Source organism: Glycine soja, chromosome 10 (genome assembly GCF_004193775.1).
Source record: "Glycine soja cultivar W05 chromosome 10, ASM419377v2, whole genome shotgun sequence".
In the NCBI taxonomy this organism is placed as follows: Eukaryota; Viridiplantae; Streptophyta; class Magnoliopsida; order Fabales; family Fabaceae; genus Glycine; species Glycine soja.
In genome coordinates, this window is record NC_041011.1 from 20,736,155 (window position 1) to 20,808,243 (window position 72,089).

The following is a 72,089-nucleotide window of genomic DNA, read 5'->3' on the forward strand; positions in this document are numbered from 1 at the left end:
ATCTAAGATTCTAGATAAAGGGTCTTTATGACTAGTACCCTCGCCATTAACACTAGATGAATGATGACTCATGTTGGTTCCTAAGTTGTGGTTCTTTCTTGTTGGAGGTTTGAAAACAAAATGTAAAAGAAACTATGGTTGAAACTAGCCAAAATAAACACTAAAAGAGGTGTGAAAGATAAGGTAAGAAAACTAATTGGTATAAGGAAAGCTATCTAGGCGGTTTGACAATGGAAGGTAAAGGAAATAAGCTATGAAAGTAAGCAAGAAAAGTAAACTAGGTGAATCCTAAGGGTGTTTGAATGACCACATTCAAGGTTCCCAACAAAACACTCACTATCCTAAGGAAAAATTGCCTAAAATTATTACACACAAATGGAAGTTTGGTAACCTATTGGAGGCTCCCAACACACTTCCAATGAAAGGCCTTTTTGTTACAAAACTTGAAAGCAATGAAGGTAATTAAATTGCAAATTACAAAATTACAGAACGATCCTTAATTTTGGTGGTTGTTCTCTCTTTGGTGATTCACTCAATTTGGAGTGCTTCTTAGTCCAATAGCTCTTAAGGTGGTTGGCCCCTTGCTTCTTGACTCAAATTCTTCAAGGGATGGCACCAATCCTCATTCCAATTTCCTATATGGCAACCCACAAACAAGGAAACAAAGAGACAAGCAATAACCAAAGACCAAAAGAAATGAAATGAAATATAAACCAATGGAGTTTTAACAAGACAATTTTTCAAGAATTATTCAACAATTAAAGCAATGAAAAGGACATAGAAGCAAGCTAGGACTCAGAGAAACTTAGAATGGCTCCAGAGTAGAGTAAAAAAACTGGAAAAAAAAAGACTCCAAAAACCTCTAGCTTTGGCACTTGTTTTCACAGTAATTTTCAATTGAAATTTCAGAACTAAGATTGGTATAACATAGGCACCAATTATAGAATAAATTTTGAGCCAAAACAACAAGCACACTTCCCTTTCACCTTTTTTTTTTTCTGGATACTGATTTTCCTGCAAACTTGTGTGATTTTCGTATTTTTTTCCTCTTATCCAAATCCCTTTTTTCTTTTTTTCTAACTTTTTTCCAGATGTCTAGAAAATTCAGTAAAAATTTCATCTCAAAATTCGAAGTAACCAATTCTCAGTAATTTTTACAACTTTGTATGTCCAAGCTGCCAGCACCAGCGATTTTTTCTTAAGCATGTTTTATTGATTGCTTTGGGCTTACTTTCAACCTTCCTATGTATGTTGAACTCACTAGGATTGTTTACCACAGTTTTAGAAGTTCAATATTCACTTAGGATCAACATTTCAGCCAGCAATTCAATCACCAAAACTCAAATTCACAATAGACACAATCATAAGGAAACCTAAAAGTTCAAGAAAAGGTTCACAATCAAAGACTCTCTAAGAATTTTGCATGAAGATGTTAAGGACTAATTAACATGAAAGATTTGACTCAAATCAAATAATAGGATAAAATAATTTCATACAATCATGAACAAATGAGTTAGACAAAGAAACAAGAAAATAAAATTCAGCACAACATAAGAAATCTTATGTGACAAGTTTCATGACTAGACATGACTTCTATGACAAAACTGCAATAGGTGAACAAGTCACTCTAGATTTTTGAGGTTTTCTTCTACTTTAATATTTTTGTAAGAATTTTATGGTTTAGGTTTCAGCCACAAAAAATAACAAGACAAAACTCAAACGAACCTAAACACAATTCATGGTTCAAGAACAAGAACAAGAAATTTGAACCATAGAAAATCAAATCTAGCTTCTATAGCAAGTTTAATCGGTAGAAATTCTAAAGAATCATGTTAACAACATTTAGCACAAGACATGTGAGGAGATACATGGAGAAAAAATGAAGAAACAACAATGGAAGAGAAGGTAAAGCCAAAAATTAATGGAGGTTTAAGGAGCACCAACTTGAAGCTCTTGTGTTCTGATTACCACTTGATGGAAGCTTGCTTGTGGAGCTTCTATGGAGGCTGGATCTTTGAGCTTCAATGAGGTCCTTTAATGGTGGTTTTCCACCATGGATATGCAGCGGAAGACAAAGGAGAAGAGGTGAGAGGAGGCGCCATCCACTAGGGAATAAGCCATGGAAGAAGGAGCTTCACCACCAAGATTAGCCTTGGATAAGAAGCTTGGAGAGGATGCTTCAATGGAGGAAAAGAAAGAGGGAGAGAAAGAGAGAGGGGGGAGCACGAAATTGAAGGAAGAAAAAAAAGGGAGAGAAGTTGAACTTTGAGTTGTGTCTCACAAGACTCTCATTCATCAAAGTTACAACAAGTGTTACACATGCTTCTATTTATAGACTAGGTAGCTTCCTTCAGAAGCTTTCTTAAGAAAACTTCCATGAGAAGCTTCTTTGAGAAAAACTCCTTAAGAAGCTAGAGCTTAGCTACACACACCCATTGATGCAATCCTACCCCGCAAGGGTATTGGATAGAAGACTCCAAGTAGATTGGGCCAGAGATGCAAGACAAGGCCCTAGGGTTCTTATGAGTCTTAGGGTAGATTTTGGGCCCATGGGCTAAGTACGAGCCCACTTATCTTTGTAAATATTAGATTAAGGTTTCATTATTTTTGGGCCTTGTATTTAGGGCTCCATAATGTAGGTAGGGTACCTTAGAAATATAGGATTTTTCAGCCCTTGTATTTTAGGGCACCTAGACTAGTTTTTGTATTAGGGGTAGTTTTGTAATTTCACATGCACTGAGTGAATATTTGATGTGTCTGGTTGGAAATAAATTTAATTGAATTGGTAGAAGCCCAATCCAATTAAATTTTAGAGGGGGAGGTGAGCATTTGCTTACTACACCTCATTGCCACATCATATAGTCACACTTTGTGCATGTCCTTCATGCTTTACATGCCTCATGACACCTAAGCACACTTAGTGGAGAATCTTGGAATTGATCTTGGATTAGTGGGCTGAACCATAACTAAAATTCACTAATCATAATTAGTGAAATTTTGGCTCCAAAGTTTGGCTCCACAATTTCAATTCAAATTTCACTTGTATTGAAACTAAAAATAAGAACAAACCTACCTAATGAGTCTCTATGTACACAAATCATGAAGTTGTTGGGTGGACGAGTGATTTCACAAAAGAGGGTTGAACCACTCAAAACATTCATCAAATCACCTATTTTAGGGATTTGGTGCCTAATAATACCTATTTTGGGCACCAACAAAGCACAAGGATTTAAGCTCTTGCAAACCAAACCCTCATCCAACAACTCCTTTACTAGAGGAATAAACTCAAGCCCAAGAGGTGTGGCAATGCTAACAAGTGTCTTTTTATAAAGGAGAAAATGTGGAGGTTGTCTAAGAAGGGAAATTTCTTTAATATTTGTCTCTATTTCAAAATGTCTTTCCTTCTTAGCTAACCTCTTGGAGGAGACACTTACCTCTTTACACTTCTCCTTAACCATTAAAGGTTTTCCTTCTTCTTGGGGGTATATTTCTTCACTAGATTCTTCCCTTTTTGCTTCTTCACTTTCACTAGAGGAAGGTGAAGTAGTAGCCTCATATTGGCTACTATAAATGTCTTGGCTCCTCATAATCATGGTTTTCTTGGTGGGGTATTGAGATGTGATGTGTCCTCTTCCAAGACATTTAAAGCACTTTATAGAGCTAGTCTTTTCTTGCATACTAGCCTTAGGGGGTTGCTTTTCTATTTTCTTCCCCTTATCATCATTGGGCTTAGAAGGTGCTTCCCCTAAGATGCCTAGACCTTGGTCTTTCTTTGGATAAGAATGAGAGCCATAAGATTTTAAAGTAAACTTTCTTTTAAGTTTTTGCTCCACTCTTATACAAAGTTGGACTAGCTCATCTAGGTCCCTATATGGAAGGAGTTCAACCTTGTCCCTCACTTCCATATTAAGCCCAGTAAGGAACCTAGCTATGCTTGTTCTTTCGTCCTCCCTAAGTCCAACTCTTAAAAGGAGTAGTTCCATTTGTTGTCTATATTCTTCAACACTCATACTCCCTTGTCTAAGCCCTTGGAGCTTGTCCATAAGCTCTCTTTCATAGTAGGAGGGAATGTGTTTCTTCCTAAGGGCACTCTTAAGATCATTCCAATACTCTACTGGAGGATCCCCATGAATTCTTCATTCCCTAACAAGGGAAGTCCACCAATAGAGGGCATACCCTTGAAAGCTAAGGGTAGCCAATGGAACTTTTCTCTCTTCGCTAATATGATGGCAAGCAAAGAGTTGTTCAACTTTCATTTCCCAATCTAAGTAAGCCTCAACATTATCTTTTCCATGGAAATATGGGAGGCTAATGTTAACCTCTTAAGGCCTTCTATCCTTTTCTCTTCTTTGGGAGTGATGTTTAGTATGTGAACTATGACGCCCTCTATAATAGTCACTAAGTTCTTCACTTAAACTCTTGCAAGAGTCATGACTACTATAGGAGGCATGTTTTTCTCTTTTCATTTCTTTCATTATTTTTCTTCTTTCTTCCTCTCTTATTTTCTCTCTTTCATCTTGACTTATTTCTTCCACTCTTTTTTTACCTTTTTCTTTTCTCTCTTGTTTTTCTTTCCACAACTTAAGGGATCTCAACTCATCTAATATCTTATACAAGGGATCCTTAGGAGTAGAACCCTCACCATTAACACTAGATGAAGAATGAAGACTCATGTTGGTTCCTAAGTTATGGTTCTTTCTTGTTGGGGGTTTGAAAAAAAGGTAAAAGAAACTATGGTTGAAACTAGCCAAAATAAACACTAAAAGAGGTGTGAAAGATAAGGTAAAAACTAATTGGTAAAAGGCAAGCTATCTAGGCGGTTTGACAATGGAGGGTAAAGGAAATAAGCTATGAAAGTAAGCAAGAAATTAAAGTGCAAGAAATGCAAACTAGGCGGATCCTAAGAGTGTTTGGATGACCTCATTTAAGGTTCCCAAAAAAACACTCAGTATCCTAAGGGAAAATTGCCTAAAATTATTACACACAAAAGGAAGTAGGGTGACCTAGCGGAGGCTCCCAACTTACTTCCAATGAAAGGCCTTTTTGTTACAAAATTTGAAAGCAAAGCAAATTGCCAATTACAAAATTACAAAGAAAAAAGTCCTCAATTGTGGTGGCTATTCTCTCTTTAGTGTTTCACTCAATTTGGAGTGCTTCTTAGTCCAATAGCTCTTAAGGTGGTTGGCCTCTTGATTCTTGACTCAAATTCTTCAAGATATGGCACCAATCCTCCATTCCAATTCCCTATATGGCAACTCACAAGCAAGAAAACAAAGAGACAAGCAATAACCATAGACTAAAAAAAATGAAATCAAATCTAAACCAAAAGAGTTTTAACAAGACAAATTTCCAAGGATTATTCAACAATTAAAGCAATGAAAAGCACAAAAAAGCAAGCTAGGACTCAAAGAGAAACCTAGAATGGCTCTAGAGTAGAGTAAAAACTATAAAAAAAGACTCAACAAAACCTCTAGTTTTGGCACTTGTTTTCACAATAATTTTCAATTGAAATTTCAGAACTAGGATTGGTATAAAATAGGAACCAATTATAGAACAAATTTTGAGCCAAAACAACAAGCACACTTCCCTTTCACTTTTTTCTTCTTTTCTGGACACTGATTTTTCTTCCAACTTGTATGATTTTTCTTATTTTTTCCTTTAATTAAAATCGCTTGGTTCTTTTTTTATAATTTCGGTCCAGATGTCTAGAAAATTCAGTAAAAGTTTCAGCTCAAAAACCATAGTGACCAATTCCCAGTAATTTATACAATTTTGTATGTTCAAGCTGTCAGAACCAGCGATTTCAACCTAGAAATCAAGAGTAGTGTTTATGTTGCTTAAGGCTTGGATACTTACAATTTGTGTTTGCTTATGCTCAATTATCTTGAATAACACAATTCAAGAGAGCTTAAGACTTATTTGATTCACAAATCCAGCCACAACTCAGCACCACAACTCAACTTCATCATAGGCATCATGTAGGAATCTTAGAAAACAAAAAAAGAGTTCAACAACAAGACTACTTCTAGGAATTGATTTAGAACATGTTATGAACTAAATAACATGCATGAATTAGACTCAAAATTCAAAATATAGGCTAAGAATGATAAGAATACATGAACAAATGTATCTAGAATTCAATAAACAAAATAAAAATTCAACACAAACATAGAACGTAATGTGACAATTACTATGACTAAACATGACTCTAAGACAACATGGATTAAGTGATTTACACTTAGACTTTTGTGTTTTTTTTCTAATCAATATTTTGAAAGAAAATTTAGATCTAAAGGTTCATCACAAGAATATTATGAATGAAAAATGATAGAACCTAAAATCAACACAAAAAACATGATTCAAGAGTAGATCTACAAAATTTGAACCATAGAAATGCAAGAACAAGTGTAGATTTAAGATTTAATCGGTTTATTTTTTTGAATCTACTCTAAGCAGAACCAAACCACAAGACAATGGAGGATATACAAGGAGAATAAGATGAAGAACAAGGAATTAAAGAGAATTCACCGAACAAAAAGATAGAGGAAGCAAAAGAACATCACCTAGATGAAGATGCTCTTGATACCACATGATGTAAGCTACATTGGAGCTTGTAGGCCTAGGATCTTCTTCATCAATGGATTCCTTTGCTTCTTGGAAGATGAATGGCAGCGGAATGAAGAAAGGAAGAGAGAGAGGAGACGCCACTTCAAGGAGAAGATGAGTCTAGAAGAAGCTCACTACCATAGGAGGCCATGGATAAGAGCTTGGAGGAAGAAGGAGATGAATGAAGGGAGAGGAAGAGAAGAGCACGAAATTTTGTGCTCTAAATGAGCTTCGAAATTTGAAGTTTAATATTCAAATGATCAAAGTTGAAAAAAATGCACACACATGACCTCTATTTATAGCCTAAGGGTCACAAAAATTGGAGGGAAATTTGAATTTCAATTCAAATTTCACTTGAATTTGAAATTGAATTTGTGGAGCCAAAATTTCACTAATTATGATTAGTGAATTTTAGTTATGGTTCAGCCCTCTAATCCAAGATCAATTCCAAGATTCTCCACTAAGTGTGCTTAGGTGTCATGAGGCATGTAAAGCATGAAGGACATGCACAAAGTGTGACTATATGATGTGGCAATGGGGTGTAGTAAGCAAATGCTCACCTCCCCCTCTAAAATTTAATTGGATTGGGCTTCTACCAATTCAATTAAATTTATTTCCAACCAGACACATCAAATATTCACTTAGTGCATGTGAAATTACAAAACTACCCCTAATACAAAAACTAGTCTAGGTGCCCTAAAATACAAGGGCTGAAAAATCCTATATTTCTAAGGTACCCTACCTACATTATGGAGCCCTAAATACAAGGCCCAAAAATAATGAAACCTTAATCTAATATTTACAAAGATAAGTGGGCTCGTACTTAGCCCATAGGCCCAAAATCTACCCTAAGACTCATAAGAACCCTAGGGTCTTGTCTTGCATCTCTGGCCCAATCTACTTGGAGTCTTCTATCCAATACCCTTGCGGGGTAGGATTGCATCACCCATCTAAAAACTAAGCTCACCTCCTTGAGAAGCTTCCTTGAGAAGCTAAAGCTTAGCTACACACACCCATCTAAAAACTAAGCTCACCTCCTTGACAAAATACATGAAAATACAAAAAAAAAAAAGTCCCTACTACAAAGACTACTCAAAATGCCCTGAAATACAAGGCTAAAATCCTATACTACTAGAATGGCCAAAATACAAGGCCCAAAAGAAGGAAAAACCTATTCTAATATTTACAAAAAAGAGTGGATCCAACCTTGACCCATGGGCTCAAAAATCTACCCTAAGGTTCATGAGAACCCTAGGGCATTCTTTAGTAGCTCTAGCCCAATCCTCTTGTAGTCTTCTATCCAATACCCTTGGGGGGTAGGATGGCATCACAATTATTCAAGTGCAGAGGCTCTAACTTCTAAGCTCAATTTGACCCTCAAAATGGCGGAATTGGCCAAAGCTTCTTTCTAACAAAATTGAAGATCTTTTCCTCAGCTTTCTAGGGAATACTCACACTTTCCATTTGTTGTTTTTTAGTGTCCTCTAGGCCCTGCACAAGGAAGATAGGTCAAGTAAGCAGAAAATCTGAAATTTAGCTACAATTCTCAATTAAGTTCAATCATTTGCGTTAGACCAAAACTGATTTAAGGTGAGAAAAATAAAGGTCAGATAAATTTCAATTGAGCTAAAAAGAATATAAAAATATTAAACTACAAATGCTCCATCAAATTCCTTTGATGAAGTTTAGATACATATTCCATGCTGGAGTAATACAACTTCGTCATCCTTAACATGTCTTCATAACTTTAAGCATTTTGAAGTTGATTTACTTCAGAAAGACTTATTCAAAATTGTGTTGTTGGTGTGTTAGTGGTCTATCCAAGGTCAGACTGAGTAGTGTTATTCAGTCCTTTGTTCTGATGCTTATCATTAGTGTTTCTCATGGACAGTTTCATCAATCAGCAATCTTGCATCTTCTTGTGCAGTTAGTTCTTACTTTCTGATGTGCCTTCAGTGATTGTGGCAACATATGGAAAGTGAAAAACTGTTAGACTTTAGTCTTTTGATATTGTTAAAGTGATTCATTTTGAGTCTTCCTGAATCATTCTGATGTTCAGAAAATTAGAGTCAAGGTCTGCATCATTCTAAGGTAAACTCTGGATAGTTTCATTTTGAAACAAGATGTTCTTCATGTAGGCTTTGATGAACCTTTTATGTAAGACCTTGTTATTCAGTATCTTGTCAAGGACTAAGTACTCAAAGGAATGCAAACTTCATCATTCTGATGGGCTTCAAGAATTCTTCTGAGTTCTCAACATTGTAGTTGTTCTCTGAACCTTTATGAGAATCATTCAAAGTACCTCAGAATGAAATAACATATATGTTTCTTAAGGGATAAACACTAAAACACTTAAGCTGAATGTTAGCCAACACTTAAACCCATCATCCTTTCAATTCGCATTGCTAATGGTTTGTCATAATTAAAACCAAGGACATGGATTCAATAACTACAACTTAGACTAGGAACACTTTCCTATATATGGAGATCTTGAAAATAAATAATAAACACCACAACATTATGTTCAAAACAAGTAGTTGAATGTGCCTCTTGAAGTTTTGAAACGACTTCCCCATTTGAGTGTTGTGTTGTCTAAGATAAAAATCTTGGATCTTAATTGTGCTTAGAAGGATCAACCCATTTGGCATTCTAAAATGGATGGTATTTTAATGCTTAAGGTTGTGTGCAAGTTTGTCTTTGAGCTTGGTCATAAGTTTATTTGGACTAAGCTAGTTTGGTCAAGGTCTATTCCTCCATCTCGTGGGTTTATTCTTTGGTGTATGATTCACAACAGGATGCCCATGGATGAAATCCTTTGGACCCATGGTTATGTTGTGGTTTCGATGTCTAGTTTGTGTGGTTCAGTAGAAGAAACTTCCTATCATTTGTTTCTTCGATGTAGCTTTGTTAACAATCTTTCGATGAGGCTTCAAAAATATTGTCAACATTAGTCTTGACAATGTTGAATCCACATCCCTGATTTTAATTATGACAAACCATTAGCAATGCAAATTGAAAGGGTGATGGAAGCAAGTGATGGCTAGCAATTTGGTTAAGTGTTTCAGTGATTATTACTTTTAGAAGTAGAGACGTTCTCTTATTCTGATGAGCTCAGAATGATGCTTAGAAAGGTTCAAAGAATTTTTGTCAGAGTTAAGAACTCAGAATAATTCTTGAAGCTCCTCGGAATGATGAGCATGCTTCCCTTTGAGTACTTAGTCTTTAGCAAAATATTGAGCAACAAGGCCTTATATAGAAGATTCATTAAAGACTACATGTAGAGCATCATAGTTCAGAATGAAGCCATGCAGAGTCATCATCAGAATGATGAAGATCAAGACTCAGAGTCTCATAACATTAAAATAGTTAGAAAGACTCATAATGCACCACTTAGACAAAATAACAAGACTGTTATCTAAACAATTCTTCACTTTGCCACAATCATTGTGGGAACCTCAAAAAGGAAGAATTGCATGTATCAAAAGATGCATAATTGTTGAAAGACAAAGTTGTCCATGAAAACACTAATGAGAAGCATTAGATTGAAGGACTGAAGAAAGTAACTCAGTCTAAACCATGGACAATAACACTAACACACCAGCAACTAGCTTTTACAAAAAAGTCTCTCTGAATTTGTCTAAACTTCATAATGCATGAATCTATGAAGAAGTGTTAAGAAGAGATGAAGTCACACTACATCAGAATGAAATACCAATTTGAACTTCATCAAGTATATTCAATACATCATGAACCTAGTTTCAACAAACATCAGAATGACTATTATGAAGGTTTTTCAAAATGCTCCTCAAAATGGTTCCTCATAATGGTTTTGACAGTTGTTACATCATGAGTACTGGAAAGACACCTACTTGCTCTAAAAGTGTGCCAATTGTGTGGAGCCCACTCTAATGGTGTGCTTGGGAGCTTTTTAAGGAAATTTTGAAAGATATGAAGAACCAAGTTGAAGCACTCCATTTCAACCACATCTTGAACAAAATCTTTGTGAGAAATTTGTGTTTTAGCACCAACCTTCTATGCAAGAGTGACCTACTTTTCTATTATGCCCAATAACTTGTCATAGTCTTAGTTAGAAGTGTGAAACCATATTCTTGAGTGGAATCCATGTTGTGAGGATAATTTTTTTTCTCTATGCAATAGAATCAAACCCATTTTCTATAAAACCCAAAAGTATCTAGTAAGAGTGAAATCCAATGGTGTAGTTGGTCTAGCAAATGCTAGGTTTTATGTCTAGTGGGGAACTAACAAGGTTGTGAAATCCAATGGTTGTGAACTAGTTGTGTTAGTGTAAATCTCATCTTCAAGGATGGAATTGGACGTAACCCAAGGTTAGGGTGAACCAATATAAAAATATTTGTGCACTCTTCATCTCTATCTCTTTCATTCTGCTTTGCATATATCTGAAATATGGTTTTAATTAAGAGCACTAAATTTGTTATTCTACAGCATAAACTACAACATGAACAATCTAGTTTTGATCAAAAGGTTCTTATTAAAATACCCATCTTTGAAATAAAAATGTTTATCTCTAAAAGAACTATTTTTTCATAATTGTTGCATTTTCATTCTAAGCAACTTGAATTTCTATAATGAGATGAGAACAATTTTTTAAGTTGTAGTTGTTCTTTTCGAATAATAACCATAAATCTTTTAGATTTTCAAAGGAACATAATTTTTTTTCAAAACCACTTATTCAACCCCCCTTCATGGTATTTTTGTCACTTCAGACAAAACCTCTTGCCTTTTGGTATTGATTTCATTGGGAAGTTCTGGTAGTAGTCAAGTAAAAGGATGTCCTTGTCTTCGTTTTGATTCAAGTTTTTTTGGGTCACTACGTGGTGTAGGAATAGTGTGCGATTTCATAATGTGTTCATTAAATTTCGTCAAGTTGTTTCTACGGTGATTTTAGTTGTTTCATTGACAAGTTTTTTTTATCTAAATCTAGGGCTCCTAAGGTTGTGGTCATTAGACAAGTAAATTAGTTCTCTCCAACTTTGGTGTTATTAAATGTAACACAAATGGGACATCAAGAGGTCATCCAGGCCATGTAGATAGCAATGGTATTTTTAGAGATAGTTCTGGTGGTTTTAAGGGTAGTTTTGCGGTTTACACTGATGTCAAAACAACCCTTCATGCTGAATTGCTTGTTGTTATGGAGGCTATTGAGATATATTTTAAAAAAGGTTGGTTGTGATTTTGGTTGGAGTGTGACTCCAAGTTACTTCCAAAGGCTTTTGGCAATGTCAACATTATTCCTTAGGAGTATAAAAGCAAATTGAAAAGTTGTATTAGCATAAGCTCTCAAATGCATTTTCAAGCTACTCATATCTTTAAGAAAGGGAATCAATGCACCGACAAATTAGCTAATCATGAAGTTCAACAAAGAAGAGATTTTATCTAGTGGGACTGATCGAGGCCGTACCCGAATCAAATAAACATTAAAATGCAGTAACTAGGAAGTGATCCTAGGTCATTTCCCAACGAGCAATGACTAACCAAATGTTCATAATATGCTTCGTTATAACAGTAACAGTAACGATTGGGGGGCGGTTTGTTTTGTGAATTAAAGAACAAGCGAACTGGAATACGAAATTAATAGTATTAAAAACGTGTTGTTTCCTCTGATTCAGAAGCCATTCTCTTGTCCTAGGTTATGAAGAATTTGTCCCTAATAGTTAACCACTTAATCCAATTCTATGTTAATTGACTAAGTGAAATTCAACTTAGGGTTGTCAATACGTGATTAGGCAACACATATACCAATTAACCCTTCGTTCATTAAGCATGAACGTAAGTTAAGCTCAGAGGCAATTAATCAAACACGAAGCGTGCATAGATTAACATTAACGAATGTGGGTTAATTGGTGAAGGGAAAACTGCCAAGAAGCTACATTATAAACAGAACCTCGAAGAGAGTTAAGCTTCGTCCTCAGAAGGAAACAACATCAGAAATTTAGCCTTCCATAATTTCAACAAAAGCAGAAAACGTAAATGAAACTAGAAGCAAAAACGTAAATGAAACTAAAGGCATAAAACATAAATGAAAGCAGAAGAAGGAACAAGAAACGAAATTGCAATAAGAAGCAGAAAATTGGAAAATGCCTTAACGTGAACAGTAATCCAAAGCTAAAAATGTAAAACCCTAAAACCCTATGCTCTGAATAATCGAAAATCCCCCTTACACGAATCCCAAGGTTGCTATTTATAAGGATCACTCAGAGTCACTAGGCCCTATTACATTATTCTTGCCCAAAATGAAATAAACAATGAACATCATAAAAATAAAATTGCAATCTCCTAATTAGAAATTAACTAAGGTAAACGTTGCTTTATTTTCCCTCTTTAAGTCCAAAAGCAAAATCCGGATTAAGCTCAATGCTTCATTAATTCCTGAAATTAGATTAAAAACATCAAATTAGCTGAATGAGCTCAAATAATAAAACTGTCTAATTAATTTGACAATTAAGACTAATCAGTAATTAAAATGGTGCACAAAGGTTTAAGAAATAGGAGAAAATAATGGCACATCAGGGACTCCCTTTCATAGTTTATTTTCTATTCTTTCTTTCACATTCATTATGGATTGCCATCTTTTTGCTTTAGTTGATATTTTTCATATGGGTTTTGGTATGATGTCCCCCCATGTTTTTATTTGTGAATTTGTTTGTTTTTCTTATTTTTTTTAATAAAAAGTGATGTGTTGCTAATGAATGATAGTTGGAGGAGTGCCAACATTGTTGGGATGTTTTCATTCTTTTGTAAGGCTTAGCATGTTGCAACCTTTATGTATAAAAAAAGCCAAGAGTAAAATAATAGATTCTCTTTAGATGATCTAATTTTTTAGAATTTACTAAGGTTCGCAGATAATCAATTATCCACTAAGATAATCGATTATTTGACCCTAAAGCAAAATGTGAGTTTGCATAGTTAATCGATTAAGTTAGAAATATTTTTTTTTTATTCTTATGATTCTCAGGTGATGACATGAACAAAATAATCATTTATATATCCTTATTAAATAATCAATTATTTTTGTTTGAGATTTATAAAAACAAAATTTTTAAAGACTCTTGTATGTGACCCTGATTTTTCTTATTACACTTAGAATTTTCATAGCTTTGTCACAGGATCATGATGAGATGTTGAAATAGCATAGGAAGTGCTTCATTTTCATATATTTCATAGGTTAGGTGAATTCTTTCCTATTATGTTACATTTAGGTTTCTTCTTGAGTGGGTGATCGAGGTCATACCCAAATCAAATAAACATTAAAAATGCAGTATCTAGGAAGTGATCCTAGGTCGTCTCCCAACGAGCAATGGTCAACCAACGTTCATAATAGATAGTGATAAAACAGTAACGAATTGGGGGGGGGTTGTTTGTTTTTGTAATTTAAACAGCAAGCAAATTTTTATTAGAAAATAATAGAATTAAAACATGTTGTTTCCCCTTGATTCACAAGCAAGTCTCTTATCCTAGGTTACGATGATTTATCCCTAACTAGTTCAACCACTTAATCCAACCCTAAATTAAATTACTAAGCGAAAATTAACATAAGGTTTTCATTATGTGATTAAGCAACACATACACCAATTAATCATGAACGAAACTGATCATTAAGCATGAACCTAAATTAAGCGCAGAGACAATTAATCAAGCACTAAGCATGCATGGATTAATGGAAACAAATACAGAGTAATTGGTGAAGAGGAAAAAACTTATCAGTATTCAATAGTAATAACAAAACCTCAAAGAAAGTTGTGCTTGATCCTCAAGAGAAAACAACGCTGGAGACTTAGCCTTCCATTAATCAGCAGAAAACGAAATTGTAGATTGAAGCAGAACATAGACCACAGACTCTTGCAACAGGTGCAAATTTATGATTCATGGCAAGCTGAGTTACTAGGTTGACCAAGGCATCAAGTTTTCCCTCAAGCTTTTTATTTTCAGTAGATGAAGATGAATTTGTGGCCACCTCATGGCCTCCTCTAAGGACAATAGCATCATTTCTTGCATTGAATTGTTGGGAGTTGGAAGCCATCTTCTCAATCAAATTCCTAGCCTCAGCAGGGGTCATATCACCAAGAGCTCCACCACTGGCAGCATCAATCATACTCCTCTCCATGTTGCTAAGTCCCTCATAGAAATATTGAAGAAGGAGTTGCTCAGAAATCTGGTGGTGAGGACAGCTTGCACACAATTTCTTGAATCTTTCCCAGTACTCATACAAGCTCTCTCCACTAAGTTGCCTGATGCCTGAAATGTCTTTTCTGATGGCAGTGGTCCTAGATGCAGGGAAGAATTTCTCCAAGAACACCCTCTTAAGGTCATCCCAACTGAAAATGGACCTGGGAGCAAGGTAGTATAGCCAATCTTTTGCCACTCCCTCCGGAGAATAAGTGTCGCAACCTACCCTTTTGCGGGCAAGCGAGGCGAGGCTCTCGGGTGCATCTTCCGAAGGAGGAAAATGCGCGAAGTCGCCACCAATGTTTACTTGTGGAAAACGTCGGAAAAACCGAAGGAAACCGGTCATGAAGAATATTCTAGATTCAGGAGTTGTATTTACGTTTGAGGAAGGTATTAGCACCTCTCACGTTTGTCCCAAAGGACAAAAGCCTTAATTTTAGAATTGTGTGAAATTGTGTATTTAAACCTTTTATTTCTTTTTTATTTTTGAGGTCAACAAAACCGGGGGCTCTTGCTCCTACATACCCTCCATCGAAAAGGAAATCAGACCTACATAGTTCTTTCTTAAGAATGAATCAAGCAATTCTTTTTACTCGGAAGGTGGTCCTTTTAAGGCGTTGGACCTTAAAATGATCCATTTTTACTTGGTGAGAAAAACTGAGGTATCGAACCTTAAAATCCTTTTTAGTAATTTTTGGCGGACGAGCTTGACTTTGCGAGTTGATTTTAGCCTTACTTTCAGTTTAGTTATTAGTCAATTCAATTAAGAAAGAGAAATCCCAAAGAGAAACGTCCGATTGATTTTTTTTTCTTTATTTTACTAAAAGATATTTTTCGGTTATTATATTATTATTTTACCTCTTTTTGGTTTCCAATGTGGTTACAGCACAACCGAACGGTCAGATTTCATTTTAACAGAAATTAACGGATATTACAAATCAAATGATCGGTGGAAATTTATTTTATTTTTTGATTAGGCGAGAAAATGACTTAAATAAATGACTGAAGCACGTCAAAAAGGGGTACGGAAAGTAAACAAAATGAAAATAAAAACACGCAAAACAAGTGGGGACCACCACGGGTACATAGAATGAATTGAAAAGTTCGATTTCGGAAACTTACCGGTTGAAAACCGAAGAACGACGAAGAACGAACGACGAACGGCGAAGAACGGTTAAAAATCATCGCGAAATCACCCACGAAAACGTTACGGAAGCACCCCGGCTTCGATTTTCTTCACGGACACAATTTTCCTCACTAATTTTAAGTGATTACGAAATGCCAAGAAGGTTGAACCCTTTCCTTCTTCACTCCTCCCTCTATTTATAGGAAAATAGGGGAGGAGCTTGCCACCCAGCTCGCTCAGGCGAGCTCAGCTCGCCCAGGCGAGCCAGGTTGCTTCCTCCAGAAGCAACCGCCTTCTGGAGGAAGAATCTGGAAGGCCCAAGTGGGCCTGATTGCTATTTGCACCTCCCCTTTTTTTACTAAATACACCCTCTTTGCTTTTTTTGGTGATTCTTTTTCCGTAACGTTACGAAACTTTACGAATTTCGTAACGACACTTGTTTTCTTTCTGTAAGGTTACGGAACCTTACGGATCATGTAATTATTGTCTTTTTTAGCTTTCGGAATGCTACGAAAACTCACGAATTGCGTAACAACACTTCCTTTTGATTTCCGGCATGTTACGGATTTTCACGGATTGCGTAACAATGCTTCCTTTTGATTTTCGGCATGTCTCGGAACTTCACGTATTGTGCAACAAAGGGTGCCAAGTACCTCGAAGCGGTCAACCAAAGGTTGCATGCCGTCAAACAATGGTACCTAGACGAAATTAGGGTATGCCAATAAGGAAAAGCCTTTAAAAAGATATGATCTTCTTGGACATCAGGAGGCTTCATGGTGGAACAAACAATATGGAACTCCTTAAGATGCTTATGAGAATCTTCACCTGTAAGACCATGAAACTTGGGCAGCAAATGTATTAGTCTTGTAACACCCTGATATATATATATATATATATATATATATATATATATATATATATATATATATATCAGTAATTATGTTTGATGTTTGATTATATTTGTTGTGTTATTTTATTCGTAATTATTTTCAAGGAGGTGAGTTTAGTTATTAGAAGGGTGTTAGTAGTTAAAGCGTTAGCTTCTCAAAGAAGCCTCTTGAGAAAACTTCTCAAAGAAGCCACGAGGAAGCTTCTTGAGGAAGCCTCTTAATGAAGCTTCTTGAGGAAGCCTCTTAATGAAGCTTCTTGAGGAAGCTACATGAAGCTGCCTCGGTAAAAACACTGCCCAGCCTTCGTTAACCGTTGGATCTTCTCGAAATTTGGTCCGCAGCTTCACAAGATACTTGTCCACAATCTGATCATTGTGATCTTTGAGAAGATGTCTAGAGTGTGTGTGAAGCTTCCGTTCCAGAGAGTATTTCTCATTTGAGCGTTTCAGCCTTTGCTTTCGTGTAGCTTAGGAAAAACGCCATTCCTTCTCCTTTCTTTCTTCCAAAGCCATTTCTAACGTCCCAAGCACTTTCTTCATCACCCATAGCCACCATTAGCCACCACAAACCGCCGTTGTTCTCCGTTGAAACCCTACACCGAGAGGAACCCTTCAACCAAAGCGGAATTTTCCAACTTGGCTCACAGTTTCGGTAGAGAACGAAATCCTAATCTGACCTTTCATTTTCCTTTGAGGTAACCATGATTCTATGTCTTTTCCTTGCTAGTTTCATCTTGTCTTTGCATCTTTTCTGACTTTGGAACCACCATTGCATGTTTTACGCTTCCTTTGTAAAACCCGAAATTCTCTCAGCTCTTTCATGTAGTGACGTGGGTGTTTGACCCAGAGCATTGTGGTTAGCTTTGTTTATGAAAATCCATATTAAGTCTCCTTCGTTTTGGCATGGTAGAGGCTTGCGTGGAACCGAAGAGCAGAGAAGAAAACGGAATCTTCAAGTGATGTGACGAGGAACCCGCAGGGTAGCTCACGATAGGTGAGGGGAGTTTATTATAAAATTTACCATTTTAACACCATAGCTAGGGTTAGGGAACCTAGCTATGAGGATATCTGCATGTCCCTGTTGTCATCATCAAAAAGGGGGAGATTGTAGAAGCAAGCTTCATGATGTTGAATCAAGATTGATTCAAGGAGTTTTGATGATAACAAAGATGATGACAAAAAGCCCAAGAGAATGAGTTCAAGATTAAATCAAGAATACTTCAAGAATCAAGAGGAAATTTGATTTCAAGATTCAAGAATCAAGTTTCAAGATTTATGTTTCAAGAATCAAGAATCAAGAATAATCAAGTTGAAGATTCAAGAATCAAGAAAAGGCTCAATCAAGATAAGTACAAAAAAGTTTTTCAAAATATTGAGTAGCACATGAAGTTTTCACAAAACCTTTTACCAAAGAGTTTTTACTCTCTGGTAATCGATTACCAGTTTACTGTAATCGATTACCTATAGCAAAGATTGTTTTCAAAAAGCTTTCAACTAAATTTACAATGTTCCAATTGATTTCAAAATGGTATAATCGATTACAATGATTTGGTAATCGATTACCAGTGTGTTTGAACGTTGAAATTCAGATTTAAATGTGAAGAGTCACATCCTTTCAGAAAAATGCTTTGTGTAATCGATTACAATGATTTGGTAATCGATTACCAGTGATAAGTTTTGAACAAAAATCAAAAGATGTAACTCTTCCAATGGTTTTCAATTTTTTCTAAAGGTTATAACTCTTCTAATGGTTTTCTTGACCAGACTTGAAGAGTCTATAAAAGCAAGACCTTAACTTGCATTTTACAGACAATTGATTACAATCTTTTACATCCTTTAAATCTCTTTGAACATCCTCTTGAATTTCTTCTTCTTCTTCCTTTGCAAAAGCTTTCTTAAGTTTTCTGGTTTTCCAAAAACCTTGAAAACAAAACTTATGCTATTCATCTTTTTAATTCCCTTCTTCCTTTGCCAAAATGAATTCACCAAGGACTAACCACCTGAATTCTTTTTGTGTCTCTCTTCTCCCTTTTCCAAAGGAACAAAGGACTAACCGCCTGAATTCTTTTGTGCCTCCCTTCTCCCTTGTCAAAGAATTCAAAACGACACAATCTGAGAATTCTTTTGATTCTTCCCTTTCCCATAAACAAAAGATTTCAAAGGACTAACCGCCTGAGAATTCTTTTGTTTCCCCATTCACAAAGTTTCAAAGGACTAACTGCCTGAGATCTTTGTCTTAACACATTGGAGGGTACATCCTTTGTGGTACAAGTAGAGGATACATCTACTTGGGTTGTTGTGACTGAGAACAAGAGAGGGTACATCTCTTGTGGATCAGTTCTAGTGGAGGGTACATCCACTAGGTTGTTCAAAGAGAACAAGGGAGGGTACATCCCTTGTGGATCTTTGCTTGTAAATGAATTTACAAGGTTGAAAAGAAATCTCAAGGACCACAGGTCGCTTGGGGACTGGATGTAGGCACGGGTTGTTGCCGAACCAGTATAAAACTCTTGTGTTTGTCTTCTTCTTCCCTACTCTTTTAATTTCCGCTGTGCACTTTAATTATTGTTTTTACTTTTGGTAATATTAAGAAGGATAGATTTTTATTTAGTAAATGTTCGTTAATAATTAATTCAACCCCCCCCCCTCTTAATTATTCCGAGGCCACTTGATCCAACAAGTGGTATCAGAGCAGGTATCTTGTAGAAAGTTTAACAACTTCAAGATTCATGGCCTCTTCAAATTCTTTGTTTCCTGAAGGAAATTCCATCCATAGGCCACCAATCTTCAATGGTGAGGGTTACCACTATTGGAAAACCCGTATGCAGATTTTCATTGAAGCCATAGATTTAAACATTTGGGAAGCAATAGAAATAGGACCATACATACCCACTACAGTAGTTGTAAGCACAAGCACCACAACACCACAACCTAGAGATAAATGGACAGAAGAAGATAGGAGAAGAATCCAGTATGATCTTAAAGCCAAAAATATTATTACTTCAGCCCTAGGAATAGATGAGTATTTTAGAGTGTCAAACTGCACAAATGCCAAGGAGATGTGGGATACTCTCCAACTTACACATGAAGGAACCACTGATGTAAAAAGATCTAGAGTAAATACACTTACACATGAATATGAATTGTTTAGGATGAACCCTAATGAAAACATTTATAGCATGCAGAAAAGATTTACACATATAGTTAACCATCTTGCCTCTTTAGGAAAAATCTTCCCTAATGAAGATTTAATTAATAAAGTTTTAAGATGCTTAAGTAGGGAATGACAGCCCAAGGTAACTGCTATTTCTAAAAGTAAAGATCTCTCTTCTATGTCTCTTGCTACTTTGTTTGGAAAATTGCAAGAACATGAAATGGAACTCCAACGTCTTAATCAAAATGAAGAAACCGACAAAAAGAAGAGAAGTATAGCACTTAAAGCCTCATCATCAATACAAGAAAAAAATGAAGAAGAAGATTCAGATGATGAAGAAGACTTCTCACTCTTTGTGAAGAAGTTCCAGAAATTTGTCAAGAGAAGAAGAAGAGAGAGACGTCAAAACTTTAACAATGGAAGAAGATCACAAGAAGACTCTCAAGTTCTTAGATGTTACAAATGCAACCAACTTGGCCACATCAAAGCAAATTGTCCTTCAAATGAAGAATGGCCTGAGAAAAGTGATAAGAAAAGGTATGATGAAAGAAGAACCAAGAAGGCCTACATTGCATGGGATGACAATGATTCATCCGATGGCTCAGAAAAGGAAATTAATCTTCTAACCAAGGATTATGAGAGTGATGAGAAAATTTCTCAAGAAGGTTAAAAAAAGAGCAAAAGTATGACTTTCATCTTCAAAAATCTAGACATCTTTAATCATGAAAAAGGTAACATCAAAACCATTCTCTTTTTGAAATTTTATTTAGGTTGATATTTCTCTTTCAATTAATTTGATTATGATGACTAACAAATTTTTATTTGTTTGACTTGATTAATTGAAATTGTGAGTATATGGTTAAATGGTCTTGATTGAGTTATTTTTTAAAAGCATGAAGTCTACTTTTAAGTATTTTGATAATGTCTATTATTATTATTCTTCAATACTTGTGTTGATTGTTTTGATATAATTTCATGTCTACATGATTTTTAATTATGCATGATTTTGAATATGTATTACTTGATTAAGATTCATTCATAATGTATTTTTAATATATATATTTTCTTTAAGAAAGTATTTTGATACTCATTCAAATCCCTTTTTCTCCTAAAAATCAATCAGCTTTTATCTTTTGGCTAAAATGCTCTCTGGTAATCGATTACCATAGTAGTGTAATCGATTATAGGCAGTTATTTTTTGCTAATATGCTCTCTGGTAATCGATTACCATATTAGTATAATCAATTACCACGCATCCCTGCACCTATATATACAAATTTCAAAATCAGAAATCTGCAACCTCTCTTATTTTCGAAAACCCTCGTTCCCTATTCTCTCTTCTGCCATATCTCACTCATTTCTTGTCCAAATCACTCCCCACAAAGCCCAAACTTCATATTTTTTCATTCTCTTTCATTTGAACTGATTGAAATTTCAAAAAATCTCTTCTAATGGCAGAACCATCAAAGAAGCGAAAGGGTTCTTCAAGTCGGAGTCAACGGCATTCCAAGACTCAGGAAACGCCGATTCCTTCCTCTATTCCCTCTGCCTCATTGTTTTCATCCGAAGAACAGTGGATACGGTACACAAATCTCTTTTCTTCTTGTTCTATTGTTGATCCAAAATTCATTGATATGGATTTCTTTTCAAATGAGAGTTTTGAATGCATTCAGGCATTTGAAAACTCCAATCTTATTCCTTTCATGTCTTTAAAATTTCCTTTTTACTCTGATTTAATCAAAGTCTTCTATTCAAACCTTGAAATCCAAGAAGGCACCTTAATTTCTGAAGTTTATGGGATTAAAATGGTCATTGACCAATCCCTATTCTCTGATTTAACCCATTTATCCAGTGAAGGTGTACCATTTGAAGGTACACTGATTGGTGATTGGAAATATGAATTTTTTGTGCATGATGCCCGTCGGTTGGTTTGCACCAACCAAGCAGATATGATCGAAAGGCTTCTTGCCGATTCATTGGCTTTTGAGAGTCGCATCCTTCATTACCTTATTGTTCGTATCTTGCTTCCAAGATCTTCAAACCTTGCACAGGTTTCTGAAGAAGATCTTATTGTTATGTGGGATTTTCATAAAGGTCGAAAAATTGATTGGGGCACACTTAGTCCGATATCGCATGCATAAGGCATTGCAATTAAATGCTCCATTGCCATATCCACATCTAGTCACCCTCTTCCTTCAACACTTTAGCATCCCTCTTGATTCTGAACCTTATGTTCCAATCAAGAGATCCTTTCTAATAGGCGTGGTTGTCATTGCATCCTTTGGTTATCAAAATGAGCATGATGGCTCTTGGGTGAAAAAGGGTGCTCGACCTATTGATGAAGAAGGACATGGTGGAGAAGATTCTTCTCTTCTTCAAAAGATTTTGGATAGGTTCGATGGTCTTCAAACCTTTGTTGGTGAAAGGTTTGATACTTTGGAATTACAAGTGGACATGCGCTTCAATGAGATGGAGTCAAGAATCACCAAGGTCGAAGAAGATGTTTCTTATATTCGTACAAGCTTTGATCTACCACCATCGCTGCCACCATCATCTAAGTTTTCTATTATTTTTAATATTACTAGTACTTTGTTTTCTAGTCGTGTATTTGGCTATATTATGACATTTTGGATAATTTAGTATTTCTTTATTTGCATGGTTTGATTGAACAATTATGAATTATGTTATATGACTATGTGGTTTTTATATTTGATCTATTCATGTTTCTTGCTTCATGATTGGTTTATATTCTTCAATGTATGTCTTGTGAATGATTAATAGTATATGATTGTCATATACTTGTTACGCACTTGGGCTTTTTGTTGATGCCAAAGGGGGAGAGAAATAGGAATTAAATCAAGAACTCACATAAGTAATTAACTTAATTTCAAGTGAAGCATAAATTAAAAAACAAAGGGGGAGAATGGAAAATTAAGTGAGTGATCGACTAGGAAAAAGTGTGTGTATGTGTTTCTTGATTTCAGAGTTGTCATCATCAAAAAGGGGGAGATTGTAGAAGCAAGCTTCATGATGTTGAATCAAGATTGATTCAAGGAGTTTTGATGATAACAAAGATGATGACAAAAAGCCCAAGAGAATGAGTTCAAGATTGAATCAAGAACACTTCAAGAATCAAGAGGAAATTTGATTTCAAGATTCAAGAATCAAGTTTCAAGATTTAAGTTTCAAGAATCAAGAATCAAGAATAATCAAGTTGAAGATTCAAGAATCAAGAAAAGACTCAATCAAGATAAGTACTAAAAAGTTTTTCAAAACATTGAGTAGCACATGAATTTTTCACAAAACCTTTTACGAAAGTGTTTTTACTCTCTTGTAATCGATTACTAGTTTATTGTAATCGATTACCAATAGCAAAGATTGTTTTCAAAAAGCTTTCAACTGAATTTACAACGTTTCAATTGATTTCAAAATGGTGTAATCAATTACAATGATTTGGTAATCGATTACCAGTGTGTTTGAACGTTGAAATTTAAATTTAAATGTGAAGAGTCACATCCTTTCACAAAAAAGCTTCGTGTAATCGATTACAATGATTTGGTAATCGATTACCAGTGATAAGTTTTGAACAAAAATCAAAAGATGTAACTCTTCCAATGGTTTTCATGTTTTTCTAAAGGTTATAACTCTTCTAATGGTTTTCTTGACCAGACATGAAGAGTCTATAAGAGCAAGTCCTTAACTTGCATTTTTAAGACAACTGATTACAATCTTTTACATCCTTTGAATCTCTTTGAACATCCTCTTGAATTTCTTCTTCTTCTTCCTTTGCCAAAAGCTTTCTAAAGTTTTCTGGTTTTCCAAACCTTGAAAACAAAAGTGTGCTATTCATCTTTTTCATTCCCTTCTCCCTTTGCCAAAAAGAATTCACCAAGGACTAACCGCCTGAATTCTTTTTGTGTCTCTCTTCTCCCTTTTCCAAAAGAACGAAGGACTAACCGCCTGAATTCTTTTGTGCCTCCCTTCTCCCTTATCAAAGAATTCAAAACGACACAGTCTGAGAATTCTTTTTATTCTTCCCTTTCCTATAAACAAAAGATTTCAAAGGACTAACCGCCTGAGAATTATTTTGTTTCCCCATTCACAAAGTTTCAAAGGACTAACCGCCTGAGAACTTTGTCTTAACACATTGGAGGGTACATCCTTTGTGGTACAAGTAGAGGGTACATCTACGTGGGTTGTTGTGACTGAGAACAAGAGATGGTACATCTCTTATGGATCAGTTCTAGTGGAGGATGCATCCACTAGGTTGTTCAAAGAGAACAAGGGAGGGTACATCCCTTGTGGATCTTTGCTTGTAAAGGAATTTACAATGTTGAAAAGAAATCTCAAGGACCGCAGGTCGCTTGGGGACTGGATGTAGGCACGGGTTATTGCCGAACCAGTATAAAACTCTTGTGTGTTTGTCTTCTTCTTCCCTACACTACAACAAATCTGTTAAATAATGGAGGTTATTTTGCAGAGGTTTTAGAAACCTCCTTAATTTATTAAAAACTACAAATTTTTGTGCTTAATTTTTGGAGGTTTATAACCTTTTCTAATTAAATATTATTTTTCCACTCTTTTCTCTTTAAAATAAAATAAATCATGTTTTTTCCCAGCAAAAAAAAATTCCCTCTCAAAAAAATCACAAAATCCCAATAGACCTAAAATTTCCTAGTTTTCTCTGAAGGTTACAAGAGGCCTGCTCTATCCCATTCACTTGATTATTTGAATTAGTTTGTATCAGATCTCCGATCCGTCTTTTCATACCATCTGTTTCTGCAAGTGAAGTACTCAAGGGAGCCTGACAATCCAACTAAGTGTAGGTTTCATTCACAGTTTTCTTTTTTACTTTTTGATATCGATACTTATTATTCGCTAAAATGACGGCATTTGTGGTCTCTTTCAATCTAAGGCCCCCATTTTTTTTCTTATCGTTTTTCATATGCAGCTTGCAAGGCTAGAGGCGCCGACCTTAGGGTTCATTTTAAGGTGAGTACTGTTTGTTGCTTTGGTTTTGGTTATTCTCTGTTTAATTATTTTTTGGAATAACGATCCCAATAATGTATAACCAATTGTGGATTACTCACATCAATGTTATAATTTCTTTTTGCATATACTTTGTTTCGTAACTCGAGTATGGTTTGATTGATTGTTAGAATCATAGATACATGAAAGTATGCCTAATAGATACCGCTTAATAGAAACACTTCAGGGACAGCATCCCCATTTGAATGGCTTTTTTGTTTGTTCTATTTTTAAGATTTTTTTTATTAGTTACTTAGATAACTTGTTCTGGGAAATCACAAATCCTGAAAAGAAAAAGACTATAGAGATTTTTTAGTAATCTCACCAGATTGACTTGAGAAAAAATATCTAAAAGTTGATTTTTTTTTCTGAAGCTAATCCAAATGAACTAATTGTCATCCTCTTCATTATATTTTCCCTTAACTGTATTAATTTTACTTGAGGTTGTCCCTTTTTCTCTAGTTTAATTTAATTTGGATTGTGTGGGAAAACCTTTTATAAAACAAAAATGAAGAGGAATAAACCTGATGAAAAAAGCAGGGGCATGTTTCCTGTGTGAGCAGGCCTCTCGTAACCTTCAGGGATATAATAACTTACAGAAAGCAAGCATGCAAAAAGTGAATACCTTACAGAAAATGGGTTTTCATAAAAGTGAATACCATCAAGAAGAAGGATTCTTGGGTTCTTCAAAATTGCCCTTACAATTGCAATTCTTTGCTTTTGCCCACCAGAAAGTTGAGTCCCATTCTGGCCTGCCATTGTCTCAAGGCCCTACAAACAGAATAAAACACACTAACTAACTTGATAAAAGAAAGAAACCTGAAGCAATAGTTGCTAACGTAAGGTAAGAGTTTGGATTTTGGAATTAAACACTTGAGGCAGCTTGTCAATGAACTTTTTAGCATTGGCAAGTTTTATTGCCTTTGTAACCTCCTCATTAGTTGCACCTTCTTTTCCATAGGCTATGTTTTCTCTGATACTAGTTGCAAATAGGACAGGTTCTTGACTAACGAGCCCAATTTGTTCTCTTATCCATCTAACTTGAAAATTCTTCAAATTCACACCATCTATGAGTACTTCTCCAGCACCAGGATCATAGAATCTTTCCAATAAACTGACCACAGTAGACTTTCCGCTTCCACTTTGGCCCACTAAAGCAGCAGTTGTGCCACTTGGAACATACAATGAGAATCCGGAAAAGATCTGAACATCAGGCCTTGTAGGGTATCTGAAGTGAACATTCTTGAGTTCAATATATCCCTTTATGTCTTCCAAGACAACACCATTTGTGTCATAAGCATCAATTTTTGGCTTTCGTGCAATTGTCTCAAACATCTTATAAATTGTTGCTTGGCCTGCTGCAAATGCATTTAGGCTTGGGGATGTTTGACCAAGTGACCTATGAATGTTAGAAAGATTAATCAAGTTACAGTACTTCATTAGAAACGTTAGACAAAGTGGTTAATTTGCTTTTTCTTTTTTGGCTATTAAGGTCATATATATATATATATATATATATATATATATATATATATATATATATATATATATATAATACTAACTTGTCGTATATAATACTAACTTAATTTCCTTTTTTTTAAAGCTTGTAGCTGAAGTTCTTGAGAGGTGCTGAAATTGGTTAGGCAATAGCAAAAGACACATTCCCCTGCCTTCATTTACTGGAAGTTCAAAGGTACTTCATCTCTCTCTTATTTTGATTAAACATTGTAATCTTTATTTTTATGTGTTTACAACGTACATTACATTTTCATGATAGTATTTTTATGTTACGACCTCTACTAGTTAGCTAACAAGTGTAATTTATTATAATTTTTTGTAATTCATTTTTTTTGTTGGTTCCATTGGTTTTTATTCTAAATACCTATTCTTATTTTATAACATATATGGTAGTAGTTGTAACATAAAAGTTGGTATTGAATCTTAGATTATGCTTCTTCCCCCACCAATTATTCTTTTTAGTTAGAAAAAATATTATAGTTTTTCTTCTTAATTTATATTATAATTTTGTGGGGGAATTACTTTTTTTTAATACAAATTATACTATGTTATATTATCATAGTGTGATAAATTATTTTAATAAAATTGTTTAGGTATCTTTTGTAATGGATAAGTCATGGATTTCAAAGGCCCGAAACTCAATTGATTACTCCATTGGTTTGAGTAAATTCTTAGATTTTGCTTTTAAGAATGGAGCTGTAGGAGAAACGATTCGGTGTCCATGTCCAAAATGTGGATTTATGAAATGGCAAACTAGAGACATAGTTGAAGATCACTTGCTATATAAACCATTTCCTCAAAACTATGTTATATGGGATCTTCATGGTGAAAAGCAAGCATTAGAATCTTCTCAAGTGGAAGATGTTTTCCAAGATAGTGGTGTTCAACCTCAAAACCCAATGGAAATGATGATCAATGACGCATTTGAACAATATAGGCAACATGACCCTAATGTAGGTGCATCACAACCATTAAATGAAGATGAAATAGTAAATGATGAACCAAGAGAAGATCATAATGGCTTTTATGAGCTTCTAAACGATGGGAGCCAAACATTGTATGAAGGAAGCAAGTACACAAAACTAGAATTTATAATCAAATTATATCATATAAAAGTTTTGTGTGGATTAAGCGATAAGGCAATGACTATATGTATTGTGATGAATGATATTGTTGTGTTTGTTAGATTTATGCTGTTTGAAGACCTGTGAGTGTGAATCTCAGGCATGAATATATATATATATATGTGTGTGTGTGTGTGTGTGTGTGTGTGTGTGTGTGTGTGTGTGTGTGTGTGTGTGTGTGTGTGTGTGTGTGTGTGTGTGTGAAATGCGATTTGTTGTTGATATCGCTATTGAGGATTTTTAATTGATATGTGATGATAATGATAATTATGATGATATTTATTTGAGATGACATTGTTAATAAAGACCATGTCAACATGATTGTTATTATTGATGAATATGTGAATATGAAATGAGGTTGTTGTTGTTGTTGATAACGTCATTGAGACGAGATGATATTTATGTTGAGAATGACATGGAAATGGAATGCTGATTGATGTTGGAAATGCATTGGCATGTGCATGTTGTGTATGTTCGTGGGGGGCACTGTGCACTGACCTTCCAGGATCTTTGGCACTAGCTTTTGGCCATGATCATACGTCGTATGGAGTGTATGTCATGGGGGGTAGAGTGCACTGACCTTGTCGGATGGCCCAGACGTGGGTAACTAGCGTGGTTAGAGAATCTAAGCATTTCTGAGGAGATGCTTAGGCGCTTTAATTGGTCCATGGTCTTTGGCACTTACTTTTGGCCGTGATCATAGCTCATATGACACATGAAATAAAGTAACTGTGGCCAAGTGTACTTTGTACTAAGGGGGCTTGTCACCTGGTAGGGAACACCTTTGGGCTCCCAGGCTGATCACCTATGGGAAGGGGGCTGTTACGCGCACAATCGGGTGGTGCTAACGAACTCAGCACAGTTCCCTAAGTGAGAGTGTCGTGTAGACACACTTAGGCTATTTCCTGAGGTTTGGTTATTGTTGGTACATACCACATTGCATCTGAGTGGTTAAGTTAGGTGCATGCATCATTCTATGCAGTCTTGATTGGGTCCATGGATGAATGATGAGTAATTGTTGGATGTGGATGATGAATATTTGTTGGATATGAGTGTTGAATAATGAATGTTGTGTGTGCTCATCATGTTTTCCTATGTTCCTTGCTAATTGTGGTTATTTGGAATTGGTATTGGTTCTTTTTATAATGAACTCACCCTTGCAATTTTGTATCGTGTGGTTGATACCTGTGATGATCACGAACATTGTTCGTGGGAGCAGAATAACAACAACAGAGTGCAAGAAGTAAGATTCTGGTGAGGAGCCGCTGAGCCGACGTGATGACGTTGGTGTTATTTTGGGAGAGAGTTGTGTTTTGTAATCAACTCCTCCGTAGTTGGTTTTTAAGTTTTATTTTGTTGAGTTAAAGATGTAAAACTGGGATTTTAATTATACCTATGAACAGATTTAATTTTCGTTTATGTGTACGACATGTATCAAGTTACTGTTTCTATATAATTATGTATATTCACTTAATTAATGACGTATTGTTGGATGAATGTATGTTAGGACAGAAAAAAAAAATTCTTCTATTTTCATAAGTAAATTAAGGGAGTTCTTTTTATAAAAATTAAAATTTAGCGCACTTTAGAGTGTTGATATCGTAGTGACGAGGCGGATCGTTACAAGTCCAGTCTAGAGAACATATGGAACACCCTCATCAGGATATTGAATGCACAAGCTTTCATAAGTGAAATCAGGTGCAGCCATCTCCGTAAGAGTCCTCTCACGAGGTGGAGGTTGAGCCATGTTCTCAGTATGAAAATTAGTAGTTGAATGCTCAAAATCAGAATATTCAGAATCACCAGCAACAGAATACTCAGAATGCTCACAATGCACAGAATGATCAGGATGCACACTATGCCTAACTAATCTATGAAAGGTTCTATCTATTTTAGGATCAAAGGGTTGTAAATCACTTGGATTGCCCCTAGTCATGCACTATATGCAGCAAATAATGTGTTCTCAAACAAGCACCAGAAGAGGGTTAAAACTACAACTATAGTCAAATGATATCCAAATGAGTTGAAATTTTGTGAGCAACACCCTAAAATCATCAAAAGATAGCACAAAAAATTTCAAACAAAAATTCAAAGTCTAACTATGAAAACTACTTAAGCAAAGTTTAGAAAAATAGGACAATAATACTTGAAAAATAAATAAATAAAAACTTAGTAAACAACTCATTTTTCGAGTTTGGGAGACCCCAACCAGCTAAAGCGGGTTGCCACAATATGGGAAATTTTTTTCTACCCAAAATGCATATATAATAATAGTCATTCTGATACCCGGAACAAAAGTTATGGTCGTTTTAAGTTTTGCTAAAAACAAGTTCCCAAAATTTTTGTCTCTCTCAAATTCAACCACACCAAGTGCTCCTGGTATTTTTCACACAAAACAAAAATTGCTAATTAAATTGCAAAATCAGTCGCTAATCACTGTTCACAGCAAAACACCAACTGAATCAGTAGCTAAACAGTCGCTAAAAACAGTTGCTAAACAAGGGACGCGACTGAAATGCTAAACAGAACGCTACACAAAACAAAACAACTAAACACTATTATGAACCTTTGGCCCACTGCTCCCCGGCAACAGCGCCAAATTTGATCGAGGTCGTACCCGAATCAAATAAACATTAAAAATGCAGTATCTAGGAAGTGATCCTAGGTCGTCTTCCGACAAGCAATGGTCAAACAACATTCATAATAGATAGTGATAAAACAGTAATGAATTGGGGGGGGGGGGGATTGTTTGTTTTTGTAATTTAAACAGCAAGCAAATTTTAATTAGAAAATAACAGAATTAAAACATGTTGTTTCCCCTTGATTCACAAGCAAGTCTCTTATCCTAGGTTACGAGGATTTATCCCTAACTATTTCAACCACTTAATCCAACCCTAAATTAAATTACTAAGCGAAAATTAACATAAGGTTGTCATTATGTGATTAAGCAACACATACACCAATTAATTATGAACGAAACTGATCATTAAGCATGAACCTAAATTAAGCGCAAAGACAATTAATCAAGCACTAAACATGCATGGATTAATAGCAACAAATACAGAGTAATTGGTGAAGAAAAAAAAACTTATCAGTATTCAATAGTAATAACAAAACCTCAAAGAAAGTTGTGCTTGATCCTCAAGAGAAAACAACACTTGAGACTTAGTCTTCCATTAATCTGAAAATGAAATTGTAGATTGAAGCAGAAATGAAATTGCAAAAAACAAATTTTATTCTACATGAACAGTGTGCATGAACAGTAATAAAAATTGGAATTACAAAACCTAAAATTATTCTCCTCTCCAAAAACTCCCTAAACTAAAATCCTGGTGCTGTTATATAGGTCCTCAGCCTCAAAGCTTACAAATCTATTTTCAGTCCAAGTCCATAAACGAAATAAAATAAAACCTGGACAAGATAAGATAAGATTGGATGAAATAACATATGGACAAAATAAAATTTAGATGAAATAAAATCTGGATAAGATAAGATTTGATAAAATAAAATTGTCTGCTCTCTTCAAGTCCAAGCCCAATTCTGGATTTAAGCCCAATTGCTTATAATTCTCCTGAAATTAAATTAAAAACACAAAATTAGTCAAGTAGGCCCAAATGATAAAACTGCATAACTAATTTGACAATTAAGGCTAATCAGTAATTAAAATGGTGACAAAAAAGGTTAAGAAATATGAAAAAATAATGACACATCAGTGGGTTACTAAAAGTTTGGTTTATGTAGAGGGTTTTTTACATGTGTAAGTGTTTTCTTGAGGGTATCAAGAAGTAGTACATGTGTGGGTTGCATGTGCATGTGAGTTTTTTTGTAAACAATTGAATTAATGTTCAATGAAAGATTCAAGCTTAAGTTGTTTTAGATCTCAAACTGGATGTAGGTTTCATTTGAAATCGGATCAATATAAATTGGTTGTGTATTTTTCTCTATCTTTCATCTCTTTATATTTTTGTTAAAGATTCTTTGTAAAATATTGTTTACTTGTTCTTAATAATTCAATCAAATTCTTTAAGAATTGAACCTTAGAATTAAAGGATCTATATATTAACAAAACAATCTATATCTTTAAGTCAACTCAAGAATCAAGGTGTTTGGATCTTACAAAAAGGGGTTTACCAAAGTTTTAAAGAAAGTATTTTAATATCCAACTCACCCCATCTTGGGTATAAGTCATTTTATTCAACAAGAGTCACGCTTGCTTTCAAAAGTTACATAAAATGTTCCTTTTTGGATGAAATATATATTACAACATCAATATTTCTTCAGTAACAGCCAGCTTCAGCTGCTTGTGTTTTTCTTTTGCAAAGCCAATTCCCAACTAATTTCATTCATAGAGAAAGTAGTAGAACCCTGCGATAAAATCTAGTCTAGTTAGAAATTAAACCAGAAAAAAAGATATATAATGTGACTCAGAGTTCAATCAAGATTGTTGCTAAGTATCTGCATAAGGAGAAAGTGCAATGTAAAAAGGTTCAGTGCAGAATTTGATTTAGATTTTATTGGTTGCCCAAATGAAAAGTAGAGTTTTTCTTGGAACAATGCATGGTACATGTTATATACCTGACATTCACTTCAAAATCTAGAGGATTTGGATTTGTGCTGCCACTGGAGGCATGTATAACACAGGCGCCATCTATTAGAAAAACAAAAGAACTAATTTAAACAGTTCATTGTTTAACAATTTTCTTTTATCTTTTTGCCATAATTTTGAAAATAAAATTAAAATGGTCATAATTAACATGATCAATCTCATTACCTCAAATACTATGATTATTATCGTCAATTTTTTACTTAATATTATTTTGAAGGAATATCAAAGAGGGATTTCTACTTTTTACAGTACAAAATAAAACCAATTGGTATGATTAATTTTTTTTTATTTAAATTTAATTAAAAACAATAACAATATAAAGATCTTTTATACTATATATTTAATGGGAGAACTTCTGTTTGACTCTCATCATGGGTAAAAAAATTTTAAATCAATGACTCTCACACATCACAAAAAAGATTAATCATTGATTCAATGGATCGGATTGGGGGACATTCATGATCTCTGACTCAAGATAAAAAAAAATACTATATACTTAATTACAAATTCTCATGTAAGTTTAGAATATTATTAAATATACCCTACAAAATTAATAATATACCCCCTCTTTTCCCCTTTGTTTTCACTGCTTTTCTCAAATACATCTTTATAATTTCTTTGCCAATTTTAATCCCCTTTCTTTTAGGAAACCCATTCACTCCCTTCCTTCCCAACTCACCTCCGTACACCCCTTCTTAACGAAGCTAATTTTTTGGGCACACTGGAACCAATCCAGGGAGAGAGAGAAATGAAAGTGATATTTGACACAATCATGGACATGTGGTTATGATGATTAATGACCTTCTTAGGGGTGATTGTGAATCTAATTGTAGAGCACAAGTGCTGGCGCTATAGGGAGCTAGGAATAATGTTCTTAATGTCCGGTGGAATGCATCACTTTTTTTTAATCGTGATATTAATACGAAATTATTTCCGTTAAAAACAATGACAAATCTTGTTCAGAAACCTTGAGCACATACAAGGTGAACTTCACCACATGATTTTGGTTTAGAAGTTACAGCAAGAGACCTTAGCAGTGGTGTTTAGTTTGTTTTGTAATTTTTGTACTTTAATAAAAATGTATCAAAGGTTAACATACAACGGTATGAACAAACAAGGAGAGAAGGAGAGAAGAAAAATAAGTCGAGAAGAATGGGTGACAGAAGATGGGGTGAATTGGAGAGGAAGAGGGATGAACAAGTTTTTGAAAAACAAAAAGAATTGAAATTGACAAGAAAATTATAACAATATTTTGGGGAAAAAATGAAAATAAAGGGAAAATTAGTGGGTATATTTAATGATTGTGGCATATAACTTTCTTACTCTTATATATTTCTATTCATAAGTATTTTTTTCTTATAAGACACAATCCATAAAGTATTTTTTATTAATTATTTTTAAATTAAAATATCCTAATTACAAAAGAGATTATAATGACAAACAATTTGAAGAAAGAAAATAAAGTATTGATGATAATGATAGTTTTGAAAAATAAAATATAAATTTAAGACATATTTATTGTTATAAATTAAATTAACTATTTTTATAATATTAATAAATTAGGTAATTAGGTCTTATAAATAAGATCGAAAGAACTAATTTTTACAATTATTGTCCAAAAAATTGTTCTGGGATCTCCTTCTTTAGCTAGGGTTAGAGGTTGTGTTGAACATCAAATTGAGTAAACCTCATTCTAAGGTCTAACAACGCATATACTAATTTCAAAGAAATAGGATCTAATCATATCTTATCTTTATAAATATCTTATATCCATAATTTATAGAGATAAGATATGATTAGGTTTAGTTGTCTTGATTTTGGGATATAATTAATGATGTGATCCAATGTACAAAAGTGATATTGAATTTTTTTTTTTGTTTGCCATTAAAATATTTATAGTAACCGTGCATGACAACTATTTTTTTTCCTAAGCCTACTCAAAGGAAAGAAACGTTGAAACTTAAGATATGCAAAATTGTGACTAGTAAAGTCCAAGTAGCATGTACCTGAACTTGACTTGGGAAGAGCTTCTTCCATTTTTCAATCTCATCCTCATTGTGAAGTTTTCTGATTCCTCCATAGTATCCACTTCTTGGATCACCTTGTTCTCCAGTGTTCTTCCTAGATAACCTTATTCGTCTCATGCTTGATATTTCAGGGTATTGTCTGAACTCAACGATCAACGTATCTATCACAAAAAAGAAGATTAAATGCAATTTAAGTACCTATTAGCTGAAATTAGAACAAAATATTTTTTAAATTATTAACTGATCCAATTTCACATAGTTGTCTAACACTTTTACTATGAAAAATGTTAAAAAGTTAATAATTTTTTTGTGAAACATGATAAGAGTATGAAATTTTTTTTTCTTAACATCTCATTTGCTCTCAATTTTTTTCTCACCACTCATTTAATTATCCTTTTTACACATTTTCTGTAAAACTCTTCAAAATAATTTTTTTTTCTAACATATTCTAAAAATTCTTACACTATCAACTTATTAGAAATCACTTTAAATTTAATTTTTTAAAGTAATTGTTACAAAAGTTAAAATTCTCATCATACACGACAACACATAATTTAATAACAAAAAAATATTATTTATACATATTGTTAATGCATTCTAATTAAATTATGTAATGTTTGGCTTCTCTCCTCTCTCATTATAATTTATTGTTTCATCTCTTTTTAGAATAAAAGTTGTACGTCAAAGAATTTCTTCTTGGTTTTTGTTAAACTTTTTATTTCAAATAAAAGTAAAAATAAAGGCCACATATAATAATAAAAAAAAAATCATAACAACCATTTTCAACGTCTTCAGCAAGTTAATTACAATCACAACATTTCTTTTTCATCATCTTAAGTTTCAAGGAAAATTCACCCAAATAACCCAAAAAGTATTCTTGGGTCGAAAGGTTGAAACTGCCAAAAAAAATATTCTAGAGGAAACAAGGAATCGGAAAATTTCTTACCACTCCAATGACACTGACAATTATTCTTGTTACATGAGTCCAAGTGACCAATAACAGCATACCACCAATCTGCAATGCATCTCAAGTTTTGTATGACATGAAGTTAAAAATAATAGATCTCGTCATAACTCTTAACACGAGTAATAGTTTTTGTTCTTCTACTGAAAAAAATTAAGGTAAAGTCATTCAATATTCAAGATTAAAAATTACTCCCTCCCTTCCGTCCCTTCCAAAATAAATATCATATTTTAAAAAATATCTCAAAATAATTTTTTGTTAATTTTTAATGTAATACTAATTTTTTTCTACTAATATCCCTAATAAGTATTAGTTTAACTTTTCAATTTAATATTAATAGTGAAGTTAGTTTTATAAAATTACTATTCTCTTTTATTTATTTATTAATATTTTTATATATGTAAAACAACTTAAACCAAGAAAGTTACATAATGTCCAAAAGACAATTAACACTAATAATAGAGTATGAGAGATCCAAATCTACAACTCAAGTCTATGAAAGTATATAAAAATTAATTATTGTTTAAATTTTATTTACTTTTAATCTATATATGAATATTCATGATATGTGCTTTATAATAAAAAAATGCATGTTTTTATTAAAAGTAAAAAAATAAATAAAATTTAAATATATAGAAACTTAAATTAAATTAAAAAATCATAGGTTAACAGGACCTTGAGGGCTTAGAAAAATACCGTAAGGACAATGTGTATTTCCTCTCCATTGAATCTCAATATGATCTTCTGGTTTCAAATTATCTAAACAATCAGAGACGTGCATAACATAAGGAGGCGAATCAACCGAGGGAACTCTCACCATGTCCCACTCAATGTTCCTCCCTAGACATCTCCAACCTCCAGTTTGATACCTAACATAAACCATGCATGCACTTAATCACAAAGAGACATTCTACTCAAATAAGCTTAGCAAACCAATTCCCTGAATATTTTGGAGTTTTTATTAGTCTCTTAACAAAAAATTGATCGGTGTGAATCCCTGATCATCCGTTAACATTTTTAGTTCTTTGCTGTTAAATTTCGCCAAACTCTCTTAAGTGATAATGTGACATTTGTTTTAATGATATTTAATTACATTTTTCCGCGTTAATTTTCTGAAGATTCAAAACGGCAAGATAATGTTTGATTTAGTGTTTAAAATGTAATTTTACGGTGTTTGATTCATTTGTTTAAAATGTTGGATTCAGTGTTAATTTTATGGATCTCGCGACGCCTATCGAAAAAATTGGAATGGAACTCCTCACTGTCAGCGCTCTCGGAGGACCTGGATGGTGCGAGTGGGTCGTTTTCAGAACTGGAACTGGTATAGTTAGGTAAGTTGCATCAATGACAACCTATATCAGTTGATTACTCTATAACGCCAAGTTTCTTTTAATTTTGCTCTTATAATAATCAATAGCATGATAAATAGATTTCTTAATCTTCAAAAGGTGAAAAAATATTGTTACACTGTATCTTTTCCGTTTATTTTAAAAGATGAATGCGTGTCTTTAATTTTTGCATTTGAAAGCAAGCTCTCTACATTAATTTTACATTTGGAAAGCGAAGGATGTTCCACTGTTGTCTCTCTTATATTTGATTTTGGGTTTGGGTTTGTTAATTTGTGTTTCTTGATGTGATTTGTCACGCAAAAAGGATTAAAAGGCAAAAAAAGGGTTAGAAACTGCCAGAAATACTTAATACTATATTTTAAACCCTCAATCAAACATATTCTAATGACTTTAAGCTGCTGGAAATTAACCCAGCAAATATAATTCAATAATTAAAAACAAATTTAATATCATCACTTAGTAGAGAGATATAGGTTGACGGACAAAAAGATTAGAGACTAAAATCAATTAATTTTTTTAGAAAGTAAATACTCCAAAAAGTTAAAAACTAAAAACATAATTAACCCAAAAAAATTCATCACGCGTATAAAGTTCCAAATCTAGATTGTTCCTTAATCACATGCATAATAGGTGAAGATTGTATTGCCTAAATGTAAATTAAACCATACATTTTGATTGTATGGTCAATATTAGTTCTGCTCGTTCCCACACTTTCACCTAAGATGCTTCATACATATATGTTATAAAAAAAAATTCAACATGTATGACATATATTCAGTTAGATACTACCAAGACACTCCATAATTAACTTTTAAGACATATGATTATGATAAGAAAACAAAAAACCTAATTTATATGCATTATCAATAAAAAAAATTGTACGCACACCTAATTGAAATTCATCACATTGTCTCATCATATTAATAAAAAGATGTGAGAGAATTATCAAATTTTACGAATATCTGTGAAAAAATGTTTCACATGCACAATGCATATAATTAAATAAGTGTTAAAATATATTTAGGTCTCTTAATTTTGTATTAGAATCTTGAAAAATTCCACTCATCCATTTATTTATTTGCAAAATATACATTAACAAGACACGTAACAAATAAATGTGTGTGGGTGAGTAGCTAGCTAGGTTTATATTTATTTGGAGAGGCCAACTTTTTGCTTACCTTGCTTGAAAAGTATTAGATTCAGAGTCATAGCTAACCAAAGCATTGTGAAGCATCAGTCCCTGCAAAGAAAAATATATTAAAATAAAAGGATATAGGAAATAATTATATGACTTCCTGTAATAAGCTAGTTCCAGCTTTTACCTTGTAAACCTGAGCAGGAAACCAGAACCTACCACTCTCAAGAGAGAAATATAAAGACATCAAGAAGTTGTTTGGCCGTTGACCATTGAGGACCTTGCAATCTTCTAAGTATGAACCAAGATATAGATTAGGCCATACACCAGTAAATGTACCCATTGACCCAGTTTGGTTATTGGTGTTTTGATTCAAGAAACTTCCTTCTTTAGCAATTGTTATGTGCCATTCCCATTCCTTATAAACAGCATCACCAATCACCCTACCCCATTTATGTTTGATGTGATGTTCCCAAAAATGATCACTTTGGCACTTATCCTTTAAAGAAACACACACCTCTGACACTGTGCAGAGTTCATTTGGAGAAAAGCACTTGAGAATCAAATCCAAGGTTGGTTCAGGCAAATCCAAGAGGGAGACAAGACCATTTTTCATATTCTTCTCCATGTCTTAGGGTATTAGGCTAAGGTTTTCTTGGACTAAAATATAAGATGAACCGATCTACTCCTGAGGTAGGGAAGAGGACCAACTTTGGTGTAATGGCGTTATATCAAGCAAATAATTCTGTGCATATATAGCCAAAGATATGATTATCATTATCTTTTTGTTTTACACGAACTAAGCCGGCTATACCTCACTGTTTAGCGAGGGAAACAGATTAATTAATTAAAATACACGATAAGTTCAAGGTCAAATATTTTGCAAATGTATATATGTATTTGTTTATGTTTAAGAATAATTCTGAACCAACCTTGGAGGTATAATTTTGTTTCATAGAGGTTTAATTTTTAGTCGTGTGTGAAAAAGACTTAAAGGAATGATATATAAGATTGGTTGAATGATAAAAAAAAAGATAAAAAAATATTACGGGTTCAATATTTCTTGTTAACAAATTAAAACTATCAATTAACTGATAAAAAAAATTCATTTGAAAATGATGATTTTGTCATCTTTACACTTGAAAAGGATTAATTTCATTGTTGATGTAGAAATAATTCTAAATTACATATATTACATATGTCGTGCCGGTTTGGTTAAAGTTTGAATTGACAGCCGCGCTTGTTTCATTATTTATTGAGAAAAAATAAATATTTAACATGAAGCATGGTACCCTTGAACGGAAAGCTTATGACTATATTTCGTAATGTATTTAAGCTATTTTTATGTTTTTTTATGGTTTTTGGAACCATAGTACTTTTTTAAAAATGTTAACTTTCAGCTTCTAATTTTTTATATTTTTTTCTTTTTTATCCTCAATATATTAATCAAATTTCTTAATTATTCTTTTTAAATAAATCATTATTTTATTTTTTATCATTTTATATTTTTTAACTACTTCAACGGTTACTTTTACCGAATATTTATAATTTAATAATCTAATTTTTCAACTTATTTTTTAACTTTTAACTAGTTTTGTCAAACATAGACTATTAAGAGTAAAAAATTGCTAATTGGAATATGGCATTGTATGCATGTAGCAAAAGAAGCAATTAAACCTGAATGGTATTCTTCATATTTGTTTGGTTTTGGTGAATCATGTTTATCAAATCAGTGTTTTAAAAGTCAGTGATGACTTGACAAGGGTATTGGATCATTGGTTGGACCAGTGAGTCAACAGTTGAATCATGCACCTGAACCAGTATAATAGCACAATAAATAATTATATATATGTATATATAAAGAGAGATAGGGAGGGGGGGGGGGGTAAGGAGAGTATGACTCTTGTGACTATGAGAATATTATCTTATGTAAGAACATGAGAATAACTAATAACAACCATCGAATCAAGATTATAAACAATAAACGGTTGGGATTAAAATATATAAATTTCAAATTAAAATCTAATATATCATCAAATCTCTAAAAGATTAATCAAACAACAATTAAATCTATAAAAATCTCAATTATCACTCCCTAAAATATCTCAATTAACTCATCACCATCATGATTATCATTATCACCATTATGACCACCTCTATAGGCACCACCATAATCGTCGTTGTCATCACCACCATCATCAATCGTCACTACCTATGTCGCCATGACCACTGTTGCAGCAACTGTCATGATTGTCACTGTCACCATCATCATCAATTGACACCACCTCTGCAATCATGATTGTCGTGTGTTTTGTACAGTCTATAGATAGAGTTTGTGTGCTATATTTTCTGGGTTGGACCCGAATCAGGAGGGAGAGGCCCTGACGAACTCTTCGGTGTATAGGCCTTGGGGGTAAATACACTCGATTTGAATGTTCCTTGAAACCTATGTTGATCCCATATGGTTGGAGCGTTCTCACAAAACAGAGTGACCCTGACTGGTCTCCCTATGATTTTACCCTGTGAGAGTGACTTAACTTACTAGTGTGTGGTTTGTCTTGTCATGTACTCTTAGGCGCCCGACGAGGTTTTTCACTGACACGGTACCACATTGCATATAGGATTGAGTCTTACTATATCTATTGTATAACACTTGCGTATTGATTGATATTGATTGGTTGAGTGATATTGTGTTTGATCCTTGAGTACGTGAATGATATGAAAATAAATGAGGCATGTTGTGTTGAGGTGTGGTGTTATGCGACAGGTGGTGGAATGACATGAACTGTGTTTAAGTAAGTTGTATTTCATTTATATGATATGTATATCTATGTTGTCTTGTTTCTCTCTATTAGTTAGGAATGTGATAACTCACTCCCTGTGTGTTATTTATGTTCGTGGGAGCAAATGATTAGGTAGATGGCTATGGAGAACCTCATGCTAGAGGACGTTGGAACAAATGCTTTGATAGGATGTGACATTGGGGTATAGCTTTCTATATTAATCGCATGAAGTCTTGGAGGGCCTTGTTTTGAGCCGAGATGATTTTATTATTTATTTGGACAAATTCTATTATGATGTTAGAAAAGTGAGTGTAAGCCTTTTACCCTTTGAAATACTTTTATTTAAATGTGTTTTAAAACTTTTAATTAATTCTACATTCCTATTTCTTTTATTATTAGTACATATATGTGTGGGGTAGAGGGTGTCACACAAAGACCATATTTGTGCCATCCCTTTAAATATATCCACCTAAAATGATATATTGTTAATTTGGTTCAAAATTAGATTTCACTAATAGTTGATACTTTGATTCAAAATAAACATGAATCTGGATTTTAGTTGTTGTTTTTTCTTCTACTCTTTTTAATTTAAATTTTTATTATAATTAATCAAATGAAATAAAATTAATGATACCATCATGATTGTCTTCATGAGTGTTCTTATAGGATTTGGCAGAACCTTCTTATGTTGGTGTTCCTCCATGAACTCCTCCACGAATGATGGTTGGGTGTGCCTACAATGACTCTTTGATGCTCAAGTTAGAGGCGTAGAGGTAAGCAGATATCATAATATAGGTTGAAATTCAGTTGGTCTACCTAAACCATGATGATCCTCTTTTATAGAGGTGAGATTAGATTATCATATCTTAATCCCCTTTCTAAGATAATGTAAATAGGGAAACATATGATCTTATTCTATCATTCCTCTAGTAATAGATATTTTCCAGTATTAGAGGTTTATCTTTATCTTTCTACTAAAAGATAAAGTTTCTCTATTTCCTTATTTAATTTTTTTTGGATCCTCTAAATCCAAGTAGACTACTTAGTAGGCCACCGAGTATGGAGGTTTATCAAGTCCGAGTAGTACATATACCCTCAATCTCTGAAGTTGGATGTATGAGCTTTTGTGAAAAATAAGTCTAAGTCCCTTTCTCTGATGTTGCTATCTACCAGCCAATTTAGAATATTATTTGTCGGTCTGGTAGTAGTTGGGTCCGAGAGGGATATCCTCTTTAGGAAAGTTTTGAACTTAGTCATAAAGGGAGTTTTAATCACTCAATGTTAAGTCCGAATGGTGAGTGTCGCAACGTGCCCTTTTGCGGGCGAGCGAGGCGAGGCTCACGGGTGCGCTTTCCAAAGGAGGAAGGATGCACGGAGTCGCCACCAACGTTTATTTGTGGGAAACGTCGGAAAAACCGGAGGAAACCGGTCAAAATGAAAATTCTAAGTTCGGGAGTTGTATTTACGCTTGAGGAAGGTATTAGCACCTCTCACGTTTATCTCAAAGGACAACAACCTATTTTTTAGAATTGTGGAAATTGTATTGCCTTAAATTTTATTTCTTTTTTTTTTTAGGTCGACAAAAGCGGGGCTTTTGCTCCTACGTACCCTTCTTTGGAGAGGAAATCAGACCTACGTAGTTCTTTCTAAGAGTGAATCAAGCGATTCTTTTTACTTGAATAGTGATCATTTTTAAGGCGTTGGACCTTAAAAATTATCCTTTTTACTTGGTAAGAAAACTGAAATGATAAACTTTCAAACCCTATTTTTTGTGGACGAGCTTGACTAGGCGAGTTGATTTTAGCCTTAGTTTCACTTTAGTTATTAGTCAATCCAATTAAGAATGAGAAATTCCAAAGAGAAAACGTCCGATTGATTTTTTCGCTTCATTTTACTAAAAGATATTTTTTATTATTATATTATTATTTTACCTCTTTTTTTTATTTCCAACGTGGTTACGGCACGACCGAACAGTCGAAATTCATTTTAACCGAAAATAACGGATGATACAATTCCAATGATCGGTGGAAATTTATTTTATTTTTTGATTAGGCGAGAAATGACTTAAATAAATGACTGAAGCATGTCAAAAGGGGGTATAGAAAACGAATGAAAACGAGAATAAAAATACATGAAACAAAATGTGGACCACCACGGGTACATAGAATGAATTGAAAAGCTCGGTTTGGGGTACTTACCAGTTGAAGACTGAAGAAAACGAAGAACGAACGATGAAGCTCGACTTGAATTTTCTTCACGGAAACAATTTTCCTCATCAATTTCGAGAGAATAAGAAGTGTCAAGAAGGCTGAACCCCTTTCCTCTTCACTCCTTCCCCTATTTATAGCAAAATAGGGGAGGAGCTTGCCACCCAGCTCGCCCAGGCGAGCAAGGTTGCTTCCTCCAGAAGCAACAGCCTTCTAGAGGAAGAATCTGGAAGGCCCAAGTGGGCCTGATTGCTATTTGTACCCCCCTTTTTACTAAATGCACCCCCTTTACCTTTTTTGGTAATTCTTTTTTCGTAACGTTACGAAACTTTACGAATTTCGTAACGATACTTATTTTCCTTCCGCAAGGTTACGAATCCTTACGGATTATATATTTACTCTTTTTTAGCTTTCGAAGAAGTTACGAAAACTCACGGATTGCGAAAAACACCTCTTTTCGATTTCCGTCACCTTACGGAATTTTCACGGATCGCGTAAGCCTGCTTCCTTTTGATTTTCGGCATGTCTCGGGACTTCACATATTGTGCAACAAAGGGCGCCAAGTATCTCGAAGCGGCCAATCAAAGGTTGTATATCATCAAATAATAATCCCCGGACGAAATTAGGGTATGACAGTTGCCCCTCTTTACTTACCTCTCATCGGAGATAAGAGGAAGGCAAAGATAAGACACTGATTTCGTCCGTCCTGCCCTTTCCGTGATGACGACTCTCGTCTCTACTCTTTCTCTCTTCTTTTTTTTCTGCACAACACAAAACAAACAACAACAAGAACAACGAATATAATATACATATACACATATACACATGTTTGGCGAAGGAACCGATCCGGAAAATAACAGAAAAACATATTTCCCAGTCACCAGAGGCTCTGCGCTTGATAACGGAGGACACATGAACAACGCTAGGCAATGAATTCATGGGTCTCCGAATAAAAAGTGGAGAATGGAGAATTGGCGAACAACGCTACGCAATAACTTCGCGGGGCTCCGGACTCGTTGGTGGAGGATGCATGAACAGCGCTAGGCAATAACATTCATGGGGCTCCGAAAAAAAGTGGAGAATGGAGAATTGGCGAACAGCGCTACGCAATAACTTCGCGGGGCTCCAGACTCGAAGGTGGAGGATGCATGAACAACGCTAGGCAATAACATTCATGGGGATCCGAAAAAAAGTGGAGAATGGAGAATTGGCGAACAGTGCTACGCAATAAATTCGCGGGGCTCCAGACTCGTTGGTGGAGGATGCATGAACAGCGCTAGGCAATAACATTCATGGGGCTCCGAAAAAAAAGGTGGAGAATGGAGAATTGGTGAACAGCGCTACGCAATAACTTCGCGGGGCTCCAGACTCGTTGGTGGAGGATGCATGAACAGCGCTAGGCAATAACATTCATTGGGCTCCGAAAAAAAAAGTGGAGAATGGAGAATTGGCGAACAGCGCTACGCAATAACTTCGCGGGGCTCCAGACTCGTAGGTGGAGGACACATGAACAGTGCTAGGCAATAACATTCATAGGGCTCCGAAAAAAAAGTGGAGAATAGAGAATTGGCGAACAGCGCTACGCAATAACTTCGCGGGGCTCCAGACTCGTTGGTGGAGGATGCATGAACAGCGCTAGGCAATAACATTCATAGGGCTCCGAAAAAAAGTGGAGAATGGAGAATTGGCGAACAGCGCTACGCAATAATTTCGCGGGGCTCCAGATTCGTTGGTGGAGGATGCATGAACAGCGCTAGGCAATAACATTCATGGGGCTCCGAAAAAAAGTGGAGAATGGAGAATTGGCGAACAGCGCTACGCAATAATTTCGCGAGGCTCCAGACTCGTTGGTGGAGGATGCATGAACAGCGCTAGGCAATAACATTCATGGGGCTCCGAAAAAAAGTGGAGAATGGAGAATTGGCGAACAGCGCTACGCAATAACTTCGCGGGGCTCCAGACTCGTTGGTGGAGGATGCATGAACAGCACTAGGCAATAACATTCATCGGGCTCCGAAAAAAAGTGGAGAATGGAGAATTGGCGAACAGCGCTACGCAATAACTTCGCGGGGCTCCAGACTCGTTGGTGGAGGATGCATGAACAGCGCTAGGCAATAACATTCATGGGGCTCCGAAAAAAAGTGGAGAATGGAGAATTGGCGAACAGCGCTACGCAATAATTTCGCGGGGCTCCAGACTCGTTGGTGGAGGATGCATGAACAGCACTAGGCAATAACATTCATGGGGCTCCGAAAAAAAGTGGAGAATGGAGAATTGGCGAACAGCGCTACGCAATAACTTCGCGGGGCTCCAGACTCGTTGGTGGAGGATGCATGAACAGCGCTAGGCAATAACATTCATGGGGCTCCGAAAAAAAAGTGGAGAATGGAGAATTGGCGAACAGCGCTACGCAATAACTCGCGGGGCTCCAAACTCGTAGGTGGAGGACACATGAACAGTGCTAGGCAATAACATTCATGGGGCTCAGAAAAAAAGATGGAGAATGGAGAATTGGCGAACAGCGCTACGCAATAACTTCGCGGGGCTCCAGACTCGTTGGTGGAGGATGCATGAACAGCGCTAGGCAATAACATTCATAGGGCTCCGAAAAAAAGTGGAGAATGGAGAATTGGCGAACAGCGCTACGCAATAATTTCGCGGGGCTCCAGACTCGTTGGTGGAGGATGCATGAACAGTGCTCGGCAATAACATTCATGGGGCTCCGAAAAAAAAGTGGAGAATGGAGAATTGGTGAACATCGCTACGCAATAACTTCACGGGGCTCCAGACTTGTTGGTGGAGGATGCATGAACAGCGCTAGGCAATAACATTCATCGGGCTTCGAAAAAAAATGGAGAATAGAGAATTGGCGAACAGCGCTACGCAATAACTTCGCGGGGCTCCAGACTTGTTGGTGGAGGATGGATGAACAGCGGTAGGCAATAACATTCATGGGGCTCCGAAAAAAGTTTGTTGGCAGGACCGAACGGTCCACCGGGTTTTTCCACCTAAAAGGCAAACATGCTTTTTGCAAAGAAAAATAAATCATTCTCGAGAGCACCATATCTTAGAGAAACAATATACTTGTGCCAAGGGTAATCTTCCTTGTAACCGAGAATGAAGGGCAGGATGTCAACTTTTAGCTTTTAAATGAACATGCAGGGGAAACATCGGGCTAAGCTGAAAATAAATCACTCATAGTGTATAAAACTCACACAAGCAAGTGTTTTATCCTATTCCCAAACCATAACTGCACCATGACTCTATTTTGCACACGACTTCCTATTGAATCAAAGATCAAACGTACGATCACGGACCAATAGGATTTTCTCGAGGGTAGTGTTTTTGGAGAGGAAGCTGGGTGTTTCGGTCTTTTCCTCTTTGTTCATGTGGGGTGGGATATCGCCAGTCGACAACGACCTTGAATGGCAATCTGAAGGGAAGAGACACCAAAAATGGGTTTTCCTTTGCCGGCAGTCACTTACCTTGCCGAAAATTTATCTGGTCTGAAGATCTTCCGTTCTCTTTCTTTCATTGATCGAGAATTGCTTCTTTTCCCTTTTTACTTCCTTTCGATCTTTGATCGGGAATCCTTCCTTTTCTTTCTTTTGTTCTTTTCTTTATTTTCATTTTTTTTCTTTTTCTTTCTTTCCATTTCTTCCTTTTCTTTCTTTTCACTTCTCCTTCCCCATCCCTTTCTTTGGGAAATCGGGTTTTAGCATTCTATTCGCTCTCCCTTGAGGAGATTCCGCTTTCATTTGCTTTAGGGAAGGAATGAGGATTCTTTTTTCTAGGCCAAGGTTCAAAAAGTATAAGGTTGTGTTTCAATGGGGTCTTTTATCGTGGGAACCCAATCTTGATATCTGGGGCAAAACAAATTTGGGTGTCAAGGTGTCGGTCTCGGGCCGACCTCCCATATCACTCCATAAGGCACGTGTGACAATGATGATTTGAAAACAACATGCAAAATTGGTCATGGCTACAGCCAGGTGGGCACTCAAGCATCCCGTTTATGGCATTGTGATACTACGGTTGGGAATTTACACAAACAGACCCAACGTTTCCAAGTTATGTTCTTTCATCAGTTCAATGAATTCATCCATTCTTATCTTGGTTTATTCCGGAAAATAAACTGTTAGCATCAGTCCCTTGTTTCCAGAAGATACGTTTGCTCTTTACGAATGATTTATACTTCTTAACTATAACATGTCGACCTTCGTGGTTTTTATTTCTTTTTCCTTTTTGTTTCATTTTTATATATTCACAAAATTATACACCTGTGGTCCTTTATGAAGAAATTTTCTTTTGTATATCTACACTCTTATACATGACAAACTTTTTCTGTATGCGCATTGGAACTCTCTCTCTTTATGTCACACAATCAAACCCTATTTACATTCAAAGATCTTGTTCATTTTTCTCCAACGCACACCTATGGTTCATACAAAAGTTTCTTTATACACACTCGTTGTTCACACACACAAGAATTTCTCTACACGTATTTTTTATAAAAACCCTTCTATGCACATTTTCCTTTTTCTTTATATACGCAGACATTTTATTCACTACACTTCTCTCTCTTTTATCATGATTTTGGTTCATTTTATTTTTAGGACGACGTTCCTAAATGAAAAAAATTCTACGCGATTCCGGAATTTCTACAAACACTATTGACAACAACGAAACAAGTACTGACGTAACAACTCAAACGATATGTATGTACAAAACAAAAGTCAATCAACACGAAAAAAACGTTAGTCCCTTAGTCAAACAAAAATAAGATGATATGTAACAGGAAAAAATGGAAACAAAAAAGAAATACGGATCAAGGGATCTCCCAATCATGTGGCTCCGCTCCCTCCTATGAAATCAAGTAAATTGGTCATCTCCTCGTCCTCGCGGGCCTCATCTGCCTCGTCGGGAGCCTCTGCTGGTGCCTCCGGCCAATCTCTGGGCCAAGCGACCTCTGCCCTGAACTGATCCGGAGTAGGGCACGAAAAAGAAGTAAAACCCTGGCTCTGCAGGCTGAGGCTCAACTGGTAAAGACAATCATAGGTCTGTACATGCGCCCGGTGGTTGGCCGCCTGCTGGTGAACCAAATGCCGCAAATACTGCTCCGTATCAAATGATCCAGCTGGGCCAGCCTGATGAGGTGGCGGCGCGTCTGCGGCCTGCGGAGCATCCCCCTGGGCCTGTCTCTGCGTGCAATACTTCTCAATAAAAGCCCAGGTGATGGGCGGCCGAATCACCTTGCTAGGTGCGACGGGGACTCCGAACGACTGGCAGAGTCTTGTGATCAAAGCGGGAAATCCCAGGGCCCTATTTGATGCAATCCTACCCCGCAAGGGCATTGGATAGAAAACTCCAAGTAGATTGGGCCAGAGATGCAAGAGAAGGCCCTAGGGTTCTTATGAGCATTAGGGTAGATTTCGGGCCCATGGGCTAAGTACGAGCCCACTTATCTTTGTAAATATTAGATTAAGGTTTCATTATTTTTGGGCCTTGTATTTAGGGCTCCATAATGTAGGTAGGGTACCCTAGAAATATAGGATTTTTCAGCCTTTGTATTTTAGGGCACCTAGACTAGTTTTTGTATTAGGGGTAGTTTTGTAATTTCACATGCACTAAGTGGATATTTGATGTGTGTGGTTGGAAATAAATTTAATTGAATTGGTAGAAGCCCAATCCAATTAAATTTTAGAGGGGGAGGTGAGCATTTGCTTACTACACCCCATTGCCACATCATATAGTCACACTTTGTGCATGTCCTTCATGCTTTTCATGCCTCATGACACCTAAGCACACTTAGTGGAGAATCTTGGAATTGATCTTGGATTAGTGGGCTGAACCATAACTAAAATTCACTAATCATAATTAGTGAAATTTTGGCTCCAAAGTTTGGCTCCACAAATTCAATTTCAAATTCAAGTGAAATTTGAATTTCCCTCCAATTTTGTGTGACACTTAGGCTATAAATAGAGGTCATGTGTGTGCATTTTTTTCAACTTTGATCATTTGAATATTAAACTTCAGATTTCAAAGCTCATTTGGAGCACAAAATTTCGTGCTCTTCTCTCCCTCTTCCTTCATTCATCTCCTTCTTCCTCCAAGCTCTTATCCATGGCATCCTATGGTGGTGAGCTTCTTCTAGACTCATCTTCTCCTTGAAGTGGCGTCTCCTCTCTCTCTTCCTTCTCCATTCCACTGCCATTCATCTTCCAAGAAGCAAAGGAATCCATTGATGAAGAAGATCCTAGGCCTACAAGCTCCAATGGAGCTTGCATCATGTGGTATCAAGAGCATCTTCATCTAGGTGATGTTCTTTGGCTTCCTCTATCTTTTTGTTCGGTGAATTCTCTTTAATTCCTTGTTCTTCATCTTATTCTCCATGTATATCCTCCATTGTCTTGTGGTTTGGTGCTGTTTAGAGTAGATTAAAAAAAAATAAACCGATTAAATCTTAGATCTACACTTGTTCTTGCATTTCTATGGTTCAAATTTTGTAGATCTACTCTTGAATCTTGTTTTTGTGTTGATTTTAGGTTCTATCAATTTTCATTCATAATATTCTTGTGCTGAACCTTTAGATCTAAATTTTGTTCCAAAATATTGATTACAAAAAAAAAACACAAAAATCTAAGTGTAAATCACTTAATCCATGTTGTCTTAGAGTCATGTTTAGTCATAGTAATTGTCACATTATGTTCTAAGTTTGTGTTGAATTTTATTTTGTTGATTGAATTCTAGATACATTTGTTCATGTATTCTTGTCATTCTTAGCCTATATTTTGAATTTTGAGTCTAATTCATGCATGTTATTTAGTTCATAACATGTTCTAAATGAATTCCTTAAAGTAGTCTTGTTCTTGAACTTCTTTTTTTTTTTGCTTTCTAAGTTTCCTACATTATGCCTATGATGAAGTTGAGTTGTGGTGCTGAGTTGTGGCTGGATTTGTGAATCAAAATAAGTCTTAAGCTCTCTTTAATTGTGTTATTCAAGATAATTGAGCATAAGCAAACACAAATTGTAACTATCCAAGCCTTAAGCAACATAAACACTACTCTTGATTTCTAGGCTGAAATCGCTGGTGCTGGCAGCTTGAACATACGAACTTGTATAAATTACTGGGAACTGGTCACTACGTTTTTTGAGCTGAAACTTTTAATGAATTTTCTAGACATCTGGAAAAAAATTATGAAAAAGTAAACAAGCGATTGGATTAAAGGAAAAAATAATAAAAATCTCACAAGTTGGCAGAAAAATCAGTGTCCAGGAAAAAAAAAAGAAAAGTGAAAGGAAAGTGTGCTTGTTGTTTTGGCTCAAAATTTGTTCTATAATTGGTGCCTATTTTATACCAATCCTAGTTCTGAAATTTCAATTGAAAATTATTGTGAAAACAAGTGCCAAAACTAGAGGTTTCTTGAGTCTTTTTTTTTTAGTTTTTCTACTCTACTCTAGAGCCATTCTAGGTTTCTCTTTGAGTCCTAGCTTGCTTTTTTGTGCTTTTCATTGCTTTAATTGTTGAATAATCCTTGAAAATTTGTCTTGTTAAAACTCTATTGGTTTAGCTTTCATTTCATTTGTTTTGGTCTTTGGTTATTGCTTGTCTCTTTGTTTCCTTGTTTGTGAGTTGCCATATAGGGAATTGGAAATGAGGATTGGTGCTATATCTTGAAGAATTTGAGTCAAGAAGAAAGGGGCCAACCACCTTAAGAGCTATTGGACTAAGAAGTACTCCAAATTGAGTGAAACACTAAAGAGAGAATAGCCACCACAATTGAGGACTTTTTTTTTCTTTGTAATTTTGTAATTGGCAATTTGCTTTGCTTTCAAATTTTGTAACAAAAAGGCCTTTCATTGGAAGTAAGTTGGGAGCCTCCGCTAGGTCACCCTACTTCCATTTGTGTGTAATAATTTTAGGCAATTTTCCCTTAGGATAGTGAGTGTTTTGTTGAGAACCTTAAATGAGGTCATCCTAACACTCTTAGGATCCGCCTAGTTTGCATTTCTTGCACTTTAATTTCTTGCTTACTTTCATAGCTTATTTCTTTTACCCTCCATTGTCAAACCGCCTAGATAGCTTTCCTTTTACCAATTAGTTTTTACCTTATCTTTCACACCTCTTTTAGTGTTTATTTTGGCTAGTTTCAACCATAGTTTCTTTTACCTTTTGTTTTCAAACCCCCAACAAGAAAGAACCATAACTTTGGAACTAACATGAGTCTTCATTCTTCATCTAGTGTTAATGGTGAGGGTTCTACTCCTAAGGACCCCTTGTATAAGATATTAGATGAGTTGAGATCCCGTAAGTTGTGGAAAGAAAAACAAGAGAGAAAAGATAAAGGTAAAAAAAGAGTGGAAGAAATAAGTCAAGATGAAAGAGAGAAAATAAGAGAGGAAGAAAGAAGAAAAATAATGAAAGAAATGAAAAGAGAAAAACATGTCTCCTATAGTAGTCATAACTCTTGCAAGAGCCTAAGTGAAGAACTTCGTGACTATTATGAAGGAAGGCATAGGTCAAATCTTAGACCTCACTCCCATAGGAGAGAAAATGAAAGAAAGCCTCAAGAGGTTAACATTAAACTCCCATACTTCCATGGGAAGGACAATGTAGAGGCTAATTTAGATTGGGAAATAAAGGTAGAGAAACAACTTAAAAGGAAGTCTACTTCAAAATCTTATGGCTCTCACTCTTATCCAAAGAAAGACCAAGGTCAAGGAATCTTAGGGGTGAGACCTTCTAAGCCCAAAGATGATAAGGGGAAGACAATAGAAAAGCAACCCCTTAAGGCTAGTATGCAAGAGAAGACTAGCTCCATGAAGTGCTTTAAATGTCTTGGAAGAGGACACATTACTTCTCAATGCCCCACCAAGAAAACCATGATTATGAGGGGCCAAGACATTTATAGTAGCCAAGATGAGGCTTCTACTTCACCTTCCTCTAGTAAAAGTGAAGAAGCAAAAGGGGAAGAATCTAGTGAAGAGATCTACCCCCAAGAAGAAGGACAACCTTTAATGGTTAAGGAGGAGTGTAAGGAGGTAAGTGTCTCCTTCAAGAGGTTAGCTAAGAAGGAAAGACATTTTGAAATAAAGACAAATATTAAAGAAATTTCCCTTCTTAGACAACCTCCACATTTTCTCCTTTGTAAAATGACACTTGTTAGCATTGCCACATCTCTTAGGCTTGAGTTTATTCCTCAAGTAAAGGAGTTGTTGGATGAGGGTTTGGTTCGCAAGAGATTAAATCCTTGTGCTTTGTTGGTGCCCAAAATAGGTATTATTAGGCACCAAATCCCTAAAATAGGTGGTGTGATGAATGCTTTGGGTGGTGCAACACTCTTTTGTAAAATCACTCGTGCACCCAACATCTTCATGATTTGTGTACATAGGGACTCATTAGGTAGGTTTGTTCTTATTTTTAGTTTCAATACAAACTTAGGCACTCATATGGGACACCTTAGGTTTGTCATACTTTTTGGTAGGAATAATCAACATGAAAATACAGAAAAAGGTATGTTCTATTGCTTTACTTTTCTTAATTTTTTAAATTGTGATCAAGGGGTTCCCATGAACCCAAAGAGAATAAAGGTCATTCCTAAGTGGCCCGCTCCACCAAGTGTAAGAAAAATTTGGGGCTTCCAAGACTTTACAAACTTTTACAAAAGGTTTGCCCCATATTTTTCTATACTTGTAGCACCACTCATTGAGTTGGTGAGGAACCATGTTCCTTCATGGGAAGATGCCCAGGAAATGAGTTTTCAGACCTTACCTTACTTCAACATACTAAACACCACTAATACATATGTTTTTGTTCTTTTTACAGGTGTTGAGGGAAAAAGCCCAGAGTTTCAAGAACCTCGGGATTTGAGGTCAAATCCTTTTCAAGGGGGAGGGAACATGATGCAAGCTCCATTGGAGCTTGTAGGCCTAGGATCTTCTTCATCAATGGATTCCTTTGCTTCTTGGAAGATGAATTGCAGCGGAATGGAGAAGGAAGAGAGAGAGGAGACGCCACTTCAAGGAGAAGATGAGTCTAGAAGAAGATCACCACCATAGGAGGCCATGGATAAGAGCTTGGAGGAAGAAGGAGATGAATGAAGGGAGAGGGAGAGAAGAGCACGAAATTTTGTGCTCCAAATGAGCTTTGAAATCTGAAGTTTAATATTCAAATGATCAAAGTTGAAAAAAATGCACACACATGACCTCTATTTATAGCCTAAGTGTCACACAAAATTGTAGGGAAATTCAAATTTCACTTGAATTTGAAATTGAATTTGTGGAGCCAAACTTTGGAGCCAAAATTTCACTAATTATGACTAGTGAATTTTAGTTATGGTTCATCCCACTAATCCAAGATCAATTCCAAGATTCTCCACTAAGTGTGCTTAGGTGTCATGAGGCATGAAAAGCATGAAGGACATGCACAAAGTGTGACTATATGATGTGGCAATGGGGTGTAGTAAGCGAATTCTCACCTCCCCCTCTAAAATTTAATTGGATTGGGCTTCTACCAATTCAATTAAATTTATTTCCAACCACACACATCAAATATCCACTTAGTGCATGTGAAATTACAAAACTACCCCTAATACAAAAACTAGTCTAGGTGCCCTAAAATACAAGGGCTGAAAAATCCTATATTTCTAGGGTATCCTACCTACATTATGGAGCCCTAAATACAAGGCCCAAAAATAATGAAACCTTAATCTAATATTTACAAAGATAAGTGGGCTCGTACTTAGCCCATGGGCCCGAAATCTACCTTAAGGCTCATAAGAACCCTAGGGCCTTCTCTTGCATCTCTGGCCCAATCTACTTGGAGTTTTCTATCCAATGCCCTTGCGGGGTTGGATTGCATCACTGTTGGACTTATCCGGGTCCAGAGGGTGCCTGGTAGGCGCCATACCTGCAAATAGATAGATGGCATTAGCGATTAACTGAGCCACATGAATGCTCATCCGTGTCAGGATGACGTACACCAGCTGACACTTCGGCAGGGGGAGGTCGGAATTATGATCGTTTGGCTGGATGTTGCTGAGCAGCAAAGTTATCCAGATCTGAGTCAGGGTGTTCATGTTGGTGCGCATGATCCGCACCCGTCTTCTAGCAGCAGTCCGGGAAAAATCCTGCCCCGGTATACATAACAACTAGGCGATGGCCTCCTCATCAAACCCGTCGGATCGGTTCCTCCTCTGGCCATACTCGCATTCCTGGCCCTCCTCCAGCACTAAAGGGTATCCCAGGAACTGGCTGAGAGCATCCGCATCGAACGGGATCCACTGACCCCTCACCCAGGATCGCATATCTCGCACGCCCTCCTCTATAGGCCAAGCATTGGCATAAAATTCGAGGACTATGTCTGGGTCGAACTTGGCCATGGGGGTAACCAGTGATGCCCACCGCCGGCGAACTATCTCCTCCTGGAAGTCGGTATACTCGTCGTCCCTGAGCTGGATGCGTCGCTCCCGAAGAAATGACCATCCCTTGATGGCCTCGAAGCGCTGTTGGTGCTCAGCGCTCCTAAAACGGTGGCTGTCATATTCGGGAGCGGAACTGGTTCCTTCAGCCGCTTTATCCTTCCTGGATCTCTTTGAGGCAAGCTTCCTTAGGGTCATTTCCTACGAAAGCCAACATTTGGAAGTTAGTTTTACAAGATAATGCTTATCTTAACGCAAAAAAAATGTCATGCTAATCCCTTTGATTTGAGAACGAACTCATATAATCTGTTTATGCACACGCGTACGTGTGGAATATCCTACCATTTATATCAACATAGAGGCCATCCAACACATTCTAATTGTCACACACATATATGCATTTGAAAAGAACATACATTCTTACGCTCAAGGCATTGCGTCAAAATTCACACCTAATTTATATCCTAAACATTTGCTATTACAAACTACCTACATATATTTGAAATATATATCATACAAATTTTTATTGTTTCACTCACATTTATTCATATTGGCAAGCTAATTACATCCTACACACACTTGCATTCAAAAGAGAATTCCATGCTATCATACATCCATTTAGGAAAATAATCATTCACACTTGGCAAGGAATTTCATGCCCCTTATATTTACACATATATCTACATACCATTGAAAAGCATTTCCCACGTTACCTAGGTGCAAAGTATCAATCATGGGGCAGAACAATTTCGAGTAAAAACTCTCGCAAGCAAGTCCTAATTTTCATGCTTTTCTAATTCTAAAACCAAATTTTGGGTTCCTAACCATGAGTATGTTTTCTTGCATTAAAGCTGAAAAGTTTGGGTTCCTAAGCTTGAAATTGCATGTGGGTACCTATTTTGAATCTCCTATGTTGTCTCTACATACATGAAACAATCCCACCATCCCAATTTTGCAAAACCATATTCATATATCGTTGGGGCATTTCACCGAGCACTTGGTGGGCGCACGTTTGGACATAAATTGCAAGAGAATGGGGGCAATGTGGCATGCCCCATTGCTTCAGAACACAACATAGGCCTAAGGCCTTCTCATTCAAATCCTCAACTCAAGAAATCAAGCATAAAAACAACCCAAAACTGCCCCACAAATATAAGCACGTTCTCACAATTTAGAGCACCAAAAGATGAAGAAAATACTCCAATGGGAAGCAAAAAACTCAAGGATTGAATACTTAGTTGTTGGAGTGAGTAGAAACACCAAAAATGAAAGCAAAATGCAACCAAAAGTGGCTTAGGGGAGCAAAAACCGCAAGCCTTCGTGAGTTCTCTCTTTTGAATGAGGGGGGAAGTTTTTTGGATACAAAAACGTTCCCCTCCCTCGTTTTAATATTTTGAATACAGGGGTTGCTCGCCCAGGCGAGCTAACCTGCAAATTTTTATTTTTTTTAAGGATACATTAACCATGCCCCCCCCCCCTCTTATGGGTTAGCGTTTTGAACCTACTTAAGTTAGAATTAGGTGTCGATTACTTATTTAAAACATACAATAAAATACTGTGAATTTCAAAGGATACTGGGCTGCCTTGCAACAACGTTCTCCGTTGGCCCAGCGTCGGGAAGGGGTGACGATTGGTCGGTCGTGACCCTATCCTCCATTTGCCTCCGTCCCTAAGTACCTGCAAGTAGGAGACGAACAATACGCGGCCAATCGTGACCGGTCATCGTCTTACCTTGGTTGATTTCTGCCATCGGCTTGTCTTGACTTCTGACTGTGGCCTGAGATGATTCTGCTCCTTGCTATCACAAGATATGCATGTGCATGTGCATGTATGAATGTTTCTAATGCGATGATTTTTTAGTGAAGGCTGGTTAGATTCAGTTTTAAATAAGCATTTGGGGCACCCCATGAACCGAGCGAAGAGGGCTCAGGTTATAACAAAACTAAAGGTTTGTAACCAAAGGGAGGACTGAAACCTCGCCCATCTTTTCTTTTCAAAGAAACGAGACAAGTACAGTGAATGGGAATCCCTAGAGGAAACCAAAAAGAATGAGAAAAACTCATAAATAAAAACATGCAACGGTCCTCTCGATTGCCCCAGACTTCAAGCGTAATATTGTTTAACTACATCGGAGTTCACGGGCGAGGACAGCTCTTCGCCATCCATGTGGGTGAGTATTAGAGCACCCCCAGAAAAAAGCTCTTTTCACCACGAAAGGTCCTTCATATTTCGGGGTCCACTTGCCTCGATTATCCTTAACAGCGTGGGACATCTTCTTCAGCATGAGGTCCCCCTCGTTGAACTTGCGCGGGCGTACCTTCTTGTCGAATGCATTCTTTATCCTTCGTTGATATAGACGCCCATGGCTCATGGCTGTCAAACGCTTACCTTCAATAAGATTGAGTTGGTCGTAGCGTGCTTGAGCCCACTCTGACTCTTCTAGGCCTGACTCCGCTATTATCCTCTGAGAAGGAACCTCTACCTCAAATGGGAGTACTGCTTCCATCCCATAAACCAAGGAATACGGCGTTGCCCCAGTAGAAGTTCGTACCGAGGTTCTATATCCGTGTAGGGCGAAAGGCAACATCTCATGCCAATCTTTGTATGACATTGTCATCTTCTGAACAATCTTCTTAATATTTTTATTCGCAGCCTCTACAACCCCATTCATCTTTGGCTGATAAGGGGTGGAGTTATGATGCTGGATCTTGAAATCCTCGCACATTTCCTGCATCATCTTGTTGTTCAAATTGGTGCCATTGTCAGTAATGATCTTCCTGGGGAGTCCGTATCGACAAATAAACTCCTTCTTTATGAATCTGACTACCACACTTCTCGTGACATTAGTATAAGAAGCCGCTTCGACCAATTTGGTGGAGTAATCTATCGCCACAAGAATGAAGCGGTGACCATTCGACGCTTTGGGTTCGATGGCTCCAATGACATCTATTCCCCACATGGAAAAAGGCCAAGGAGCGGACATAACATTCAGAGGATGTGGCGGAACATTGACATTGTCCGTGTATGCCTGACATTTATGACACTTCCTTACATGAGCGCAACAATCGCTTTCCATAGTGAGCCATTAATAACCGGCCCTAAGGATTTTTCTGGCCATAGCATGCCCATTGGCATGTGTCCCAAAGGAACCCTCGTGGATCTCCTCAATCATGAAGTTCACCTCTTTGGCATCTACGCATCGTAGGAGGGTCATGTCGTGGTTTCGTTTGTATAGGATGGTACCACTTACAAAGAAACCAGTAGTCAATCTCCTCAACGTCCTTTTGTCATTGTCAGAAATCCCTGGTGGGTATTCTTTGTTCTCGACATATTGTTTGATGTCGAAATACCACAGTTTCCCATCCCGCTCTTCCTCTATTGCATAAAAATATGCCGGCCTGCCCTGAGATTTGAATTCGATGTACGGCAGATCCCCGTGTGGAGCAAGTTGAAACATGGATGCCAGGGTGGCTAATGCATCAGCCATTTGATTCTCTTCCCGAGGTATGTGGTGGAAAGAAATGTCGTCAAAGTACTTGGCTAACCTTAAGATGTGAGTTTGATAGGGTATCAACTTCGGATCCCTAGTTTCCCATTCTCCTTTTAACTGGCGTATCAGCAAAGCTGAGTCTCCATACACCTTGAGTAGTTTTACATCAAAATCAATGGCCGCCTGAACCCCGAGGGCGCATGCTTCGTACTCGGCCATATTGTTGGTACAATCAAAACCTAGCCTAGCTATGAAAGGAATACACTAATCATCCTGGGATACCAGGACTGCCCCTACTCCGTGGCCCAAAGCGTTAGATGCCCCATCGAAGCAAACAATCCATTTGTCTATGTCCTCGTGCGTCCGCTTCTCTTTGAACGGGGCCATGATATCTTCATCTGGGAACTCGGGGTGCATCGGCTGATAATCCAGGAGGGGTTGCTGGGCCAAATAATCTGCCAAGGCCCTTCCCTTTATCGCCTTTTGGGTGACATAAACGATATCGAATTCAGATAATAGTACCTGCCACCTAGCGATTCGTCCCGTGAGGGCCGGTTTCTCAAAGATGTATTTCACGTGATCCATTTTGAAGATAAGCCACGTGGTATGGCTGAGCATGTACTGCCTAAGCCGATGTGATGCCCATACTAGAGCACAACACGTCCTTTCCAGCATTGAGTAATTCATCTCACATGCGGTAAACTTCTTGCTTAGATAGTAGATGGCTTGCTCCTTTTCCCCAGAATCATCGTGCTGACCCAACACGCACCCCATAGACTCGTCCAACACGGTCATGTACAGGAAAAGAGGTCTTCCTGTTACAGGTGGCATGAGCACCAGGGGGTTTGCAAGACTCTGTTTGATCTTCTTGAAGGCCTCTTGGCAGTCACTGTTCCACAGGACCGCCTAGTTCTTACGTAACAACTTGAAAATGGGCTCACAGGTAGGGATGAGTTGCGAGATAAATCTCGCGATATAATTCAACCTGCCTAAGAACCCCTGAACCTGCTTCTCTATGCGTGGTTTCGGCATTTCAAGGATGGCCTTCACATTCTCGGGATCTATCTCTATCCCTTTCTGACTTACGATAAATCCTAGCAACTTCCCCGACTTTACCCCAAAGGTGCATTTGGTTGGGTTTAGTTTTAGTTGGTATTTCCGCAACCTTCCAAACAGCTTACGCAGATTGACAAGGTGTTCGTCCTCCATCCGAGACTTGGCAATCATGTCATCTACGTAGACCTCTATTTCCTTATGCATCATGTCATGGAACAACGCCACCATGGCATGCTGATAGGTTGCCCCAGCATTTTTCAGCCCGAAGGCCATCACTTTATAGCAGAACATCCCCCATAGGGTGATGAAAGTGGTCTTCTCTACATCTTCGGGAGCCATCTTTATTTGATTATACCCCGAGAAACCATCCATAAATGAGAAAAGGGTGAACTTGGTTGTATTATCTACCAATATATCAATGTGTGGCAGGGGAAAATTGTCTTTAGGACTGGCTCGGTTCAAGTCCCGGTAGTCTACACACATTCGAACCTTGCCGTCCTTTTTCGGGACTGGGACAATGTTGGCCACCCACTCTGGGTACCGAGCTACAGCTAAGAACCCTGCATCAAATTGCTTCCTTACTTCTTCTTTAATTTTTAAAGACATCTCGGGTCTCATTCTTCGTAACTTTTGCTTAACCGGGGAAGACCCAGGATTCAAAGGCAACTTATGCTGCACAATGTCGGAATCCAGACCGGGCATGTCTTGATATGACCACGCAAAGACATCTTGATACTCTTCAAGACGGGTTATCAAGCCTTGGCAGATAGGCGCGGTCATACCGGTTCCTACCTTTACTTCTTTCTTTTCCTCCGTGGTCCCTAAGTTTACCAATTCGGTTTCTTCTTGGTGAGGCTTCATTTCACATTCTTCCTGAGCGACCAACCTCTCCAACTCTGGTGAAAGGACGTCCTCTTCCTCTTCCTCGTTTACCGTTTGGCTTATATCTCGATCGAAATCGATTGTCAAACCCTCGTTGTTAGGATCCTCAAAGAATCGACCCTCATATCTATACCAAACAAGACAAAAGAAACAAAAACATGCAAAATGATATGAGAAAAGGTGGAATTGCAAGAACAAATGAAACAAGATCTCTTTGTTTTATTTAATAAGGTAGGTTTCACAAAACAAAAGAGAAAGGAAATCTATAGGCTCTAATCACATTGAATTAGCGGTATAGACTTCTGGCTGGCTTATCACGCGCCAATTCCCCACTTGGGAATCGGGGTGGCATGGTTGCACGAAATTTGGTGGGTCTTGAGGGAACTCCTCTTCTATTGCGGCCACCTCCTCCTCGGACACCATTCCAGCACTGGTGAAACACTGGCTAATACGGCCGGGCCATACCCTATCCACCCGAAGTCTTGACGGCACATTCCTCCTCCCCGGCATCCCGGGTTCATACCCTAATCCATATTTGTATGGATTTCCCTTGATATCGACCACGTCGGCATTTCTGAGGCCGTCCTTGCGTAGACCCATTCCGGGCTCAAATCCGTTCCTGAGCATAACACGCGCCACCATTATGGCTGCGTTGGAGAGAGAAGGTAGCAACGGACTTGGCTCCACAGAGGCGCAGCTCACCACCTCGAAGGATTGGAAAGCCATTTCCAATGATTCTTCCGCCGCTTCTACGTATGGGGCGGAGGAGGGGCAGCTCACTAACATATCCTCTTCACCCGACACTATCACTAAAAGTCCACCCACTGCGAACTTCAATTTCTGGTGAAGCGTTGAAGGGACCACTCCCAGGGCATGAATCCAAGGTCTTCCCAAGAGGCAGCTATAGGCGGGATTTATATCCATTACTTGAAACACCACCTTGCAAGTGTGGGGGCCTATCTGAATGGGAATGTCGATTTCCCTCATCACTTCCCGACGAGTACCATAAAAGGCTCGCACCACCATCGAGCTCGGTTTTAAACGTGACGCACTAAAAGGAAGCTTTTCCAAAGTGGTCTTCGGCATTACATTTAAACTTGATCCATTGTCGATAAGCACCTTTGCGACAACATGGTCCATACACTTTACAGACACATGAAGAGCCTTGTTGTGTCCTCTCCCCTCTAAGGGAATCTCTTCTTCCGCAAACGCGATATAATTGTTGGTGGTTATATGATTAACGATGCCTTCAAAACCCTCCACTGAGATATCGTGGGCTACATGGGCATCATTGAGGACTTTTATCAACAGCGTACGATGAGGCTCGGAGCTTATGAGCAGTTCAAGCAACGAGATCCTTGCTGGAGTTTTATTCAGTTGCTCGACTACCTTAAACTCGCTTTGTTGGATGAGGCGAAGGAACTCATGGGCCTCTTCCAAAGTCACCGTCTTTCCTTGAAGACCTTCTTTCTTTTCAGCCCCTCTTACCACTGGAGGATCTACTTCTTTCGAGGGGGTGGCTACGTCTGTGGGCTCTTGGACCATGGGCGCTTTCCCCTTGGAGGGCAACTTCGCCGGGCGAGGGGAAGCGAACACCCGACCACTGCGGGTTACGCCACTGAGGCCGGTGATGTTGGTCACCTTAGCTGACAGGGAGTCAACTTCGGTTGCAACTCTTTCGCTGAATGCGGGAGGGGTATATTTCCACGGAACGACCTTATTACTTTGATATGCAAATGGCGTTGGCTTGGGCGCTGTCCGGGGGTATATGGGTGTGGAGCCGGTCCCTTTCCTAGTAAAACATATCACTAGGGCCTTGGGGGTTAGAGGAACCTTCTTCTCTTCCGACTGCATGCAAATTTGTGGTTCTTCCCTCCCTCCTATGGACACTTCAAGTTGCCCGCAATCCATGAGCCGCTGAAGCAATTCTTCAAGTTGCCCGCAATCCATGACTAGCTAGCGGGTTAGTTTTAACATTTGGGCCTTCCTCTTGAAACGATAGCCAGCCGGCACTGATTAGGTGCTGCACTTTATACTTGAACGGGCGGCAGGAGTCAATGTTGTGTCCGGGAACTCAACTATGGTACGCACACTTGGCACCCGGGTCATACCACTTGGGGTAGGGTGGCTGGAAGACCCTCCCGGGTATGGCTACCACCAAATGGCTCTCCAATAATGAAGGCCATAATTCAGAGTATGCCATGGGAATAGGAGAGAAGTTATTTTTCGGGAATGGGCTCTGTGCATTATTATAGCTCGTGCCGGGGGCCGTATTGTTGACTGGCCGGGGCATAGCTGGAGCTGTGCGTTGGGCCGGCGTTCTCTCTGCCGCGGGTGGTCCTTTTACTTGAGTCGGGGGGGAACTCCCGGCTCGGATTGAAAAATTTGGGGGATTGGGATGGTATGAGCTTTGGATATTTTGGGGTGCTTTCATCCATATCGGGGCGGTGGTGACCGCGTGGGCGTCTCCTTCCTTTTTCCTCGCGCCCACTACTAGGGCTCTTCTGTTGTTGTTGGGGGCCACATTGGAAGCATATTCGAACTTTCCTTTTCGTAGTCCGGATTCAATCCTTTCTCCGGCGAAGACGAGATCCGCAAAGTTAGCTGGCATGTAGCCTATCAGCTTTTCATAGTAGAACGTGGATAACGTATCTACCATAATTGTGATCATCTCCCTCTACGTCATGGGCGGTACGACTTGGGCTGCGAGATCTCTCCATCTTTGGGCATATTCCTTAATGGACTCATGCTCTCGCTTAGTCATACTCTGAAGCTGGTTCCGATCGGGAGCCATATCCGTATTGTACTGGTACTGCCTAATAAAGGAAGTTGCCAAGTCCTTCCATGATCGGATCTGGGAAGCTTCCAGATTGGTATACCATGCTACAGCTGCTCCGGCCAAGCTGTCTTGAAAGAAATGGACCAACAACTTTTCGTCCGCAGAATACGCCCCCATTTTTCGGCAATACATCCGAAGATGCCCTTTCGGACATGTCGTCCCTTTGTACTTATCAAAGTCCGGTACTTTGAACTTGGGAGGAATGACGATATTGGGTACGAGACATAAGTCCGCTAGATCCGAGAATGGGTAATTGCCGAGGCCCTCGACTGCTCTCAACCTCTCTTCAAGTGCCTCAATCTTTCCCTTATCTTCCACGAAGGGAACAGATTCTTTTACGGGTGTGGGTGAAGCCGGGATATGGCGGACTATGTTTGGTTAGGGTAGTTCATGGGGGGACGGATCTTTGAGGTGGAGCAGGGGACCGAGATGGGTATCTCCTTCCTCATCGTCTTGCCCGGGATAGTCGTCATAAGGTGGGAGTTGCCCCTCGAAAGTAGGGGCTTGGCTTAAATCTTCCAGGGTGGCACGGGGAGTGAAGTCCGGAGGCAAGCCATAGGGGTAAGCTTGTGGACTATACCTCTGACCAAACACTGCCATGTTTTTGTCTTGGCCCGAATTTAAGGCGGGCTGCAGCACCGGCTCTGCTTCCCTAACTGTACTGGAGGCGGTTGCCGTGGCTTTATCCTCTATAGTTTTCTGGAGTTTTAACATGACCTCCGAGATGGAAGTCATTTGATCTTTTAAGGCCGATAGATCGGCCTTCATCTGTTCCTGCACGCCCTCTTCATTATCCATTTTTCTGGATCGAGTGTTATAGGGGTGCCTTGGTGCTTTTTTAGTTATGATGAAATTCCTAAAGAAATAAACAACGGTGAGTATGCCACCAAAACATGAATATGCAAATGAATGATCGGAGCACTTGGATCCACCCCAAGGTTGTTTTTTAGATAACGTGATGAGTTCAGAACTCCTCATTTTATAAAAAGAACAAAGCTTTCATCTAGCCAAGATTATACAAAGGTGTTACAAGAGAACCTAACGGTTTCTAATTATATGGGCATCAAATCTATCATGTGTTGACAGTAATTGATTAGCCCATGAGTCTCCTCGGGAGCCGTACACACTTCGGCCATGGCTTTTGCTTTGGCTAATAGATGCGGGAGGTCTTGACTTCCATTCAAGGTCAAGGCGAACCTATCCATCCACATAGTCGCTTCTTGATGCAATGCATCAATCACCCTCCCTCTTGCTTCCTTTTCGGCATACTTGTGCAAAATCCTCCGCTAGCTTTTGTTCATGGGTCATAGACTGATTCAACTCTTCCTTGTATTGCCTTATGATAGCTAGCATGCTTTGCTCCATGGCTTCCAAGTGTTGAGCCAAACTCCTCTTGGACCTTGCGCACGCAGCTAACTCTTCTTTTAAGATCATGCCATGCACCCGTGACCGGTCTCTTTCCTCTCTTCGGAGCTTGAGCTCATTGTTGCTACCCCACAATGCTCCTCGGAATTTCTCTCGGCCATATTCCTCCTTGCGGGCCCTTTTGGTTTCTTGTTCAAGGGCTCTTGCAGTGGCCGCGTTTTCCTCTTGTAACTCGGTATACTCTTTCCGGATGTGTGTAGCGGCTGATTTGAACTTCTCCTTGGCGAGTCTTGCCTTCCCTAGCTCTAATTTTAGAGCTTGGACTTCTTCATCTTCCACCGGAGCTTCGAAGTTCTCCTTATTGATAAGTTTCAATTTGGAGAGCCAATCTAACCCTTGCGTGTGAACTCTTAGCCATCCATGATAACCACCGATGATGCCATTTTGGATGCCTCTAAGCTCCTTGTCTTTCCTCCACGGACTTCTCCACGCCTTGTGGACTCTTTGTATCACCTTGAGACTTTGTGCGCCTAGATCCCTCACAAGGAAAGGCGAGAGACTTTCTTCCGTTGGCGCTCCCCTCATGGGGTACCCTAGTTGTCTTATGGCGAGTGCAGGATTATGATTAATACAACCCCTAGTCCCTATCAATGGAAAATTAGGGTAGTCCCCACACGAGAAAAGAACTCTTTCCTTGCCTTCCTTCCAACAAGGAAACCAATTGATTGCGTTGCCTCCTATCCCAGCCAAATGTTGGTCCCAATCGACTCTTCCTTTTTCGGCGCATGAGCGATAACTTTGAAGCGGACACGGGTGTCTTGTGTCTTGTTGGAATAGGTGTGAAATCAACCACACACAAAGAGCGGGTAAACAACAGACAATCTGTTCACTGTTTTTCTCACACCTCCAGTCAAAGGTATCAAACAAATCTGCCAAGATAGCCACCACTAGACTTTCTTTGCTATGGTGATATGCGAGGAAAGCATCAATGGCGGCTAAGTCCACCAAACCGTCAACGTTCGGAAAGAGGACAACCCCAAAAATCAACAAAGCTAATATATCTGCAAACGGGCCCCACTTCTCTTGGCTCGCCATATCCCTTGCCTTGCCTTCCAAGTATTTCCGAGGCAGGCCCACTACGCCGTTCCAAGTTTGCTTCATGCGATCCATCTCTTTTGCCGAATCTCCAACCACAGCTGCAATCTTGCTCAAGGAGGGAAGAAACCCGGAGAAAAGATACGGTTTTCTCCCCCCAAGAGGGCATCCTAATATTTCCTCAAACTCTTCAATAGTTGGTACCATTTGGAAGTCCCCAAACGTGAAACACCTCAACGGCTGGTCATAGTATTGGGCGAGGGATACGACAGCTTCCGTAAATACCTCCGCTACGGTCAAATCTAGAATCTTCCCGTACACTTTGCGGAAGGCTTGCCTTTGGAGAGGTCCCATCAATCGTCCCAATTCCTTGAGGCTGGTGACATCTAGACTTTTAACCTTGACTTGATAAAACCTTTTGCCGTTTTGATTTGTCCCCATCATTTACCTAAAAAAGGGGTGGATCAAGACTCCGACATGAATGATGCAATGCGTATGCATGAAACGGAAAGAAAACAACACCAATGGGTAATTCACACATACGAGACTGCAGAGATCCAATTTTAATGCTACGTTTAGGGCACGATGGCGCCCCAACGTAGTATTAAAAAGGTTACGCATTACTCTGAAGAAACCAAACATCACTAGCAAAACTATAAACTAGTGCTATTTATCAAAAGATGCATGAGAACAAATGGCACGGAGCGTGTTTGCTCTTTGCCCCTATTTTGGGAACCTATAGGACAATATCTAGGGGTCTCTAATAACTACTCCCCAACAATTCATAACTCACACGGTTGTTTTCTAGAGGTATCATCACTCAAGATAATAATATTGTGGCGGTATGGAATACCAGCGACAACACATTATAAAGAGAGAAAGCTCTAGACGAAGTTTCACTATTATCAAGCAAGTCGAAGACCTAGCATGATGATAGATTCACCTCCACTCCTTAAATTCCCATGAACCCGGGTGTAGGGCCCCCTTTTTTACTCAAACCCATGGGTGCTTAGAATGCAGTGTAAAGAATGCGAAATAGACAACAATTATTTATATTTTACACAGTCCAACAAAATGCACACACAAAGTTTCACAATTCCACAATTCCTTAAAATAGGCCTAACTCACAAAAATGTCCCCAGTGGAGTCGCCAACTGTCGCAACGTGCCCTTTTGCGGGCGAGCGAGGCGAGACTCACGAGTGCGCTTTCCAAAGGAGGAAGGATGCGCGGAGTTGCCACCAACGTTTATTTGTGGGAAACGTCGGAAAAACCGGAGGAAACCGATCAAAATGAAAATTCTAAGTTCGGGAGTTGTATTTACGCTTGAGGAAGGTATTAGCACCTCTCACGTTTGTCTCAAAGGACAACAACCTATTTTTTAGAATTGTGGAAATTGTATTGCCTTAACTTTTATTTCTTTTTATTTTTTGAGGTCGACAAAAGTGGGGCTTTTGCTCCTATGTACCCTCCTTTGGAGAGGAAATCAGACCTACGTAGTTCTTTCTAAGAGTGAATCAAGCGATTCTTTTTACTTGAATTGTGATCATTTTTAAGGCGTTGGACCTTAAAAATTATCCTTTTTACTTGGTAAGAAAACTGAAATGATAAACTTTCAAACCCTATTTTTTGTGGACGAGCTTGACTAGGCGAGTTGATTTTAGCCTTAGTTTCACTTTAGTTATTAGTCAATCCAATTAAGAATGAGAAATCCCAAAGAGAAAACGTCCGATTGATTTTTTCGCTTCATTTTACTAAAAGATATTTTTTATTATTATATTATTATTTTACCTCTTTTTTTGATTTCCAACGTGGTTACGACACGACCGAACAGTTGGAATTCATTTTAACCAAAATTAACGGATGATACAATTCAAATGATCGGTGGAAATTTATTTTAATTTTTTATTAGGCGAGAAATGACTTAAATAAATGACTGAAGCACGTCAAAAGGGGGTATAGAAAGCGAATGAAAACGAGAATAAAAATACATGAAACAAAATGTGGACCACCACGGGTACATAGAATGAATTGAAAAGCTCGGTTTGGGGTACTTACTGGTTGAAGACTGAAGAAAACGAAGAACAAACGATGAATGTCGAAGAATGGTGGAAAATCTTCGCGTAATTACTCACGGAAACGTTACGGAAGCGCCTCGGCTTGGATTTTCTTCACGGAAACAATTTTCCTCAACAATTTCGAGAGAATAAGAAGTGCCAAGAAGGTTTAACCCCTTTCCTCTTCACTCCTTCCCCTATTTATAGCAAAATAGGGGAGGAGCTTGCCACCCAGCTCGCCCAGGCGAGCAAGGTTGCTTCCTCCAGAAGCAACATCCTTCTGGAGGAAGAATCTGGAAGGCCCAAGTGGGCCTGATTGCTATTTGTACCCCCCCTTTTTACTAAATGCACCCCCTTTACCATTTTTGGTAATTCTTTTTCCATAACGTTACGAAACTTTACGAATTTCGTAACGATACTTATTTTCCTTCTGCAAGGTTACGAATCCTTACGGATTATATATTTACTCTTTTTTAGCTTTCGAAGAAGTTACGAAAACTCACGGATTGCGAAAAACACCTCCTTTCGATTTCCGTCACCTTACGGAATTTTCACGGATCGCGTAAGCCTGCTTCCTTTTGATTTTCGGCACGTCTCGGGCTTCACAAATTGTGCAACAAAGGGTGCCAAGTATCTCGAAGCGGCCAATCAAAGGTTGTATATCATCAAATAATAATCCCCGGACGAAATTAGGGTATGATAGTGAGGCATTTGAAGAGACATCTTGTGAACTATAACATCCATTTTCGGATACATTTAATGCTTTCATGCATTTTCGAGAAAGGCGTAATGATTACGTCCTTTGAATTTAGAAACTTATTTTGGATGACCAAAGGTCGCGTCTTTCCCTATCCGTTGATTTGTAACTCTAGGAAATGATCTAACGGACCGAATAGGTGCATCTTTCGGCCACCATAAGCTTCCAGAAGACTTATAAAAAGGTGGAAACATTTTTCTTCTTCCCACTCTTTTGCTTCTAATACTTTTCTATCCGATCAACCCTTTCTTTAGTTGTTTCTTTCTTCAACATTCCTTTCCTTTCCATCTAGGTACGCCAGCATTCCCTTCATTTTTTCCTTCATGTCGTATTCTGGGGGGATTTTGTGCACTTCAGCGGAGGCATGATGTTGTTGTTGAAAGTTTTCCCTATCAAGGAGAGTTCAAATAATGACCCTTCTCAACGTCACGACGACTCTAATGCTGCTAGTGACCATGTTTACAACATTCTCACTAGTGACGTTGCCCTTATTGATGGCGTAGCTCCTCCTGACACTGTCTTCGCCACCTCTATTGGTGGTTGTGACATTGCTGAAGGAGGGACTCATCCTAATTTTGACCAGCATTAAGTTCCTAAGGAGAATGAGGTAGAGTTGCTTCTGCCTGATCCTCCTTATAACATTACAAACCTGAACTTGGAGGCTACTATTTTGCAAGTCATAGTGCCTCGTCCTTTAATCCCTCCTCCTCCACCCAAAAAACCTAGTAAAGGTAAGGTGTTTCCTCCCGTCCTCCTTCCAGGTTTCACCAGGGTTGATGGGAAGGTTAATTCATACTCGACCTATTTTTTAACTTATGAGTCTATTGTTGAGTTTCTCGAGTCTATCAAGTTCTATCATGTCAATTGTTCTGATGTGATGATTGTCAAGTTCTGCTCCAAGAGAAAGCGCGTCTTTATGTGTGCCACTTCAAAAGAGACTCCCTTTATGTATATGTACTTGGATATCTTCAATCTTCACCTTAATGTTGCTTTTGACAAGTTTAAGTTTGATGTCTTAAAGGAGTTAATTGTAGACCATACCCAATTGCACCTAAATGTCTGGACGACCATGTGTGCCTTTAGGGTATTGTGCCACAATTTTTCCAATATTGCGACTGTCCCAAAATTTCTTCACCACTATAGTGTGAAAGAAAATAAGAATGGTGGTTGCGATATGAACCCTCATGGCACAAGGGCTGACTTAGGATCGTCTAGGATTAAACCTTGATAGAAAATGCAGAAATTGATTAAGGAAAGGATGGAAAATAAGGTGGTTAATTTCGTGGGTCTTAATAAGGTGGTTCTTGGCATAAAATGGATGAATGGGATGGCAAAACGTAGGTTAAGTGGTGGCTGGACAAAAATATAGAAATGACAATAACTCAAGCTACAAGGCTCCAAATGAGGTGATTCCAAAACGAGGTGAAAGGTCTCGTTTTGAAATTCAATTTAGGCTCAAGAATCACTTAATTTGAATGTGAAAAATGGGATTTATGGCCACGAGATAATTCTGGGCAGAAGTGGATTTTCTGGAATTGTGGTTTGAAAGAACAAGGTTGAAGATGAAAGGAAGGAAAAAATCACTCTTTCCGGCCAGGGCAACACACAAACGTTGTGAAAGTCCTTTGATACAGCCAGGGTGTTCTTGAATCACTCAAGAATTTAGGAGAATCACTCTCACTAAGATAAAAGAGATAAACTCTAATTTTATCAATAAAACTCAACCTGTGTTTATTGATAAAATGGTTCAACTTATATAGAAGATTTACATCAGATTTTAGTAATGACCCACTAACCTAGAATTAAAAGAACTTAATGCCATTAACCTAAGGAATTAAAGAACTTAATGTCTGAGTGTAACTGAAATTGTGGCAACCAAAAGTCACCCCCAACAGCCATCAAGTCAGCCAGCATTTGGTCTCCCAAAAGGCTGATGCCTAGGTTGCCAATTGCGCCCTTATTACAACTTGAACTAAACCTAACTAAAGCCCTTTTAGTTGATTAACCCAAAACATATTTTTGGTCAGCCAACTTTACAAGGATTGGGCCATTATTTAGACAAACTAAAAACTCTAAAATTGAGACAAAGTGGTGCCATTTAGTCCTCCTCCATTTGGGCCATGATAGAACTCACAACCTTGGACTTTTCTCCTTGAAACTTGGGCTTGTATTCAAATAGTATGGACAACACTTGTTGAAGGGCTTCCTTGGCTTTCCTTGCTCTAGCCCTTGTCATAGGTCCTCCAAGTCCTTCAAGTGGATCCTTGCCCTTGCTCTTGGTCATGTCCTCATCATTCTCTCCCTCTTGTGAAGGATTTGTCCTCAAATCGGATTCTCCATCTGCATCAAAAAGAGATAAGTCATAGACATTGAAGGTGGAACCAACATTATACTCACCGGGCAGCTCAACTTTGTAAGCATTGTCATTGATTCTTTCAAGCACTTGAAATGGTCCATCTCCCCTTGGTTGAAGCTTTGATTTCCTTTGTTCCAGAAACCTTTATTTTCTCATGTGCACCCAAACCCAATCTCCGGGTTCGAAGACAACGTTCTTTCTCCCTTTGTTGGCTTGTTTAGCATAGCTTTTATTTTTCCTCTCAATTTGATCTTGGACTCTTTCATGAAGCTTCTTCACATAGTCTGCCTTTGCTTGACCTTCTTTATGCTTAAAAACAGAAACATTAGGCATAGGCAAAAGATCAAGAGGAGTTAGTGGGTTAAAACCATAAACAACTTCAAAAGGAGAACAATTAGTGGTGCTATGAATAGCTCTATTGTAAGCAAATTCAACATGGGGTAAACAAGCTTCCCAAGTTTTTAAGTTCTTCCTCAAAACTGTCCTAAGCAAAGTTACCAAAGTCCTATTAACAACTTTCGTTTGCCCATCGGTTTGTGGGTGACAATTGGTTGAAAATAACAATTTAGTGCCCAACTTGCTCCACAAAGTCCTCCAAAATGGCTTAGGAACTTAGAGTCCCTATCACTAACAATGCTCCTTGGCAAACCATGGAGTCTCACAATCTCCTTGAAAAACAAATCTGCCACATGGGAAGCATCATCAACTTTTTTTACATGGAATAAAATGAGCCATTTTAGAAAGCCTATCAACAACCACAAAAATGGAATCTCTACCATTGTTTGTTTTTGGCAGCCCCAAAACAAAATCCATGGATAAATCAATCCAAGGATACTCCGGAATTGGCAATGGAGTATACAATCCATGAGGCTTTACCTTAGACTTTGCCTTTTTACATACAATGCAATGTGTTAGACAAGTGGCCTCAGATATCTTAAGAAGGGGGGGGGGGGGGTTGAATTAAGATATTCCAAACTGTTTCCCCTAATTAAAAATCTATTTCACTTTTTACTCAAGTTATGAATTCCCTTAATGACAATCTTCTTAAATATTAATTCAAATGAAACAATTTGAATATGAATATAAAGCAATAATAAATAAAGGAGATTAAGGGAAGAGAAAATGCAAACTCAGTTTTATACTGGTTCGGCCACACCCTTGTGCCTACGTCCAGTCCCCAAGCAACCCGCTTGAGAGTTCCACTATCTTGTAAATTCCTTTTACAAGTTCTAAACACACAAGGACAATCCTTCCTTTGTGTTTAGAGATCCTTTACAATAAGAGACTCACAGTCTGTTAATCCCTTAGAGAATGAGAAGAAGAAGAAGAACAAATCTCTCTAGAAAGAGATGGATTTTACAGATTGAGCACTCAAATAATTCCTTAATGAATTGCAATTGAATTGGCCAAGGAATTCTTAAGAGGATAAAATGAATTTGCTCTTTGAGAGGATAAACACTTTGTTGTTCTGAAAATCTCTCAGCAATTTCGTGTTTAAGTCACATATATATAGACCATTGGTGGTCATGAATAAAGCCTTTGAAAAGTTGTGACTCTTGAAATTAATTTTCTGAAAATCCTGTCTGGTAATCGATTACAGTAATTGAGTAATCGATTACAGCTTTTAAAATTTGAATTAAAATGTTTACTAACTGCTGGTAATCGATTACCTAAATTGTGTAATCGATTACACAGTCTAAAATTTCGAATTCAAATTTTTGTAGCTGTTATAAAACGTATTTGGCCACTGGTAATCGATTACATCCTCTGGTAATCGATTACCAGAGAGTAAAACCTTTGAGAAACACTTTTTAATTTAAATCACTTGGCCAAACCTTTGCTAATTCAATTAGGAATTCCCTTCCTAATATTCTAGTGATCATCTTGATGTTGTGACTTGTAATCTTGAAGTATTGTCTTGAATTTTAATCTTGAAAAGCCCATTTGCATCAATTGCAACACATCATCATGATCATCATCAAAACATCAAAGCCAATTGCATCTACAATCTCCCCCTTTTTGATGATGACAATACAATACCTGAAATCAAGATTC

At 37.6% G+C, this 72,089-nt stretch overlaps 2 protein-coding genes, 1 long non-coding RNA gene, 1 other non-coding gene and 1 pseudogene across 4 annotated transcripts; 3 read left to right on the top strand and 2 right to left on the bottom strand.

The window, feature by feature from the left end:
• Window positions 1–14,795: 14,795 nt before the first annotated feature.
• On the top strand, window positions 14,796–14,902 carry LOC114372738. The gene has a single exon (XR_003658305.1). It is a non-coding gene; the product is annotated as a small nucleolar RNA R71 (small nucleolar RNA).
• A 9,786-nt stretch (window positions 14,903–24,688) lies between these two features.
• Window positions 24,689–24,971, top strand: LOC114371213. The gene is made up of 2 exons (XR_003658031.1): window positions 24,689–24,802; window positions 24,932–24,971. It is a non-coding gene; the product is annotated as an uncharacterized LOC114371213 (long non-coding RNA).
• A 532-nt stretch (window positions 24,972–25,503) lies between these two features.
• LOC114371516 (ABC transporter B family member 7-like) lies at window positions 25,504–26,343 on the bottom strand. Its single transcript, XM_028328932.1, has 3 exons — window positions 25,882–26,343; window positions 25,668–25,779; window positions 25,504–25,583 (listed from the first exon to the last, which is right to left on the bottom strand). Exons 1-3 carry the CDS (start codon window positions 26,341–26,343, stop codon window positions 25,504–25,506), a joined length of 654 nt encoding a protein of 217 aa, XP_028184733.1.
• LOC114372762 lies at window positions 25,539–25,628 on the top strand (annotated as a pseudogene).
• A 5,370-nt stretch (window positions 26,344–31,713) lies between the features above and the next one.
• On the bottom strand, window positions 31,714–38,440 carry LOC114369639 (F-box protein At2g26850-like). The gene is made up of 7 exons (XM_028326873.1): window positions 37,919–38,440; window positions 37,775–37,836; window positions 35,944–36,116; window positions 35,230–35,298; window positions 34,263–34,444; window positions 32,226–32,298; window positions 31,714–32,015 (listed from the first exon to the last, which is right to left on the bottom strand). Exons 1-6 carry the CDS (start codon window positions 38,357–38,359, stop codon window positions 32,245–32,247), a joined length of 981 nt encoding a protein of 326 aa, XP_028182674.1. The 5' UTR covers window positions 38,360–38,440; the 3' UTR covers window positions 31,714–32,015; window positions 32,226–32,244.
• Between the last annotated feature and the right edge of the window lie 33,649 nt (window positions 38,441–72,089).

Excerpts from the sequence above, each read along its gene's own strand:
- LOC114371516 (XM_028328932.1), bottom strand. The coding sequence starts at position 26,343 with ATGTTTGAGACAATTGCACGAAAGCCAAAAATTGATGCTTATGACACA. Across the intron at positions 25,780-25,881 it reads TCATTGACAAGCTGCCTCAA|GGCCTTGAGACAATGGCAGG; the intron begins GTGTTTAATTCC and ends TTCTGTTTGTAG. Across the intron at positions 25,584-25,667 it reads AAGAATCCTTCTTCTTGATG|GTTACGAGAGGCCTGCTCAC; the intron begins GTATTCACTTTT and ends ATATCCCTGAAG.
- LOC114369639 (XM_028326873.1), bottom strand. The coding sequence starts at position 38,359 with ATGGAGAAGAATATGAAAAATGGTCTTGTCTCCCTCTTGGATTTGCCT. Across the intron at positions 36,117-37,774 it reads TCTAATACTTTTCAAGCAAG|GTATCAAACTGGAGGTTGGA; the intron begins GTAAGCAAAAAG and ends GGTTTATGTTAG. Across the intron at positions 35,299-35,943 it reads AAATACACATTGTCCTTACG|ATTGGTGGTATGCTGTTATT; the intron begins GTATTTTTCTAA and ends GATGCATTGCAG.